The 71,395-nt window shown below is 43.6% G+C and overlaps 2 protein-coding genes across 2 annotated transcripts in view; one reads left to right on the forward strand and one right to left on the reverse strand.

Annotated features, from left to right (window-relative positions):
- Positions 1 to 31,015: 31,015 nt before the first annotated feature.
- LOC127222639 (histo-blood group ABO system transferase 1-like) lies at positions 31,016 to 56,989 on the forward strand. Its single transcript, XM_051184913.1, has 7 exons — positions 31,016 to 31,094; positions 50,019 to 50,088; positions 50,649 to 50,708; positions 51,979 to 52,026; positions 53,293 to 53,328; positions 53,822 to 53,956; positions 56,068 to 56,989. The coding sequence occupies exons 1-7, from the start codon at positions 31,082 to 31,084 to the stop codon at positions 56,756 to 56,758; spliced, it is 1,053 nt and encodes a 350-aa protein (XP_051040870.1). The 5' UTR covers positions 31,016 to 31,081; the 3' UTR covers positions 56,759 to 56,989.
- A 13,819-nt stretch (positions 56,990 to 70,808) lies between these two features.
- LOC127222638 (60S ribosomal protein L13) overlaps positions 70,809 to 71,395 on the reverse strand; it is a 726-nt gene continuing 139 nt past the window's right edge. The window contains exon 1 of the mRNA XM_051184912.1: positions 70,809 to 71,395. This exon is cut by the window's right edge and continues 139 nt beyond it. Coding sequence (XP_051040869.1) covers positions 70,936 to 71,395 — 460 coding nt within the window. The 3' untranslated portion in view covers positions 70,809 to 70,935.

Here is a 71,395-nt window from a genome sequence, read left to right on the forward strand (position 1 = left end):
AGGGGTTGTTTTAATAAAAAATGGCTAGGGGCTGGAGCGTTGACTCAGTGGTAAAGAGCAGTTGCTGCTCTTGTAGAGATTCCTGGCTTTATCTCCAGATCCTACGACATGGCTCATAACCTAGGGGTTCTGAAGCCCTCTGGTCTCCTCAGACATCAGATATGCATGTGCACACACACATACACACTGTTGTGTGGCATACACCAGAGAAGAGTGCTCAGACATTAGTGTAAGCTAATGGAAATTCTTATTAGCTAGGCAGAGACTATACTGGGTGTTCAGAATCCAGTGTAGCACTGATCCTTTCTCAGGGTGAGCTTTTAAGCACCATAACTATGTTCTGGGCTGACATACTTCTGTTAACAAGATCATAAATGGGTTAATCACATTTTCACAGGAGTGATACAATTGTAAAAGAAATAGATTCATGATAAAAGGATGAGTTTGACCCTTCCCTTCCATCTCCCTTTCTTCTACATGTATTTTCCTGGAGGTTCCTCTCTCTCTCTCCCCTCTCTCTCCCCTCTCCATCTTTCTCTCACACATACATATAAAAATAAAAAACAAACAAACAAAAAACTCAAGACGATTTAGCTAGAAGTAGAACTACAGAAGCCAAAATCAAAGTCAGTACATTTAGAGACTTTCCCAGAACTATGGATTTTGATGGAGTAGGTTTCTGTTTTAGCAGGTGGTGTTGTCTACATGCTGAGTTTTATGGCCCAAATGGTACTCCTAACATGGTGTCACTTGTGCTAAGGTCTGGTGCCCAGTTATGTTTCCCTACTGACCTTAGTGAGTTAGTCTAATCATGGACTCATGTTGTTCTAAGGAGGTATAGTTGGTCCTAAAGACCATTCATTTTACTGAACTGATACACAATTGGTCATATAGTTTAAGATGCGGGGCCCCACCTTAAATCCAATCAAAATGAGAATTAAAGGCCCAGACATTTCTGCTAGCAAAGGAGTTAGCATGGAGGACCAAGAGAAGAGAGACTGATACCATTACCAATTTTCTTATTAATCTCTCTCTCTCTCTCTCTCTCTCTCTCTCTCTCTCTCTCTGTCGATCTGTCTGTCTCTCTTTCTCTCTCTCTCTTTGAGTTTTTCCAACCGTGGAAATAATTTTTTTTAAAAAAATTACTCCTGACCAATTAGCATAAAACAAAAGTTTTCCCCAAGGCCAGACTTAGTTTCTTTTAGCTCATGAGGTATGTCTAAACCTCTCCAGTTTTATAGGACTATTTCTGCAAGGGAATCTAACCGTTGTTTTACTACCTCTAAGTCCTGACTAACCTGCCTATTTAGCTTGGAAAGCATCAGAAGAGTCATGTTTAATCAAACCATTAGCACATTCTCACCAAGTAGTTTCAGGGGCTTGGGAATATTACTGTTATCCAGATGAACTATCCCATAAGGCAGAATAGCAGGCATCAGACTACTGGCAAGCACCTAGATTAAAGGTTTTAGATATTAGACAAATTTTAGCCCATTGCAAGTCCTTTAACATTACCTCCAGGTCTCAGTGAGTTTTGTTAGTCAATGAGCTGACAGTCTGCTTAGTTCCTATCCTATGCAGTATGGGTGTCTAAGCATAACCAGCAGTTCTGGCCAATTTCTGGTTGGGAATAGTTAACTCTACACCCAAGTCCCTTCCTGTGGCATCGAGTCTGATTCCCCATGTTTTCCATGTTTCCTAAAGGCCAGGAAATTTTCAAGGAATTTCTAGATTTTTATTTTTATGGCCATTGGGTTACATTTACCTATTGCATATTTCTTGGGAGGGACTTTCTTTGTATATATTCATGTATTTTTAGGAAGCCTCTGTCTTATCATCTTAGTTTTTGCAATGGAAGCTCCCTTGTTCCTGGAAACTAGAAGTTCCAGATACAGGGCATGCATAGAGTTGCAAACTCTGTATTCCTATTTCAAAAGATAAATTCCTATATCTTTCCTTTTTACAATACTAGACACTTAAAGTGACCGTCAGTAACCAGAGGTCAAGATGGAATATGCCTTGCTGGTCTGTCATCATATTATCTATCACGTCCCCTTTATCTGTCTTCCTCAGTTCCGTCCAGGCATGAGGGCAGTAGGGCTGGGCCATAACCTTGTATTCACATAAAATACCAGTGCCAGGAGGAGGTAGAAGGGCAGGGAGTGGTAGGGCCCAGGATCTCAGTAAGACCTTAATTTTAATGGGTCCATAGACCAGAGACAGTCCATTTGGCAGCATCCATGGTTTCTACTTCTTGACCTGGGTATGGTGGATCCATGATGTAATGAATGATAGCTACCATCATAGTCATAAGAATGGGGAAAATCACAATGTAGGGTCTTTTCCAGGTTGGTTACAGTGTCCCTTTAGCTACCTGTTTGTTCTAGAAAGTATCACGGGACTCAAACATCTGGAAAGTGTTGGTGTGTTCAGAGGTCTGTTGGGTCTCTCAGATAGCCTCTGTGGAGAACTGGAGGGCCTGTAGGACCAGTTTCAGAGGTGGTCCAGGAGTAGTGTCTGGTACTGGGTCATTAGACAGCCAGTGTTCTAGTGCTCCTCTGAGCCACATCACAGGGTGTTATGGGTAAAGATCCTGATCCAGAGCTAAGTTTTTAAAAGACTAGTAGAATCCACCACAGCTCTTACTTAGACAGGTGGGTCATCCTAAGTCTTCAGAGAGTCCAATAATTTGGGCAGTTATGTCACAGAGCATTTCCATGGCCCCAAAACTACTTTTGTATTGTCTTTTGTTTTGTTTGAGAGATCTGGAAGTGCTAGGGCTGGAGCTGAAGTCAGAGCTCTTTTTAAAGCCTCAAATGTCTTTGGTTTAGTCTCAGTCTAGATTGGGGATCTTGCTCCATTTTGTGTTTGTGTATAGAGGCCTTGCTAACTCTGGTATCCAGAGGCAGTGATACCTAGCTGCTCTCCAACCTGTCTCTTAGGTTTTGGAGCTGGGATCTGAAGGATGATGTCAGCAATCACATTCTGAGAGGCTCCTTTTGCCTTCCCTCAGCTGGTAGCCAAGATAGTCTCTGATGTACAAAGTTGAACTTCCTTAGTTAACATTTTGTAGCAAGATCTGTAACTCTAGCAGCAGTCACTCTGCACCCCATTTATCATACCATTTTCCATGGAAACCTCCCACAGGAGGTCAGCATTCAGTGTCTCATCAAATAAGCTGGAGAATTTTTAAATCTTTGGGGCAACCTTTTCCCTGTAAGTTGCTTGCTGTAACCTATCCATTTAAAAGCAGAGATGGGTGGACTTACCCCCACCAATGGGAGGCTGAAGAATGCTCCTTTCATGTCCAAGACAGTGTATATCTGTTTTCCTGGAAGAATTGGACTTATGGGAATCAGAAGTCCCAAGTTTGGGTACCAGGATACCTGACTCTTCAAGCCATTTAATATGGACTGCAATTTCTCCTTTCATTTTCAGGGTCATTGGGTATTGTTTAATCTGGATGGAGATAGATGAACTGGTTGCTTGGTGTTGGGCCAGTCTTGGGGGGCTTGGTTTCTGCCCACATCCTGGAAATCTTTGTTGTGAATCTGAGAGATAGCCTGACTGTATCTTTTGACTGGAGGCAGAACTTTCAACTAGGAGACATTCTTCTGACAGACCAAGATTTTACTGTGTATCTGTAAGCCTAACTGTCTCATTATCAGAAAAGGTGACAGTAACTTTCAATTAATTCAAAAGGTCTTCTCCCAATCAGTTCTCTGTTATAAAACATCCTTTGAGACACCTCCAGCAATGGGAACCTACTTATTTTATTTTTTTTTAACTTTTGGTAATCTTTTTCTAATATCTAGGGCTGACCAGGTGACAGAGAAAGTCTTTTTATCAGCTATCTTTTCACTAGTCCTTCTGAAAAGTATCTAGTGAAAAATGCCTCCTTGGTTAGTATTGACAGAAGGGAAAACTCATTCTATCCAGTTATCTCCCCCTCCCAGGAGTGGTTTTCCTGCTTTTTTTTTTTTTCAGGGAATGGTTGGTTTCCAGTTTTCCAATTATATTTATCAATGGTAGAACAGATAACATAAATCATGAAAGACGAAGGGATGGAAGTTCTTTCAGACTCAGCCCAGGACATCACAGTAGACAGGCTCTGTAGAAATGTTATAAGATACTCACTAGAGAAGACTGCATCTTCTACTTTCCTGGGAATATGGGTAACACTGAAGTAAACTTGATGCTGAGAAGGATACAGTACTGAGTAGACACAGTACTGAGTAGACACAGTACTGAGTAGACACAGTACTTAGTAGATACTGTACTGAGTAGACACAGTACTGAGTAGACACAGTACTGAGATACTGTACTGAGTAGATACAGTACTGAGTAGACACAGTACTGAGGTAGATATGGGCAGAGGACTTGACTCTGTATTTTCTGAACCTTAACCTTGATGCTGGAGGGAAGTAGCTATGGGCATCATATATACTTCTGGAACTTTAGAGTTCCTGGGCTCTACAGGAATGAATGCTAGGCAGATAGCTCTAGAATTGATCCCCATGCTAGCCTTGGGCTTAGAGCTGTGTAAGCCTAGATTTAAGCTCATGTGATGAGATGTGTCCCTGGTCCCTGCAGTGGGATAATCTCTGCCTACACACTTCTGATATTGGACCTAGCTTCCTGCTGTACACAGTATGTGGCTTGCCAGTGTCTGGCTCTCCTCTGTTTTTTTTTTTTTGTAATGGAAGCTCCTAGCCTGTGGATGCTCCTGGATTCAAACCCTGGGGTAGCTTAGTTTTTAACAACAGACCCTTCACTCAAGATGACACCTAACCATGGCCTTCTGATTCAGAGTGACAAAGTGAGATTTTCCTCCACCACTGACCCGAAAACTGGAGGAATCACTATCTCACCAAAACCTCAAACTGGATTTGAGGTTTGTGAGGACTGGAGGTCTCTTCTGAGATCAGGACTCCTGATCTTCATCGGGCTTACTTTGTGGTAGTGATTTCTGATTCCTCTCCCCCTGCCAGAAAGCTGCATGGCTGAGGCTGATCAGTCTGCTTCTCTTCTCCCTTAGCACATCTCCCTCTGCTCCCCTTTCCTGTATCACCCCCCCCCCCCGTTCCTGTATGAGTTTCCACAGCTCTTTCCCTTTGTTTCTTGGGACAAAGTCTGTGTTTCTTATTCTGACTCTCCCGTTAATTGGCTCACACAGAGGGAGCCTATGGTCTACCATCCTATGTGGAAGTCTGCACTTTTCCATTTTTCCTCAATGTGGGACCCTAGGCCATGACATGTTGCATTGGGGAGAATGAAGCTAGTTTCTTTTTAGATTTAATTAATTTATTTTACACCCCAACAGCAGTCTCTACTCTCCCCTGCCCCCATTCCCTCCCCCACCTCCATCCCCCCAATCCACTCCTCTGTTTCTGTTCAGAAAGCAGCAGACCTCCTGTAGGATTCAACAAAGCATGTCATATCAAGTTGCATTAGAACTAAGCATCTCCCCTTTTAAATAGGCTGGCAAGGTAATCCAGTATGAGGGATAAGTTCCCAAGAGTCAGCCAAAGCATTAGGGATAGCTCCTGTTCCCACTGTTAGGAGTCCCACAAAGAGTCCAAGGTACACAACTGTCACATGTAGAGGGCTTAGGTTGGTCCCATGCAGGCTTCCTGGTTGTTGGTTCAGACTCTTTGATTTCTTATGAGACAAGTTACTTGTTTATGTAGGTTTTTCTTGTGATGTCCTTGACCTCTCCTAAGATCCTTCTTTCCTGTCTTCAGTAGGATTCCCCAAGCACAGTCTAATGTTTGGCTGTGGGTTTCTGCATCTGTTTCCATTAGTTACTGGATGAAGAATCTTTGATGACAATTGGGGTAGTCACTGATCTGGTCATAGGAGATGGCCAATTCAGGCTACACAACATATTTTCACTAATGCTGTGAGTCTTAGCTGGGGTCATCCTTGTAGGTCCATGGTAGTTTCCATTGCATCAGGTTTCTACCTGACCCCCAAAAGCCCCCTCTTCCCATCACTAACTTCAGTGTTCTCCAACTCCATTCACCCCCAACCAGATCCTTCAAGTTCCTATCCATACCTGCCCCAGTCCACCCAGGAGATCTCCTCTATTTCCCCTTTCCAGGGAAACCCATGTGTCCCACCATGGCCCTCCTTGTTACCTAGCCTCCCTGGGGCTGTGTGTTGTAGCATAGTTATCTTTTACTTTATAGTTAATATCCACTTATGAATAAATACATACCATGTTTGATTTTTGGGGTCTGAGTTACCTAACTCAGGATGATTTTTTTTCTAGTTCTATCTATTTGCCTTCAAATTTCCTAATGTCTGTTTTTTAACTGCTGTGTAAGTGTACCATATTTTCTCTATCCATTCCTCAATTGAGCTCAATTGAGGGATATCTAGGTCATTGCCAGGTTCTGGCTATTACAAATAAAGCTGTTGTGAATACAGTTGAGCAAGTTTCCTTGTGTTATTATTGAGCATATTTTGGGTGTATGCCCAGGATTGGCATAGCTGGGTCTTGAAGTGGATTGATACTCAATTTTCTGAGAAACCACCACCATATTGATTTCCAAAGTGGCTGTACAAGTTTGCACTCCCACCAGCAGTGGAGGAGTACTTACTCATCTTGCTTCACATTGTCTCCAGCATAAGCTGTCATTTGCATTTTTGATCTTAGCCATTCTGACAGGTGTAAGATGAAATCTTAGAGTCATAATTTAGATTTGCATTTCCCTGATGACTAAGGATGTTGAATGGTTCTTTAAGTATTTCTTGGCCATTTGATATTCTTCTGTTGACAGTTCTCTGTTTAGATCTATACACCATTTTAAAATTGAATTATTTGAGTTTTTGATGTCTAGTTTATCAAGTTCTTTATATATTTTGGAGATCAGCCCTCTGTCTGATAATGGGCTTGGTGAGGATCTTTTCCCATTCTGCCATATTGTCTTATGGACAGTGTCCTTTGCCTTACAGAAGCTGTTCAGTTTCATGATGTCCAGTTTATTAATTGTCTACCTTAGTGTCAGTGTTGTTAGAGTTATATTCAGGAAGTTGTCTACTGTGCTAATGCATTCAAGGCGATTCCCAACTTCCTCTTCTATCAGGTACCATATATCTGGATTTATATTAAGGTCTTTGATCCACTCAGATGAGTTTTTTGAAGGGTAATAAATATGGACCTACTTGTATTCCTCTTCATTCCAACATCCAGTTATGCCACCACCATTTGTTGAAGATGCTTTCTTTATTTCCATTGTTCAATTTTGACTTCTTTGTAATAAATCAAGTGTCCATAGGTATGTGGATTTATGTATGGATCTTCAGTTCGAGTCCATTGATCAGTGTATCTGTTTTTATGCCCATACTATGCTGTTTTTATAACTATAGCTCTGTAGTAGAGCTTGAGATCAGGAATGGTGATACTTCCAGAAGTTCTTTTTATTATCAACAGTGATTTAGTTATCCTGGATTTTTTTTGTGATGACAATTAGGGTAGTGACCAATCTTACAGGGGAAGGCCAGTTCTGGCACCCTCTTCATTATTGCTAGGAGTCCCAGCTGGGGTCATCCTTGTGAGCTCCTGGGGGTTTCCCTGGCACTAGGTTTCTCCCTAGGCCCATAATGGTACCCTATATCAAGATATCACTTTCATTACTGTCTCCCTCTGTCCTGACCCCAACTGGATCATTCTGATTCCTAATTTCCCCTCCCCCATCCCTTTCTCTTGACCCCCACCCACAGTTTATCCAGGACATCTCATCTATTTACTTTTCCTAGGGAGATTCCTCTTAGGGTCCTCTTTGTTACCTAGCTTCTATGGGACTGGGATTGTAGCCTGATTATCCTTTGCTGATAAAAGAGAAAGTGGGAAGTGCCTTGAACAAATTGGCACAGGAGACTACTTCCTGAATATAACACCAGCAGCACAGACAATCAACAAATGGCAACTCCTGAAACTGAAAAGCTTCTGCAAGGCAAAGGACACTGTCAATAAGACAAAACAGCAGCCCACAGAATGGGAAAAGACCTTCATCAACCCCATATTTGACAGAGGACTGATATCCAAAATATATAAAGAATTCAACAAACTAGACATCAAAATACCAAATAATCCCCTTAAAAATGTGGTACAGATTTAAACAGAGAATTTTCAACAGAAGAATCTCGAATGGCTGAGATACATTTAAAGGATTGTTCAATATCCTTAGCTATTAGGGAAATGCAAATCAAAATGACTCTGAGATACCATCTTACACCTGTCAGAATGGCTAAGATAAAAAATGCGCATGACAGCCTATGTTGGAGAGGATATTGAGTAAGGGGAACACTCCTTTACTGCTGGGGGGAGTGAAAGCTTGTACAGCCACTTAGGAAATCAGTATGGCAGTGGTTTCTCAAAAAATTGGGAATCAATCTACCTCAAGACCCTGTTATACCATACTTGGGCATATAACCAAAGGACGCTCAGTCATACATAAGAACACTTGCTCAATTATGTTCATAGCACCATTACTTGTTATAGCCAGAACCTGGAAATAATCTAGATAATCCTCAACTGAAGAATGAATAAAGAAAATGTGGCACATCTACACAATGGAGTACTACTCAGTGGGGGGGGGGGTGACATCATGAAATTTTCAGGCAAATGGATGGAAACAGAAAAAAATCACCCTGAGTGAGTAACCCAGACACAGAAAGACAAGCATGGTATGTACTCACTCATCAGTGGATATTAGTTGTGTTGGAACTTTGATTGGGAATGTGTTGATGTAGATTGCTTTTGTTGTAATCCAGGCAAACATAGCCTCACCCTCTTGGGAATCTGGCACAGCATGTCACCCCTCTGCCCATGGCAGGTGCACATACCCTGGCCCACTTCTGCTCTCTATTTCTTGCTGTTTCTCTGAAGGGGCAAACAGGACTTCCTCAGCTACCCCCTCTCATCCTCTCTTTCTCTTCTCTCCTCCTGTTCCCTTCCCTGTCTCCCAATAAAACTTCCCACTTCAGCTCTGTTTGCCTAGAGTGTTTGTCCCTCACCCATCTGCCAAAGCTTTTGGTAAGTAGGCAGCTTTAAATTTTTCTTTTTATTTAATTTTTGTTTCTTTCACACCATGCTTCTCAATCCCATTCATTTCCCATCCCTGTGTATCTACCCTCTGCCCTTGTAGTCCATCTCACAAATAAAATTTATGAGAAAAAAAGAAAAGGAAAAGTGGGGGGTATCTTATGGACGCTGTAGTCTGTGAGTGAAGTGAGTGAAGCCTTATGGACGCTGTAGTCTGTGAGTGAAGTGAGTGAAGCCTTATGGACGCTGTAGTCTGTGAGTGAAGTGAGTGAAGCCTTATGGACGCTGTAGTCTGTGAGTGAAGTGAGTGAAGCCTTATGGACGCTGTAGTCTGTGAGTGAAGTGAGTGAAGCCTTATGGACGCTGTAGTCTGTGAGTGAAGTGAGTGAAGCCTTATGGACGCTGTAGTCTGTGAGTGAAGTGAGTGAAGCCTTATGGACGCTGTAGTCTGTGAGTGAAGTGAGTGAAGCCTTATGGACGCTGTAGTCTGACACAGTGAGTGAAGCCTTAACCCACTTTCCCCATCTATCTTTACTTGCAAGTGTTCATTGCAAAGAGTCGTTGGCTTGGTTTTCTGCTACATTATTGATGCTGGGCTCTCACTGGAACTTCTCTAGGTTATGCTGTTGTTGTCCCGTCTTGTGGAAATACTTCAGCTTTGAGTCTGCAGGACCTGTCCCTTCATCTGCTCCAGCAGATCACAGATGGGGTGAATATTGGGGTGGGTCAACACAACCCTAGTTCTGGGCCTGGAAAGTTGCAGGTTGGTCAGTCTGCCAGCTCTCCCTTGTCCTTGCCACCAGGGTGAGCTCTCCTGCATTGCTTTGGAGAGTTCACCCTTTGCAGAGATAAGCAGGGGTAGGGGGTGGGGGGTGGGTATGGGTCAGGGGATAGTGTTGGGGAGCAGTTATTTGCTTTCATGCTACACTAGCTTTCTTCTTAGGTCCATTTGATTGGAAAATCTTTCCCCAACCCTTTACTCTGCCATAATATTTATCTTTGATGTTGAGGTGTGTTTCTTGTATATAGCAGAAGGATGGATACTGTGGGTATAGCTAACTTTCTTGGTTGGAGTTTTCCTTCTAGTGCCTTCTGTAGGTCTAGGTTTGTGGACAGATATAGATTAAATTAGACTTTGTCATGAACTACCTTGTTCTCTCCATCTATGGTAATTGAAAGTTTTGCTGGGTATAGTAGTTTTGGCTGGCATCAATGGTCTGTTAAGAGGTCTGTCTACATGATGGAGAAACCCTCATAATCAGCTGACCCAAGCTAGTGAGAGATCACTGATTCTAGACTGACAAATAGGGAACCTGCGTAAGACTGAACTAGGCTCCTTTAGTATAGGTGACAATGGTGTGGCGGGAGCAATATGTGAGGCCACTGGCAGTGGGTCCAAGATCTAACTCTAATGCACAAACTGACTTAGTGGAGCCCATTCTATATGGAGAGATACCTTGCCCAGTCTAGACACAGGGGTGTGGGGATGGAGAGGTGCCTTGGTCCTGCCTCAACAAGATGATGGGACAGACTTAGTAGATGTCCTAGGGGAGACCTTACCCTCCCCAAGGAGTAGATGGGAGGTGGTATGGGGGGATGGGGAGGAGGAGAGGAAAGGAAGAAGGGAGAACTGGAATTGTAATGTAAAACTAAATTAATATAAAAATGTAAAAAAAAAATGAGGTCTGTCTAGGCTCTTCTGACTTTTAGAGCATCCATTGAGAAGTCTGGTATAATTCTGATAGTTCTGACTTTACGTGCTTCTTGACCTTTTTCCTTTGCAACTTTTAATACTCTTTCTTTGTTCTGTATGCTTAGTGGCAAGGGGTCTTTTTTTCTGATCTAGTCTATTTGCTGTTCTGTAATTTTTTTTGTACTAGCTCAGACTGGGACAAGAGCCAGTGTTCATGAAGAGTGTTTCTGATCTCTAAAGTGATGTGTGTGTATTTCTTTAAATAAAGAATGTTGCAGAGATGTGGGTGGAATGAGGGTCTGTGGAGGCACCTGTCAGACAAGAGCTTTGGAGATGTGGGGGACCTGGGAATTGGGAGATGGGCAGAGAGTTGCCTTTCAGGTGTAGCTGAATGAGACCATGGTGGCCATTGTGGTCTTGCTTTCTCTTTGAAGCAGCCAAAGGAGTTCTGTTTTCCATGTTTTGGACATACCTGGAGTCCATTTCCCTTTGTCAATCTCCAAGGCTTAACCATGTCAAGAGTAGGGGTGGGAGGAGAAAGATTTTGTTTTTCTGAGTGTATTTAGAGAATTCCACAGCCTGAAACCTGTGCAGATGTGCTGTGGGGATTGAGGATGGTGTTCTCTTAACCCCGGGGCAAGTCCAAGGCTGGTGGAAGAAATGGGCAGGGAAGGCATGGTGGTAGGAGGCCAAGGTGGCTGGTCAGAAAGCAGAGAGAGGGGAATGCTGGTGTTTATACCTCAGCCAAGGGAGAGGTGCCACTCATATACAGGGATATACAGGGTAGGTTTTCCCTCCTGAGTTGAAGCTCCCTGAAATGCCCTGAGGTTTGTTGCCCTGGTTTAACATTGAAAAATAAGGTTCTTGCCTCAAAGGGGGAAATGAGACAGTTTATTCTGGAGCCCAATATGAGTGACCACAAACCAGGAACACTGACTTGTGGTACCCCAGATTCCATGTTCTGATGTGGCAACAGTTTGATGTAGGTTTTACAGTAACAGAATGAAGAAAGCCACCAGTCAAGGAAGTTTCAAACATCAAATAAGTGAGTTAAAGCACAGTGCAAAACCTCTGCTGCAAACCTCGGATACTACCTGGTGACATTCTCGCTTTTTGGTTGAGAGAAAGAATGGTGTGTCTGGTTAATACATTTTATTTCATTTTTTAAATTTTTAGTCACAAAGATGTTAGGTCAGACACAGAGAGGTGGGCAAGGAATGGCTACTAAGGAAGGTGAAGATAGCCCAAGGTAAACTGTAGTTACACTCTGGAACAGCAATATTCCCACTTCTCATAACCATTTAACCAGCCGTGTAGAGGTACTTGGAAGGTTTAGCTTCTTTGGAAACTTTGGTTCACATTAGGTTTTTCTAAATCAAGTTGACAACATTGGCCAGCATTTGGGAGGTGGAGACAGGAGGATCTTTGGATCTCTATGAGTTTTGAGCAATCAGGTATACATAGTGAAGTCCAGGCTAGCCAGGGTTACATAGTGAGACCCTGTCTCAAAACAAACAAAACAACCAACAATGGTCAACACCAACACCAACAAATGCTGAAAACAAAACCAAAACCAAGCCAGAAAGAATTCTACAGTTTCTCTGCAGTGTTTAGGCCACTGATTATTCTGAGTTAGGTTTTCTGTGGGGTTAGGGCATGATTGACAAAGAGGATTCCTCATTTGGCTTCTGCTCTTACAGCATGATCCTGAATTAAGGGCACAGCTGGAAGGCCCTGCACCAGCTGAGCTCAGGGGTCTCCAGGTGGCTGTGTGAGCAGTAATCCTTCAGGGCTGGAGGTTGGCTGGGGTATAAATGGAGGGAGGGCAGAGCTGGCTCCCCAGCCCTCACCTGATCAAGCCCAAATCATATTGTTAGAAAAGAATATTGTTGGTGTCCCACAAAAAGAAACCCACGAACAAAGCAAAATTTATCCATGAAAGAAATATCTGTTTGCAAAAAAATTGTGCTATGTGTGATCAAGTATGTGGGAGCACAAAGCACAGAGTTTTTTTTTCTTTTCTAGTGTTTCTGATGGCTGTGTCTCACCCCATTGAGGGGAGCAGGGCAGGTGTTGTAATTTAAGAGAAAGATGCCAATGGAGAAGAGGGATTTTTTTTTCATTAGGAAAAGGGATCACAAAAAGGGGAAAGAGAAGGGGAGAACAGCCCCAGAGACAGGAGCAGCAGGAGAGAAGAGAGGGGGAGAAAGGGAAGGAGGGAGAGAAGAAAGAGACAGACATATAGGATGTGGGCAAGGCCCTTTGAAAGTGATCATAGTGGATATGCACAGGTGGTGCTCTTAGTGGCTGCAGCTGAGGGCATATCCTGTGAGAACCCTAAGAACAGGCCAGTACAGATGTCTGAAAACAAACGGCAGGATCTTACAATCAGGTGCTACTGGCTAATTTCTAATTAGCACAAAGGATAAGGGTATGATAGAATCAACAGGCATGCACACCAGAGCTTTATAAGATGGAGGCAGTTATGGAGAATTGTCTACTGCTTAAATGTGAAAACTAATTTCACATATCCCCTCTTTCCTCCCTGTGGTAAAATACATATAACAAAATTACTATCTGTTTTTTTTTTCTCCACAACAAAGAAGATAGTTTTTCTATTGATTTCTGTGTTTGAGGACAGCTCTGTGGAGATACTTGTGTTCTACCTCTCGAGCTCAGACTCAGGTTGTTAAGCTTATGGAGAAAGTCTCAACTCACTGAGCCATCTTACTGACAAATCTTAGCAATTTTAAGTGCAAAGCTCAGTGTCTTTAAACATTTTCACACTAAGGTGAGTTTGGGGTGTGGAGCAAGCTCATTGCTGGCCCTTATCCCCCAGCAGGTGGCACTGGGGTCTGTCAAGTGTCCTGGTATAATGTGGGTATTGCAGGTCACTGATATTTTCCTGGCAGAGTCCAGGATGGTTCACTTTCTTGGATGCAATATGGGATGATAGTGAAGCTGAGGGATAAAACAAGTTGTGCTTGAGGCTGTATCCCTCTGGAGAATGCTGAATGTTCTTTGAGGGCAGGGGAGTAAAGATGACACAAAGGAGTGACTAGGGTAACAGAACCAGGAGTGTGCAGTGCTGCGGACTGCTCAGTGGGCAATGGGTCTGTGTGAAGACCAAAACTCAGATGACCAGGTCAGGAGTGGCTTCAGCATGACAGACAGACACAAACACACTTGAGGAGGTTTACAACTGCTGCAATTTTTACTTCAGAGCATCAGGTTTTTATGCAGAAAGTTCAAAGAACAGATCTTTGGCCACAATTCAAAAAAAAATTACAGATATTCTCCAGAAATTAACGCACATCAGCAATTTCCTTGAAGCATGAGATCAAGTGCCGGAAACTTTTTTCTATTTTGGCCTGCTTGTGGTCAGCGTGCCAGACACTTGGTTCACTGAGTTTAGAGAATAGTCATTGTTTTTGAACATTAAATTTTCAACAGCATTGCCAAGCTTTCTCCTAAACCTCTATGAACTCTTATACTGTTTCAGGGGTCCTAAGATCCCAATCATAGCATTTCCAATATACTACAGACTTGGTTCAGAACCTAGGATCTTTATGAAATATGAGTCAAACATAGACCTTCCACCTAAGATTGTAGTAAATCCAACAGCAGCTTTGCTGCAGGTGGGCTATTTTTAGGCAGGGTCACATTGCAGGCAAGTTCACATAGCTTCAACTCTATTAATTTCTCAGGCCTTGGGCTAACACCTGGAGTCTCAGCCGGAACCATGGGTTTTGTGTTTGAGGGCACAGAGGACATTCATCTGCTGATCGCTGGTCTGCATCTCTTTCAATTCCTAAAACTATATCTAAATGTTCTCTAGGCTTCATTGAACTAACAGTGGAGCTACAGGCCAGAACACTCATGATTAAAAGCATTATTGTTAACATAGCACAAATATACCCAGCACCCGTACCAATCAGCCAGCCAAGCAAGCACCTGCAGCGACCTGGCCACTTCTTCCCAGGAGGCGTAACTACGTGTGGTGTGAACCTCTGGACAGGTAGCCATGAGATTCATCTCAGCCATTGCTACACTGTCCTCACTGGGGCTGGTGTGGCAGTGCAGAGGGCTGGAGGCCCAAGGAAGCCAGTTTGTCCTTCACTGGTTCAGTCACAGTTGGAGAGTTAACTCTGGGAGGACCGAAGAGAGAACAAGGTCAGGGCTGCCCAGGTGCCAGGGAAGCTGGGTTAGAGGCGTGGAGGGGGATGAGCTGCACTTGCACTTGAACTTTTTGTCTGTCCTGCTGGTCCCCTGGACCAGTTTCTCTCCCACAGCCACTTATAAAAAACTCACTCAGAGGCTCATATTAAATATAATTGTTTGGCCAGTGGCTCAGCCTTATTATTGGCTGGCTCTCTCTTATAAATTAATCCATTTTAAAAACAATTTGTGTATCGCCATGTGGCCATGGTTTACTGCTAATGTTCTGGCATCTTACCCATGAAGTGGCTACATGGCATCTCCCTGACTCTGTGCTTTCTCTATCTCTGTTTAGATTTTCCACCAAGCTATATTCTGCCCTGTCATAGGCCAAAACAGCTTTACTCATCAACTGATAAAAACAGTATGTATTTGCAGCAAACAGAAGAACATCCCACGTCCTCTCCTCTGTCTTATCAAGAATCACAGTTATAATATTTAGTCTATTTGTATACTCTATCATCTATCCTAACTTTTTGAGTCTAAAGTTTTATATCTAATTAATCTTTTATCACAACTAAGGAAAACTATAACTATCTGTCTTCAACTCCATCAAAGACCCCAGAAGGATACAGTATTACCTAGGTAAATAGGAAGTGCATTGTAAGCAGCTTCCAACATTCCACAAATGACAGAGCTCTCTGAGTGCCTGGACAGTCACCCAAAGTTCTATAATTTTGGGACATCTATCTTCAGCTTATAGGCCTAGAGTGTCTGACAGACTTCTTAGTGATGCAGGGAATTTGAAGATTTGTTGTGTCTTGTACTGGCCAAGTCCATCGGTTTTTTTCTTCTTGTCCAGTAGAATGTCTGGCAGTTTCTGCTGTGAAGCAGGAAACCTGAAGGACCATCCCGTCTTATTTCTGAAAGTTTGTCACTCACTTTCCTGTGGGTCCTGTATGTTCAGTTTAAGCAGCATGCCATCAAATAGTCCAGGCAAGAGCAGTTTCTTGATCAAATGGGTAGCCTTGCCACACTGAAGTTTCTTTGATGCCCATCATCCTCGCTGAAATAATTGGTGCTGTAAGGAGCAGATGTGTCTCACTGTTGAGACTAGTCTAAGTTCTTAAAACATTTTTTGAGCACACACACACACACATATATATTCATATTTTACATATCTGTCCCAGTTCCCTCTCTCTCCATTTCTCTTTCCCTCCCCTCCCCCCATGACCCCGACCACACTCCCACCCCATCCCCCCACATCCACAGGGAGAGTGATGCAGTCCAGGAGGGATCAAGAAAATATGTAAAGGCCTTTGGAGTAGGGACTAGGCCTTCCCTCCTGCCTCTAGGTTAAGGAAGTATCCCTCCATGGGGAATGTGCTCCCAAAGTCCTTTTGTGCACCAAGGATATATTCTGGTTCCACTGTCAGAGGTCCCTTAGAATGCTCAGGCTTTCTGAGACCCATGTTCAGGGGGTCTCAGTCAGTCCAATGCAGATTTCCCAGCTATTAGTCTGGGGGTCCATTAACACCCCGTTGTTCAAGATCAACTGTCTCTAAGCGTTTCTGTAGTCTGGTCTTGTCCCAATTTTCTTATCACTCCTCCCTCTCTGCATCTGGATTCCAGTTCGGCTCAGTGTTTAGCTGTGGGTTTCTGCTTCCGTTTCCACCAGCTGTAGAGAGCCACCGGTGCCATTCCCGAAGATGGTGCAGGTTTCCTGTCCATAACCCAGCAAGGCGCGGATGTGCGATCCACATCATGGGGTGACCGTTACGACCGTTGCAGGCTGCAACTGTCAGTAACGGACACAGCTCCTCTGCAACTGTCAGTAACGGACACAGCTCCTCTATATAAGCAGAGCCCTTTTTCCTCCTTGGGGTCTTCCCTCAACTTGCTGTAATGAGCCGCGCAATAAACATAGCTGCAGAAGAATCCTGTTGTTGAGCGTCGTTCTTGCAGGCAAGGCAATAGTGCTCTACAAGTGGTGCCGAAACCCGGGAAACTGACATCAACGGCACACGGGGACCCTTCAGGAGACTGGAGAGGATTCAGAACTGTGGCACAAAGGTAACAAATAAGGTGAGTTCTGATAGTCATGCTATCAGGAAAGCATGTCAGAAGCAGAATGTGATGAAAAGTTGGGTGCGCATAAAAAGAAAAAGGCTAGCAAAGAGAACGTGAAAGAGCCCCGAGAGACTGATCAAAAAAAAAAAAAAAAATAATAGAAAAGAATCAGAATAATAAAAAAGCCACAGATGGAGAGAATCTGGAAACTGTACGGTATATTGTCTTTGTATTGTTTGACTGCTGAGGAAACAACTGTTAAAGGAAATGTTGCTGGATTAATTCAATTTATATATTTTAAAAATGCTTTGACTCCAAAATTTAAGTTCAAGAACAAGTTACTGGGGAAAAGGATTTCTATTTTTGTTTCAACAGGAAATAACAAAGCAGCCTTGCAGTTAACTCAGATGTTTCCTGTTTTTGAGGAGGATGGAAATCGTACTCATCAACCTTTGGAACATAAGCAGGTTAAGGAATTGGCTGAATCTGTCCGTGCTTATGGCATTAATGCTAACTACACCGCCTCACAAGTAGAGAGACTGTCTGCTATGGCTATGACCCCTGCAGACTGGATGTTTGTCACAAAATCATGCCTCACTATGGGGCAATATTTGGAATGGGAAGCCATATGGCATGATCTTAGCCAATCACAGGCCTCCATTGATTCACGATTAAAAGGAGGATTGATGGTAGTCAATCAGAGAATTGATTTGGTGCAGGAACAAATTGACACACTCTGGCAGCTAGCCCAACTGGGCTGTCAATGGAAATATTCCAGTTTATGTGTCACCAGTGTACAATATGAAAATTATACAAGAGCTGCAAACCTTTCTAAACAACTTTTTCAGTATCTTTTAGGTGAATGGACAGGAGAATTTGATAGCCTGATGGACCAACTTCGAATGGCCATCATCCATGTGAATTCCACCCATGTGGACACCTCTCTATCAGAAGGATCATTCTCCTGGATCTCCACCGCTTTTTCCCACTTTAAGGGGTGGGCGGGTGTAATGGGGTTTAGCCTGCTGTTATGTGGTGGGGTGTTGCTCCTGCTCTGGTTGGTGTGTAAGCTACGTGCTCAACAGACACATGATAAAGTGGTTATCGCTCAAGCCCTAGCTGCTATGGAGATAGGCTCCTCTCCCACTGTGTGGCTAAGCATGTTTAAAAATGGACATTAATTGTCCAATAGGACAGCCCTTGTACCCTGAGTCTTCTATGACATTGCACCAGGTTAGGGTGTCCATTTTTTTTTTTTTTTAAACAGAAACAGCCCTAACGTTCTGCGGGGTTTTTTTCCCATTGCACGCAGACAGGTGCTTCTTTAGTTTAGTCTATTGTAATAAATTCTTCACGCTCAGGTTGTTTGGCTTAGCACTGCACTCCGTGTTGACTCTAGCCATGAGCAGCTCCGAGAAGGGCAAGTCTGGTTGCATGTGGGTTGGTGTCCAAGGCCCCACCTCCAGGGAAAAGATGCCGGACGGGTATGGCACTGACTTGGCTGACTACCAGGATTCAGGGTCATTACAATGTCCATCTCATTACTGGAGATCAGACCACTACCCTTGCCTGTTGCGTTTATAAAACAAAAAAGGGGGAGATGTAGAGAGCCACCGGTGCCATTCCCGAAGATGGTGCAGGTTTCCTGTCCATAACCCAGCAAGGCGCGGATGTGCGATCCACATCATGGGGTGACCGTTACGACCGTTGCAGGCTGCAACTGTCAGTAACAGACACAGCTCCTCTGCAACTGTCAGTAACGGACACAGCTCCTCTATATAAGCAGGGCCCTTTTTCCTCCTCGGGGTCTTCCCTCAACTTGCTGTAATGAGCCGCGCAATAAACATAGCTGCAGAAGAATCCTGTTGTTGAGCGTCGTTCTTGCAGGCAAGGTGATAGTGCCCGACAACCAGCTACTAGATGAGGGCTCTATGATGGTAGATAAGTTAGTCATCAATCTCATTATCAGGGAAGGGCATTTAAGATAGCCTTTCCATTGTTGCTCAGATTGTTAGTTGGGGTCATCCATGTAGGTCTCTGAACATTTCTCTAGAGTCAGTTTTCTCTTCAAACAAATATTGGCTCCCTCTCTCATCTATTTGTCCCTGGACTCAATCTTTCTGGTCCCACATGCTTTCTACTTCTCCCCTTCTCTTTCCCCTAGCTCCCTCTCCACTCACTGTCCCCCACCCCCTACTCCCCCACCCACTCCCAATATGCTCAGGAGACCTTGTCCCTTTCCCCTTCTGTGAGGGACCTTGTATGAATCTTTTAGGTTCCTCCTTGTATCCTAGTTTCTCTGAGTGAGTACTTAGCATGTTACTCTTTTTGTGACTGGGTTACCTCATTCAGGATGGTTGCTTCAAGTTCCATCCACTTGCCTGCGAATTTCAAGATTCCATTATTTTTTTTTCCCCACAGAGTAGTATTCCATTGTGTAAATGCGCCACATCTTCTTTATCCATTCTTCAGTTGAGGGGCATCTAGGTTGCTTCCAGGTTCTTGCTATTACAAATAATGCTGCTATGAACATAGTTGAACAGATATCTTTGTTGCATGGATGTGGATCATTTGAGTATATGCCTAAGAGGGGGATTGCTGGGTCCTGTGGTAGACTGATTCCCATTTTCCTGAGGAACTGCCATACTGATCTCCAAAATGGCTGTACCCCACTTTTTAATAGGGTTATTTGTTGTTTTGTTGACTAGTTTCTTGAGTACTTTATATATTTTGGAGATCAGCCCTCTGTCAGATGTCAATGCCTGAGATTCTCTCTTCCATCTCTTGTTTTCTGTTGGTTATGCTTGCATCTGTAGTTTTTCTATTTCCCCAGTTTTTCTATTTCTAGCATATCCTTAGTTTGTGTTTCCTTTATTGTCTTTATTTCAGTGTTCAAGACTTGAACTGTGTCCTTCATCTGTTTGATTGTTTTTTCTTGGCTTTCTTTTCTTTAAGAGATTTGTTCATTTTTTTCCAATTTTTTGTTTGTTTTTTCTTCCATTTTTTTAAAGGTATTTTCTTACCTCTATCATTTTTATGAAGTTATTTTTTAAATCATTCTCTTCTGGTTCATCTGTTTTGGTGTGTTCATGTCTAGTTGGTGTAGAGTCCCTAGATTCTGGTGGTGTCATCCTTATCTTTCTATTGTTGGGTGTTTTCTTACATTGCCTTCTTCCCATTGCTTCTTCCAGTGGGTGCAGGTGGAGTCTCTCTTTTTCTACTGTACTCTCCCAGTGGGCATAGGTGGGTCAGGAGGTCGATGTCTCCTGGATGGTCCAAGCTGTCTAGGAGGCCTCTCCTCCATCAGAGGCCCTTTGGTGGGGGATCAAAGATTAGTCACGTGGGGACCCAAGTTTGTCCCTAGTGGATAGGCGGGTCCAGTGTGCTCAGAGCAAATCCAGGAAGTTCCCTGAGGTGGAGCAGTTGTTGGACCGCACCCTGGCCCAGTGCTCAACCAAAGCCATGGAGCGGAGGGCCCAGTAGGACAGAGGGTGGGGGGAGGGCAGGTTCTGGGTGGGGTGGTTTGTGGATCAGAGTACTAGAACTGTACTATCTAGGGACACGGTATGGGGGGGAGAGATTTTGGGGTCTAACCCAGGGAGTTGCCTGGGAAGTGTGTGGAGGGGATTAGGCCTGAACTGGTTCCAGATTCACCTCCTGCAGAGGCTGGCGATGGGGGTCAAAGATCAGTCAGGAGGGGACTCCTCTTAAAACATTTTAAATGCCATATTCTGTAGGTCTTTGGAATGGATAGATTACCTATCCAATTGAAATATATCTCTGCATATCTAGAAAACTTAACTAATATGACTATAAGTTATAGTCTATTATAGAAGACTATCTATTAATATATATTTCTTTTATTATTTTTTTTTCTTATTTTACATTTCCATCTCAGTTCCCTCTCCCTCCCTTCAATGCCTCCCCCCTCATCCCATCCTCCCCTCCACACTGCACAGGGAGAGTAATGCCTTCCAGGAGGGATCATCAAAATCTGTCAAGTCATTTGGAGTAGGATCTAGGCCCTAACCCCCTCCTCTAGGCTAAGTGAGTATCCCCCTATGGGGAATATGCTCCCAAAGTCCTTTTGTGCACTAGGGATACATCCTGGTTCCACTGGCGAAGGTGTCTTAGACTGCCCAGGTCTTCTACCCATGTTCAGGGGATCTGAGTCAGTATAATGGTAGTTTTGCAGCTATCAGTCTGGGGGTTCATTAGCTCCCCCTCATTCAGGTCAGCTGTCTCTGTGGGTTTCTGTAGCCTGGTCTTGACTTCTTTTCTTATCACTCCTCCCTCTCTGCAACTGGATTCCAGGAGTTCATCTCAATGTTTAGCTGTGGGTGTCTACTTCTGTTTCCATCAGTTACTAAATGAGGTCTCTATGATGGCATATAAGTTAGTTATCAATCTCATTACCAGGAAAGGGCATATAAGTTAGCCTTTTCATTGTTGCTCAGATTGTTAGTTAGGGCCACCCATGTAGGTCTCTGGACATTTCTCTAGAGTCAGTTTTTTTCTTCAAAACTATAATGGCTCCCTCTTTTATGATATCTCTCTCTTTTCTCATTTATTCCTCCCCTGACTCAATCTTCCTAGTCCCAAATGCTTTCCTCTTCTCCCCTTCTCTTTCTCCTAGCTCCCTCTCCACTCACTGCCCCCCCAATGTGCTCAGGAGATCTTGTCCCTTTCCCCTTCTGTGAGGGACCTTGTATGAATCTCTTAGGTTCCTCCTTGTATCCTAGTTTCTCTGATGGTGTGTATTATAGGCTGGTGTCTAAAATCCATATATGAGTGAGTACATACCATGTTCCTCTTTCTGTGACTGGGTTAACTCACTCAGTGTGGTTTATTCAAGTTCCATCCTTTTGCCTGGGAATTTCAAGATTCCATTTTTATTCCCCACAGGGTAGTATTCCATTGTGTAGATGTGCCAGATCTTCTTTATCCATTCTTCAGTAGAGTGGCATCTAGGTTGCATCTAGGTTCTTACTATTACAAATAATGCTGCTATGAACAGAATTTATCAATTGTAGATCATTTGGGTATATGCCTAAGAGTGAGATTGCTGGATTTGGTAGACTGATTCCCACGTTCCTGAAAAACTGCCATTCTGATCTTCAAAATGGCTGTACAAGTTTGCACTCCCACCAGCAGTGGAGGAGTGTTCCCCTTTCTCCACATGCTGTCCAGCATAAGTTGTCATTGGTGTTTCTAATTTTAGCCATTCTGGCAGGAGTAAGATGGTATCTCAGAGTTGTTTTGATTTGCATTTCTCTGATGACTAAGGATGTTGAGCACTTTCTTAAGTGTTTTTCAGCCATTTTAGATTCCTCTATTGAGAATTCTCTATTCAGTATGTACCCCATTTTTAAATAGGATTATTTGGTGTTTTGTTGACTAGTTTCTTGAGTTCTTTGTATATTTTGGAGATCAGCCCTTTGTCAGATGTAGGATTGGTGAAAATCTTTTCCCAGTCTGTGGGCTGCCGTTTGGTCTTGTCCAGTGTCCTTTGCCTTACAGAAGCTTCTCAGTTTCAGGAGGTCCCATTTATTAATTGTTGATTTCAGTGTCTGTGCTACTAGTGTTATGTTCAGGATGTGGTTTCCTGTACCAATTTGTTAAAGGGTACATCCTACTTTCTCTTCTAAGAGGTTCAGTGTGTCTGGATTTATGTTCAGGTCTTTGATCCATTTGGACTTGAGTTTTGTGTGTGTCCCATATTTTGGTGATAGGCATGGGACTATCTGCAGTTTTCTATACACCATCATCCAGTTGTGCCAGTACCATTTGTTGAAAATGCTTTCCTCCTTCCATTGTATACTTTTAGCTGTTTTGTTGAAAATCAGGTGTTCGTAGGTGTGTGGGTTAATGTCAGGATATTCTTTTCAATCCCATTGGTCTACTTGTCTATTTTTTGTGCCAGTACCAAGCTGTCTTCAGGGCTATAGCTCTAAAGGAGAGCTTGAAGTCGGGATGGTTGTGCCTCCTGAAGTTCTTTTATTGTATAGGGTTGTTTTGGCTATCCCGGGTCATTTGTTTTTCCATGTAAAGTTGATTATTATCCTTTCAAGGTCTCTGAAGAATGATTGTGGGATTTTGATGGGGATAGCATTGAATCTGTGATTGCTTTTGGCAAGATTGCCATTTTTACTGTTTATCCTATCTCTCCAATAGCATGGGGTATCTTTCTATTTTCTGGTATCTTCTTTAATTTCTTTCTTTAAAGACACAAAGTTATTGTTATATAGGCCTTTCACTTGTTTGGTAAGCATTACCCCAAGTTACTTTATGTTGTTTGTGGCTATTGTAAAGGCTGCTGTTTCTCTGATTTCTTTCTCAGCCCCTTTATTGTCTGTATATAGTAAGGCTACTGATTTTTTTGAGTTAATCTTGTATCCTGCCACTTTGCTGAAGGTGTTTATCAGCTGAAGCAGTTCTCTGGTAGAGTTCTTCAGGTCACTTATTTAAACTATCATAGCATCTGCAAATAGTGACAGTTTGACTTCTTCCTTTTCAATGTGTCTCCTAGATCTCCTTTTATTGTCTTATTGCTCTAGCTAGCACTTCAAGTACAATATTGGGGAGTTATTGGAGAGAGAGTGGACAGCCTTGTCTTGTTCCTGATTTTAGAGGAATCACCTTAAGCTTCTCTCCATTCAGTTTGATTTTGGCTGTTGGTTTACTGTATATTGTTTTTATTATGTTTAGGTGTGTTCCTGTTTCCCTGCTCTCTCTAAGACCTTTATCATGAAAGTTTGTTGGAATTTGTCAAAGGCTTTTTCAGCAGTGAGATGATCATGTGGTTTTTCTTTTTCAGTTTGCTTATATGGTAGATCACATTGATAGTTTTTTGTATGTTGAACCATCCCTGCATCTCTGGGATGAAGCCTACTTGGTCATGGTGGATGATTTCCTCTGATGTGTTCTTAGATTCGATTTGCCAGTATTTTATTGAGTATTTTTCCCTCAATGTTCAGGAGGCAATATTGGTCTGTAGTTCTTTTTCTTAGTTGTGTCTTTGTGTGGCTTTGTTACCAAGGTAATTGTAGCCTCATCAAAAGTGTTTGGTAATGAACCTTCTGCTTCTATTGTGTGGAACAATTTGAGGAGTTTATTATTATCTCATCTTTGAATTTTTGGTAGAATTCTGCACTGAAGCCATCTGGCCCTGGGCTTTTTTTTTTTTTTTTTTTTTTTTGGTTGGGAGGCTTTTGATGACTGCTTCTATTTCATTAGAGGTTATAGGTCTATTTAAGTTGCTTATCTGTCATTTGATTTAATTTTGGTAAGTGGTAGCTATCCAGAAATGTGTCCATTTCCTTTGAGTTTTCGAATTTTGTACAGGTTTTCAAAGTGTGACCTGAAAATTGTCTGGATTTCCTCAGTATCTGTTGTTATGTCCCCCTTTTCATTTCTGGTTTTGTTGTTTTCTCATGTTCTCTCTCTGCTTCTTGGCTAGTTTGGATAACTGTTTGTCTACCTTGTTGATTTCCTCGAAAAACTAACTCATTTTTGCATTGATTTTTTTGTATTGTTTTCTTGGTTTCTACTTTATTGATTTTAGCCCTCAAATTGATTATTTCCTGTTGTCTACTCTTCTGGAGTAAGTTTGCTTCTTTTTTGTTCTAAGGCTTGCAGTTGTGCTGTTAATTCTTTAGTGTTACCATTCCTCCAGTTCCTTCATGTGGTCAGTCAGTGCTATGAACTTTCCTCTTAGCACTGCTTTCAAAGTGTCCCATAGTTTGGGTATGTTGTGTCTTCATTCTCATTGAATTCTAGAAAATCTTTAATTTCTTTATTTTTTCCCTTGACCCAGAAATGGCACAATTGTGCATTGTTCTGTTTCTGTCAGTTTGTAGGGCACTTTAATTTGCTGTTTTATTGTAAGTTTAATGCATGGTGGTCTGATGACATATAGGTGGCTATTCTAATTTTTTTTTGTTTCTGTTGAGGTTTGCTATGTTGCTGAGTATGTGGTCAATTTTAGAGAAGGTTCCATGTGGAGGTGAGAAGAAGGTATATTCTTTTGTGTTTGGATGGAATGTTCTATAGATGTCTGTTAAACTCAATTGAGACATAACTTCTGTTAGTTCTTTTGTTTCTTTGTTAAGTTTCTGCCTAGTGGTCCCTTCTAGTGGTGAGAATGGTGTGTTGAAGTCTCCTACTACATGTGTATGCGGTTTTTTGTTCAATTTGAGTTTTAGTAATGTTTCTTTTACGAATGTATTTGCCTTTGTATTTGGGGCATAGATGTTTGGAGTTGAGAGTTTGTGCTGATAGATGTTTCCTGTAATGAATATGAAATGATCTTATTCATCTCTTTTGATTGATTTTAGTTTGAAGCCTAATGTTTTAGATATTATGATAGTTACACCTGCGTGTTTCTTGGGTCCATTTCATTAGAAAATCTTTTCTAAAGCCTTAACTCTGAGGTAAAGTGTCTGTCTTTGAAGTTGAGGTGTGCTTCTTGTATGCAGCAGAAGGATGGGTTCTGTCTTTTTATTCATTCTGTTTACCTGTGTCTTTTTATAGGTGAATTGAGACCATTAATATTCAGGGATATTAGTGACCATTGATTGTTAATTCTTGTTTGTTTTGGATTTGTTGATGGTAGTAGTGTATGTGTATTTCTCATTTTTCTTTTGGCTTCTGGTAAAATGGCATTATCTATTCCTTATGTTTTTGTGAGTGTAGTTAACTTCCTTGGGTTGGAGTTTTCCTTTTAGAACTTTCTGTAGTGCTGGACTTGTGGATATGTATTATGTAAATCTGGGTTTGTCATGGAATATATTGTTTTCTCCACCTATAGTGACTTAAAGTTTTTCTGGGTATAGTCGTCTGGGATGGCATCTATGGACTCTCGGTGTTTGTAGAACATCTATCCATGACCTTCTGGGTTTAGAGTTTCCATGGAGAAGTCAGGTATAATTCTGGTATGTTTGTCTTTATATGTTACCTGGCCTTTTTCCTTTGCTGCTCTCAATATTCTTTCTTTATTCTGTATGTTTGGTGTTTTGATTATTATGAGGTGAGGGAACTTTTTTTTATTTTTGGTCAAGTTTATGTGGTGTTCAGTTTGCTTCTTGTATTTTCATAGGTATGTCCTTCATGTTGGGAAAGTTTTCTTCAGTGATTTTGTTGAATATGTTTTCTGCATTTTGAGCTGTTCTTTTTTGACGTCTTCTATACCTATTAATTTTAGTTTTGGTCTTTTCACGGTGTCCCACATCCTGGATATTTTGTGTTAGGTATTTGTTGTATTTAAGATTTTCTTTGGTCAATGAATCTATTTCCTGTAGTTTATCTTCAGTGCCTGAGATTCACTCTTTGATCTCTTGTATTCTGTTGGTTATCCTTGCATCTCTAGTTCCTGATCTTTTACCCAGCTTTTCTATTTCCAGCATTCCCTCAGTTTGTGTTTTCTTTATAGTCTCTAGTTCATTTTTTAGGTCTTGTACTGTTTGAATTTTCCCCCTTCATCTGTTTAATTGGTTTTTCTTGGCTTTCCTTAATTTAAGAGAGTATGTAAGGAGTACGGTTTTTCCACCTGCCGCTGCTGGTCTTGTCCCGCCGCTGCGCCAGCCCCAAATAATACACAGAGACTCTGTATTTGATATTATGCTGTTGGCCAGTTACTTGTTTCTTATAGGCTAGCTCTGTCTTAAGTATTAACCCATTTCTGCTGATCTATGTATTTTCACGTGGCTTTCTCTTACCGGGGAGGCGCCTGGTGTTCAGCTCTCTCCAGACTCTCCATCTTGACTCCTCCTTACCACTTCCTCTTTCCTCCTTGTCTCCTAGTCCCTCCTATCTTCCTTTCCTATTGGCCAACAGTGCTTTATTCATTAACGAGTATGAGAAACATATATACAGAATGACATCTCCCATCAAGAGTAGTTGATTCCTTGAATTTTTTGGTTCACCTTTTCCTCTATTTCTTCCAATGTTTTTTTTTTTTTCCTACCATTTTTTTGAAAGGGATTTTCTCTTATTATCTTTGAGGGCCTCTATCATTTACATGAAGTTGTTTTTATGGCCCTTCTCTTCTATTTCTTCTGCTTTGGTGTATTCATGTCTTGTTGGTGTAGAGTCCCTAGATTCTGGTGGTGTCATATTGGTCTTTCTATTGCTGAAAGTGTTCTTGTACTGACATCTTCCCATCCTTTCTTCCAGTGGGTGCAGATGGGGGTCTCTCTCTCTACTCTACTCTCCTGGTGGGAGTAGGTGGGACAGGACTTCCATGTCAGTAACTCTGGGTGGTCTAAGCCCTTTTGGAGGTCTCAAGCAGAGGGTGTAGGGGGCCCAAGGGTCAGATGAGGGAACGCTCCAGATGGTCCCTCGTGGAGGGGCAGGTCCACTATGTACAGAGCCTACCTTGAAAGTTCCAAGGAGAGAGGAGAGTGGGGATGTTGGACCTGGGCTGGCTAGCACTCACCTCAAGAAGAGATGATGTTTTCTATTTCCATCCATTTGCCTGAAAATTTTATGATGTCATTCCCACCCCTGAAGTGTACTCAATTATGTAGATATTCCACATTTTCTTTATCCATTCTTTGGTTGATGGGCATTTAGGTTGTTTTCTGGTTCTGGCTATTATGAATAATGCTGCTATAAACATAGTGGAACAAGTGTCCTTGGGATATGATTGAGCATCTTTTGGGTATATCCCCAAGAGTGGCATCATTACCAACTTTCTGAGAAACCCCCATGTTGATTTATAGAGTGGCTGTTCAAATTTTCACTCCTACCGGCAGTTAAAAATAAAATGTTCACCTTACTCCACATCCTTTCCAGCATAGACTGTCATCAGCATTTTTTATCTTGGCCATTCTGACAGGTGTAAGATGGTATCTCAGAGTCATTTTGATTTGCATTTCCCTGATAGCTAAGGATGTTGAATAATTCTTTAAGTGTATCTCGGCCCTTTGAGATTCTTCTGTTGAGAATTCTGTTTAGATCTGTACCCCATTTTTATTGGATTATTTGGTATTTTAATGTGTAGCTTCTTGGATTCTTTATATATTTTTGATATCAGGTATCTGAGTGTGGGTTGGTGAAGATCTTTTCCCATTCTGTAGGCTGCTGGCGTGTTTTAATGACAGTGGTTTGCATTTATTTTTATGGTCATGAGGAAAGCACATGTTGTGAGTTTATGGTCAGCCATAATGGAAACAATTTATGATGTGCAATTAACAAGATTATAGAGGAAGAATGAGTTTTATTTTTTTCATTTCCAAGTACATGTAAAAGTTATATTTATACTATAATACAGTATCAAGTGTGCAAAAGTATTATACTTAAAAAAGTAAGACAATTAAATATTTTATTACTGAAAATACATGAACTTAGCATTCGCTGTTAGGAAAAAATAACAAATATCACTTTATGTAAATTTCCACAGATCTTTATTTTCTTAAAAATTTTTAATTTGTATTTTACATATAGATCCAGTTCCCTCTTTCTCTCTCCAACCCTCCCTCCCTCCCTTCCTCCCTCCCTCTTTCCCTCTTTCCCACCCTCTTGTTCCCCCACCCAACATCCTCAACTCCCATTCCTCTCACCACTCCACAAGTAGGGTGATGCCTTCCAGGAGGGGTCATCTAAATCTGTCAAGTCATTTGGAGTAGGGACTAGGCCCTCCCTCCTGCCTCTAGGTTAAAGGAGTATCCCTCCATGGGGAACATGCTCCCAAAGTCCTTTTGTGCACCAGGGATACATTCTGGTTCACGTTCAGGGATTCTGAGTCCATCCCATGCTGGATTCCCAGCTATCAATCTGGGGGCCCATTAGCTCCTTCTTGATCAGGTCAGCTGTCCATATGTGTTTCTGTAGCCTGGACTTGTCCTCCCTCTCTGCATCTGGATTCCAGTTCGGCTCCGTGTTAGCTGTGGGTTTCTGCTTCTGTTTCCATCAGATACTAGATGAGGGCTCTATGATGGTGGCTAAGTCAGTCATCAATCTCATTATCAGAGAAGGGCATTTATGATAGCTTTTCCATTGATGCTTAAATTGTTAGTTGGAGTCAGTCTTGTAGGTCTCTGGACATTTCTCTAGATTCAGTTTTCTCCTCAAAACTATAATGGCTCCCTCTTTTTTGCTCTCTTTCTGTCTCTCTCTCACCTATTCCTCTCCTGACTCAATCTTCCAAGTCCCACATGCTTTCCTCTCCTCCACTTCTCTTTCTCCTAGCTCACTCTCCACTCATTGCCCTCCCCCCCCCCAATGTGCTCAGGAGATCTTGTCCCTTTCCCCTTCTGTGAAGGACCTTATATGAATCTCTTAGAATCCTCCTTGTATCCTAGTTTCTCAGGGGGTGTGAATTATAGGCTGGTGATCCTTTGCTCTAGGTCTAAAATCCATATATGAGTGAGTACATACCATGTTCCTCTTTCTGTGACTGGGTTATCTCATTCAGGATGGTTGCTTCAAGTTCCATTCATTTGCCTATGAATTTCAAGATTCCATTTTTATTCCCAGCAGAGTAGTATTCCATTGTGTAGATGTGCCATCTTCTTTATCCATTCTTCAGTTGAGGGGCATCTAGGTTGCATCCAGGTTCTTACTATTACAAATAATGCTGTTACAAACATAGCTGAACACATGTCTTTGTTGCATGGATGTGGATCATTTAGGTATATGGGGATTGCCGGTCTTGTGGTAGAGTGATTCCCATTTTCTTTTCTTTTTTTTATATATTTATTTTATATAACCAAGTCAATTTAAATGAAAACAAACATTTATGGACAATATTTGGGAATTTGGGCATCGTTCTTTCCAAAATAATTCCCATTTTCATGAGGAACTGCTATAATGATCTCCAAATGGCTATATAAGTTTGCACTCCCACCAGCAGTGGAGGAGTGTTCCCCTTTCTCCACATCCTCTCCAGCATAAATTGTCATTGGTGTTTTTGATTTTAGTCATTCTGATAGGAGTAAGAATTAAGATGGTATCTCAGAGTTGTTTTGATTTGCATTTCTCTGATGGCTAAGGATGTTGAGCACTTTCTTAAGAGTCTTCCAGCCATTTTAGATTCCTTTATTGAGAATTCTCTATTTAGTTCTGTACCCCAGGTGGATTTGTCTACTCAGGGTGGGTTTACAGCATGGGAGAGTGACCGACTCTATTAAGCATAGGGAGGTCACTGTGTAGCTTTAGGGGAAAGTTGTTTCTATGGAAACCATTTAGAAACATTAGTGATAGAAAAGCCCCACCTTATAAACAGGGAGGAGGCCTTTAAAGGAGGAAAAACAAAAATTTCCCATTGTTATTCTCAGGGTTTTCCTGGCTAGTGAATGTGCTATCAGCCAGTACAGGGCTCATAGTTCTCCTGTACCTGCTGACTATGGGTGGTGCCTGCATCATCAATGCCAGTTGTACAAATTCCCACTTAGCATCTATTAAGTGGATGGTCATTAACTCCTAATATGAAGAGATACACAGCACAGAGGCAAGGATTTGACTCAGGGTATAACTCAAAGGGGAATGTGATGACTAATGTTATGTTCAAAAGTTTAAAATTTCTGAGAGTAAGAGAACTTCAAAACAAAATTAGACTTCCAAATGCTAAGGACTGTTAAGGTTTATAATTACCTGGTCTTGTACAATTTTAACAAAACTCTTTATTATGCAAGGTTTCTGTTTCTGTAAACAAAAACTTGCTTTTCAGGAGAGAGGAGGGAGAAGACAGTAAAGGAAGGGAGAGAAAGAGATGAGAGGAGAGAAGGAGAGGGAGAAAGATGAGAGTGTTCTAAAACAAAGATCAGAAGAGGAGAGTTTGGGGGTGGGGTTGATAGAGTAGGAAGTGGGGGCAGATTTGGGGGACCACAGGCTAGAGCCTGACCTGAGGAGGAAGCATCCGCAGTCCCTGGCATATGAGGTGTGGGTGGCATACCCCCTGTGTCCATGGTACATCTGGCTGAGGACACCTGTTTCCTGCAGACACACCTGGGCTAATCAGAAGTCTGCCAGAGTTCTTCCCCACCCACAGGTAGTCAGGACTGGGTTTTCTCCCTGCTGGGGGTTGGTCCTGCTGGGGGTTGGTGCATGAAGTCTCAGCTGTGCCCAACTACTTGCTGCTCAGAAACTGAACCATCCAGGGTCCTGTCATGGACCTCAGAGGTGAGTTGAGGGATGAGGAAGGAGGTTGTGGGTACCCTCAATTGATTGCTCACCATCTGGTTGGAGATTCACTGCTTCTGGGACATGGGGCTCAGAGGTGGCAGGGCCAGGTCTGCAGTCTGGCAGGAACCCTGTGGATCCCCGGATCTGTATGGGAGTGCATGTGTACTGGTGAGGGGAAGGTAAGGCGGACCCAGGTCTAGGTCATATTAGAAAGTTCTGATCTGAGTGGGCAAGGCTGCTGTGGAAGGACACCGAGCACAAGTGACCTGTCTGTCTCTTTATGGGGCATCCTCTTCTGTACCTGCCCAGACAATCCAGCACAGAGGTGGTAGCCAGGGCCCATGAAGCTGGCCTTCCAGGATTAGAGGAGTCCATATTTCCTGTGGAAAAGCAGAAGGTGGAAGCCAAGGGGAGGCCAGTAATCCTTCATGGCTAGAGAAGGGCTGGAGAAGAGGTATGATGGAATGAAGGCTGGGGCTGGCTCCGCAACCCTCACCTGGTCAAATTAGAGTTATTTTTATAGAAAAGATTATTTGTGTTTCACAAAGAAAAACAGGAACAAAGCAAACTTAATCTAGGAAGGGAATATCTTTTTGCAAAAAGGGTGTGCTATGTGTGATGGACACAAAGCACTTAGTTTTTATTCTCTTGCAAGTGGTGACTGTGTCTCACCCCATTGGTGGGAGCAGGATCTTACAATCTGGTGCTATTGTCTCATTATTAATCAGAACAAAGGGCAAGGGTATGATAGAATCAACAGGCATGTATACCAGAGTTTTACTAGTTGGGGAAGGTTATTGAGTTTAGTCCTTGATGGGCTATACCTTAAATAGGAAAACTTATTTTCAGTACTTCATTCTGTCCCTGTGGTAAAATATATATAGCAAAATTACCATCTTAACTGATTTCCCCATAACAAAGAAGACAGTTTTCCAATGATTTCTATGTGAATTGTATATGTGTGTGTGTGTGTGTGTGTGTGTGTGTGTGTGTGTGTGTGTGTGTATGTGGTGATTACAGGACAACACTGTGGAGATGCTTCTCTTCTACTGTTACACCTAGTTTGCAAGACCCCAGAAGACCACCAAGAACTGGCTCACCAATGCCAAAACACTAGGTTTACTGTCAAGTTACAAGCCCCAGCAGGGACCCTGTAGAGCAAAATGACAAAGCAGCTGCAGGAGGAGGGTCCCTTGCCTCTATCATAAGGGTTCTTAAAGGGAAAAACCACAAGGCTGAAAGTCACAAGATTACAAAGTTTCCATGGTTACTTAAGGTTATTACACAAAGTACAAAGTAAAGCAATTACATACATTTGAGCAGAATAAAGCAGGGACATGGTGTCACAAGTTTGTCAATTATCCTGTGGGCCAGAGGATTATACAACCAGCAGTTACAGGTTATCTGCTTTTCTTCAGAATAAAGGAATGTTGATACAGCTTGTGGTGAACTACTTTTTTCTAAGAACTGGACTCAGGCCTACAGTCATGTCCTCCTGATCAAATTCTTCTGCCCAGTTCCCTTTCCTTTTGTGTTAGCTCAGGGGTCCAAGATGTTTTACACTTTTATTAATTTTTGGACTCTCATCTCACTATCTCATAGGTTCCAGAGCTCACACTCAGGTTGTCAAGCTTATGCTGAAAGGCTCTTCGTACTGAGCATCTTCCGGGACCATCTTAGCAATTTTAACGGAAACTCCAGTGTCTTTAAACACATTCACAGTAAGGACAGGGAGGAAGCTCAGTGCTGCCTGCACCCCTTCCCCAGCAAAAGACACCGAGGCCTGACAAGCACCCTGTGCAGTGTGGGAGCTGCAGATCTGCCATATTTTTGTGGCAGGGCCCGGGATACTTCTATTTCTGGGATGCAAGTTGGGATATGGGTGAAGCTGGGTGAAAAAACAAGTTGTGGTTGAACCTGTAGCTCAGGGGCCAGGCTCTCTCAGGGGTGGGGGTGTGGTTTAGGGGGCTGGGAGGTGGGGGAGTGGGCAGTGTGGGGAAAGGGTGCTCCTGGAGAGAGGCAGGGGAGTTAAGATGATGCAATGCAGTGACCAGGGCAGCAAAACCAGGTGTGTGTGGAGTGCTGGAGCCTCAAGGGAGCCAGGGTTTCCTTCATCGGGCCAGCCATGTCTAGAGGGTAAGTCAGGGCTGCCCAGGTGCAAGGGAAGCTGGTTCGAGGTGGGAGTGGGGTGAGCAGGTGGGAGAAAGCCTGGGGCTCCTGACCTGGACCTATTCCTCAAGATTTTGTACAAAGGTCAGGCCAGGCATGGGTTGGGGTGGATTAGGTGGGTGGTGGAGGAAATGTCTCCATTTGTTGTCACAGAGTATAGTTGACTTCCTGCAGTAATTTACATCCTATTCAGCTCTGGCATTTCTCATTGTTCTGGGTCCCCACCCACCACTTCCTGGTGCTTTAATATGCCAAGTGCCTGCTCTTTTACCTGTTTTATGTATCTTGGTGCAGGCAAAGCCAAAATAAGCACAGTGAAGCTGTGAAAGGGAAAATCTTAACTGCCCACAGCAGCAGTGGAAGGATGGGAGCTGTTCACAAGGCAGTGATCTCCCTGAATAAGCTTTCAGTAAGGGCGCCTGTACACAGTCATGCGTGGGCTGGCCAGTTCCTGAGAGTAAGTACACATGCTGACACAGACCATTGTTTGCTTGGCGCTATGTTTAAATGGGCAGCATTTGAGTTGTATTTTAATGATAATCTCCACATTGTTATCTCCCCCAACCTCAAGAGATGGTCCTGCAATAGGTCCAAATCCCATCCTAAGAGTGGATGATGGGGAAATACACTCATAGCCCACTTCATAGTGTCCCAGTGAGTGAATCACTGTGTGATAACAGTGATTACATTGCATCGTGAGTTCCATTTCCCAATTCTCTGTGTGGTCCTCATTCTATCACCACACTGATAGCTACGTTTATATAACAAGAATGTTTGCTAACACACCCAGACTGTCTTAAAAGCTTACCTGTGGGGTCCTATTGCCAACTCTTGTTTCAGTTACTGATAGATGTAACATGGACCAGGAGACTCAACAAAGCCATGTTTTATTGGGGGAGTGGGGAGGGGACCAAGGGAAAGGGAAGAAGGAAAGGGGAGATGGGGAGAGGGGGAAGAAGTAGAGAAGGGGCGAATGGGTGAAGAGGTGGAGGTCCTCCCTTAAAAAAGGGGAAGCCTGCACATGGGTCCTAATCCTCAAGCAGCCCCATAATGTGTGATGTAGCCATGAAATGGCTACATAACACAGGGTCCTTTGAGCTGCTTCCTGCCCATTGTCAGGAGCGGAGTCAGCATAATGCTGTGGTTTCAACACTATCCTTCAGCAATAGAAGGTCTATTTTGAGTTTAAATGATATTGGTAAGAATCCCATATTCAGATTTCCAAGCTGTTACATATTTTAGGGTGACCTTTGGATCTTTCTTGGGTACTCAGACGAGCTAAGTCTGGTATCCTGGGTGATAACAAAATAACTTAATAGCAGCAACACACACTGGGTGGAGGGGAATTGAACCAATGTAGTTGTAAGGAAACCATGGAGACTGTGGGAAGTTAGGGTTGGGGTAGATATGCAGTAGTATTTAAAAACACATTTGAGAAGCATCAAAACAAGTGACAGGATGAATGATAGTGTGCTTGGGAATATGTGCCCAGTGAGTCTGCCCATAAGTAGAACTCACTGATCTGATAATGAAGATACTCACAATGAACAGATTTGCAGGGGAAAAGGCTGGCCCAGATCTCCTAATTCTTGAACCTTTTTATCAGATGTCTCTTTTCCTTGCTCCCAGGCCAGGGGCAGAGTACTCAGCCAATGACATTTTAAAGTCTCTGTGGGAGGCTCTTCTGGACCAGAGTTGAACATTTTTTTTCCTTAATTATGAAGACTATTAAATTCATGACTTACTAGGCATACTCTACACCCCAAGTAAGAAAGTCTTGAGGGGCTTTCCTGTGTGCCATCCTTTGGGTCTTCCTGGAAAACCTGTAGGCATGCATTGGAATGAGAGAATTCTGCACAGTGCCTTTAGAGAAGAATATGCATCATCACCTATAGAAAGAATTAGGGTTTATTTATCACTAGGGCTAATAAATCAAGGGGTTTGAGTGTTTACTCTCCCTCTTTTTTTATGAAGTAGTAGTTTTAGTAATTTTTTTTTTTAGCCAGCTCAGCAATAGCTTGTCCTGCAGGATTGCAAGGAATGCCAGTTTTATGCAGAATTCCCCAAAAGGAAAAAAAATTTGGAAAGCTTGTGAGGAATATATAGGATAGCTACTTGTTTTGATCATGTGATAAAATCCTAGAACATCAAGTGTAGCAAGACACAGTGACCCAGCATTTGTAGAACTGTAGCCCAGGTAAATAAAAAGTGTGAGGGCACCAGGCAGAGGGTAGGAGGAAGGAACCATAGGGACAACAAAAGAGGTGTGCTGTGGGAATTGTAGAATGTTGTCATTGGGGTAATGATAACCGTTTTGTAAAAGAGGATAATTGTGTTTGTTATGGAAGACCAAAAGCATATAAAGGAGTAAATTGGGACAATAGAATCTGGTTTCCATAATGACTTTACCATAAAGAATAGAATATAAGGGACCATAGAATCTGGTTTTCCTAATGAATTGATCATTTACAACTTTTTCTTTGAGATATGAAATTAGGTTAATATAAGTGGGTAACAGACCTTTGTGGTTGTGATGTCAATTTTGTTCCTTTATGATGCTAAGGGCAGGAGTCAGTTGTGCCAGAATGACTGTAGGTAGTGAATGCAAATGAGGAAATGAGTGTTCCTAGGTATTGTTGAGGAGGAATTTCTCATTAGAGATACGAAGATTGAAGAAGAGTTCAGCCAGAGGTATCTGGAAGAGTCCAGATTGAACATGGTCTGTAGAACAGTTCATGATATTGCAAGGATGGAAAATTACAGCCTAACTCTCCAATGACTCCAGGAAGTTAGAAGTTTAAAAATGCTATCTAAAAAGCCCCAAATACCTATAATTCCAGACCTATCAATAGGCAAAAGACCTCTGCCTGTCAATAGGCAAAAGGTCTACGAGCCACACAAATGCAGACCACTGAAGCTATAGAAAACTGATTCGTCTATAAACTTGGGCTTGCATGATTTAAAGTTTGGTCTAAAAACTGTAAAATTGTTTAAATTGATTGGCACGCACTGCGCGGGCTGTTGATGCTATGAGATGATTGGTTTACAATATGCGGGGTAGGGGTCCTCAGTGCTCTACCCCTGCATGGCTTATTACTGTGGACCCCAGTGCACTTGGAATAAAAAGCCCTCATGCAGTTTTCATCAAAACTGCTTCTCGTGAGTGATTTTGGGTGCTCTATGGGTCTTTCATTTGGTGCATTGGCTGGGAATCAGCGACCACCCCTCACACCCAAGAACCAACTTGGAGGCTCCCTGGTGTGTGTGTGTGTGTGTGTGTGTGTGTGTGTGTGTGTGTGTATGAGCCGGCATCTCTGTTCTGAGTGTTTTCTTGCATTTGTTTTCTGGAACACGCATTTTCGGTTTCAGTTTGCAGCTGTCCTCTTGGGACATGCTAGGAAGATCACAGGCTGCCACCCTGATGGATACCCTGGAAGGTGAGGAGGCTGATGGCCTCTGTCTGTGGGTTGGTCAGAGTACCAACTTCTGTTGTTGAAGCAGAAGGTTCCTCCGTGGCCGTCCAATTTTTTGCCTGATTGTGGAAGATGTGAATGGGTTGTTTGTGTCTGGATCTGTTAGTTTCTGTTAGTTTTTGTATCATGCATTTTCGTTCTGTGTGTCTTTGTCTATAGACAGTGATGACTGATAACTCCCCTTAGTTTGACTCTTGACCACTGGACTGAAGTTAAGTCTAGCAGACTTTGTAAGTACCTCTGAGCAGCCAGAGGGAATCCTTTTAATTCTGAGATTATCTAAGCTTTTAAGGCAACTGTTTTTCAGAGTGGGCCTGGCTCTCATCCTGACCCACCACCCACGAGCACTTGTGCGGGGCCATTTCAGGGCCAGGAGACCCAGGGAGAGGCAAGTGCGCCAGGGCCACTGGGGCCCAGCCACAGACGAACGGCCATGGGCTGGGGCAACGGGCAGATACCCAGCTCCCTCCCTGCTCTGGCCCCCATGAGGTGACCAGCCAGAGGCTACCACTATCCTTCCTCAGTGTCTCTCAAAGTCATTCTTGATACAGTTCTGATCCTTCACCTGGATGGATGACCTTCCACCCCCACTGAAGCTCAGGCTCCAGAGTTGGGAAAGGAGCCACGCTGGAGTTGGCCCCCTAATGTCGGGTGGCTGGATTGCAGCCTCTCCAGTACTGGCCCTTTTCCTCCTCAGATCTTTATAATTGGGAAACTAATACTGTTAAAGGTGAGAAAACATGTCCCTGGGGCTGATGGGTCCATGCAGCTGCAAAACGAGATTGACTTGGGATCCCCCTTGACTCGTCCCAGTTGGGACTTCAACGCTGCTAAAGGTAGGGAGAGCTTGAAAGTCTATTGCCAGGCTTTGGTGGTGGGTGTCTGAGGTGCCGCGAGACGACCCACCAATTTGGCTAAGGTAAAGAGAGGACTCCTTTTGACCCTACCTCAGAAGCCCAGAGAGCTTCGATGGTTCTGGCCTTCATAGGGCAAGGATATTAAAAAGAAACCCCAGAGACTGAAGAGGTTACAGGAAGCTGAGTTACGTGATTTAATGAAAGAGGCAGAGAAGGTGTATTACAAAAGGAAGACCAAGGAAGAGAAAGAGAAGAGAAAGAGTCAGGAGAGAGAGAGAGAGAGAGACAGAGAAAAGAGAAAGAAGAGAGAGACAGAGAAAAGAGAGATAGACAAGAGAGAGAGAGAGAGAGAGAGAGAGAGAGAAAGTGACAGAGAAAAGAGAAGGAGAGAGAGGAAAGGCATGATAGAAGACAGGAAAATAATTTGACTAAAATCTTGGCCACAGTGGCTAAAGGAAAAAATAGTAAAGAGGGAGAAAAAAAAAGTTAAAAAATTTAAAACAGGCCCTAGACAGCCAGGAAATCTGGACAACAGAACCCCACTGGACAAGGACCAATGTGCATATTATATAAAGAAAAAGGACACTGGGCAAAGGACTGCCCCAAGAAGAGAAACAAGGGATCAAAGGTCTTAACCATGGGGAAAGATAAAGATTAAGGGAGATGGGGTTCGGATCCCCTCCCTGAACCCAAGGTAACTTTAAAAGTGGAGGAGCAACCAGTTAAACTTTTGGTGGATACCAGAGTGGAGCATTCTGTGCTGATACAGCCATTAGAAAAATTAAAAGACAAAAATCTTGGGTAATGGGTGCCACAGGGCAACGGCAGTATTCATGGACTACCCAAAGAACAGTGGTTATGGGCCAGGTATCCCACTCATTCCTGGTTATCCCTTTGTTAGGAAGAGACATTCTGTCAAAAGTAGGAGCCAAGATTCATTTTGACTCTGAGCAGTTATCAGTAACTGATAAAACAGGGAAATCAATTGCAAGTTCTCACTGTTAGACTAGAAGATGAGTACAAACTCCACCAGGAGCCCAGGCTTGACCTAGACTGTTCAGATGGGCCTGGAACCTCCAATATGGACTGGCGATTGGCCAAAATTCCCTCAGCTTGGGCTGAAGTATCCGGAGTGGGTCTGGTGAAACAAGTGCCCCCACAGGTTATTCAACTGAAAGCTAGTGCTACAGCAGTATCAGTCAAACAGTTCCCCATGAGAAGAGAGGCTTGGGAAGGAATTCGACCCCATTTCCAAAGATTAACCCAGCAAGGCATCCTGGTTCCTGTTCAATCTCCCTGGATAGGAAGCCTGGGACCAATGATTATCAGCCAGTGCAGGACTTGAGAGAGGACAATAAAAGGGTGCAGGACATACACCCAACTGTCCCAAACCCTTATAACCTGCTGAGTGCCCTCCCACCTGAGCGGAGCAGAAACATCCCCTTAGACCTAAAAAACACCTTTTTCTGCCGGAGGTTACATCCCACCAGCCAACCACTTTTTGTCTTTGAATGGAGGGACCCTGGCATGGGCAGAACTGGGCAGCTCACCTCCCCGACCATCTTTGATGAGGCTCTTCATAAAGATCTGGCCAGCTTCAGGATCCAACACCCCCAGGTGACCCTCCTCCAATATGTAGATGACCTACTTCTGGCAGGGGCCACCCAGCAGGGCTGCTTGGAAGGAACAAAAGCACTGCTGCTGGAATTATCTGACCTAAGCTATCGAGCCTCAGCCAAAAAGGCCCAGATTTGCAGTAAAGAGGTAACGTACCTGGGGTTCAATCTACAGGATGGGCAAAGATGGCTGATGGAGGCTTGGAAGAGAACTTTAGTTCACACACTGGCCACAACCACGGCCAGGCAAGTAAGAGAATTTCTGGTGACAGCTGGGTTTTGCAGGCTATGGATCTTGGGGTTTGTGTCCTTAGCAGCTCCACTCTACCTGCTGACTAAAGAAAATAAAATATTCACCTGGGCCCCAGAGCATCAGGAGGCATTTGATGCCATTAAAAAGGCCCTGCTGAGCGCAACTGCTCTAGCCCTCCCTGATATAACTAAACCTCTTATCGTTTATGTGGATGAGCATAAGGGATTAGCCCGGGGAGTTTTGACCAAATCCCTAGGGCCATGGAAAAGACCCATTGCTTATCTGTCAAAGAAGCTTGATCCTGTAGCCAGTGGATGGCCTGGCTTTCTAAACGCTATCGCAGCTGTGGTTGTACTGGTCAAAGACACTGAGAAGTTGACTTTGGGGCAGAAAGTAACTATAATAGCCCTTCATGCATTGGAGAACATTGTCTGGCATCCTCCGGACCAATGGATGACCAACGCCTGCATGACTCACTACCAAAGCCTGCTTCTCACTGAGAGGATTGTGTTCGCTCTACCAGCCACCCTCAACCCCGCCACTCTTCTGCCTGAGGAGACTGATGAACCAGTGACTCACTACTGCTGTCAACTGTTGGTTGAAGAGTCTGGGATTCACAAAGATCTTATGGACATCCTGCTGGCCGGGGAGGCATTGACCTGAGAGCAGTTACATGGTAAAAGGTAAAAGATGGGCTGGGGCAGTGGTGGTGGATGGAACCTGCATAGTCTGGGCCAGCAGCCTGCTGGAAGGAAACTCAACACAAAATGCTGAGCTCATGGCCCTTACGCAAGCTTTACAGATAGCCGAAGGGAAATCCATAAACATCTACATGAACAGCAGGTATGCTTTTGAGACTGCACATATGCACAGGGCTACCTATAAACAAAGGGGGCTGCTTACTTCAGCAGGGAAGGAAGTAAAAAACAAAAACAAAAAAATTCTAAGCTTGCTGGAAGCCTTATATTTGCCAAAAGACTGGCCATTATACATTGTCTTGGACACCAGAAAGCCAAAGATTTCATCTCGAAAGGGTATCAGATGGCTGACCAGGTAGCCAAGCAGGCAGCCCAGGATGTCAACCTGCTGCCTGCAGTAGAGAAGTCTAAAACCCCAGAACTCAGATGACAGTATATTCTAGAAGACTGGCAGGAGATAAAGACATTGTGTGCCTTGTCATCTGGTTAATGCTAATCCTTCAAGAATGCCTCCTGAGAAGAGACTGAGGGGAAGCAACCCAGGTGCTCACTGGGAAATGGACTTCATGGAGGTAAAGCCAGCCAAGTAAGGTAACAAGTATTTATTAGTTTGTATAGACACCTTTTCAGGATGGGTAAAGGCTTACCCTACCAAGAAGGAGAACTCAATCGTGGTGGCTAAAAAAAATACTGAAGGAAATTTTCCAAAGATTTGGAATACCTAAGGTAGTACGATCAGACAATTGTTCAGTTTTTGTTGCCCAGGTAAGTCAGGGACTGGCCAAGATGTTGGAGATTGATGGGAAATTACATTGTGCATACAGACCCCAAAGCTCAGGTAGAAAGGATAAATAGAACCATTAAAGAGACCTTCAATAAATTGACCATGGAGATTGACGTTAATGATTGGATAGCTCTCCTACCCTTTGTGATTTTCAGGGTTAGAACACCCCTGAACCATTTGGGCTGACCCCCTATAAATGGCTCTATGGGGGGCCCCTTCCACTGGTGGAAATTGCCTCTGTACATAGCTGATGTGATGTTCTCCCAGCCTCTGTTCACAAGGCTCAAGGTGCTTGAGTTGGTGAGAGAGCTAATGTGAAAATTATATTACAAAAGTCCTACTCTTCCTATCACAACATCCTAAAAAAAAGTGTTTGCATGCAGCATGGGTTCACTATTTGGCTCTGGGCCTCCTCTTGTGTTGTTTTCATTCTTGATTTGTTTACTAATTTGTTTTGACACAGGGTCTCTCTAGGTAGCCTGACTGGCCTGGAAATCTGTAGATCAGACTGACCTCAAGTTCATAGAGACTGGCCTGGCTGTGCTTGGGGGCAACTTTATTTATTTATTTGTTTGTTTATTATTTATTTATTTTCTATCATGGCTGTATGTTTGAAGCTTTCAGGCCTGTGGTCCTGGTATTTGGGGGAAGGGAAGAAGTGTAAAGTTCAGAGGAAGGTGTAAATCCCACCCTCAAGTACAACCATCTGGGGAAAGATAAGCTGTTGAATGATAGGAGTACTAATCTGGAACCTAGAAGTTTCAGATGACTCCCTGTAAGCTTACATGATTTTTTTAAAGTTTACAAAAAGAGATAAAGGTTTTAGATACATTAGCATTACCACTGTTTGCAGAGAAAGTAGTGGGTTCATTTCTTTGAGTCACAGAGGAAAAGTCTGAGGACCCAAAGGAATGATTCTGAGCTAAAAGCCTTAACACCCTCTTCTCTGTGCAGGAGGATGGATGTGTAGATTGGACAGAGATGTCTCCAGCATGATAAGATGCAGTTTTAAATCAATACTCAGAAGACAACCAAAGGAGATTTAATTTTTTTTTTGCGCTGGTGACTATGATAATAGCAATCAGTGTTTTACCAGGATTAGACTGAAAACTTATGAGAATTCCATTGAACTTTTGAAGTTTGAATATAACAATAGTATACCAAGAAGGCAAGGAATCTGAAACATTTTTTCATTTTTCTCCTACCTTAAATCACTCTTTTAGACCTTTACAACTTGCATTGATACACTTTAAATCTCTTTCTTAGACCTTCAGAACTTATTTAAGCTTTTACATCCTAGCACCATATATATAGCTTAAAACATTTTACAAAAAGAAACAAGGCCTGATTGTTCTGTCTTTACCTTCAGCTCTAGCACCTATGGGAAGGAAATCAAGTACTCTGGGCACACCAGAGTTATTTGTTATATTTAGAGGAGAGGTAGGCTACAGGGACAAAGGTCAATTTTAGAAAGTGCTTATGTGTTTTAGATGTATAAGGATGGGAAGGTTTGTTTATATCTGGGAGGAGATGGCTTGGAGTAGAAAGGACAATGTTTTAAGGTTTGTTTAATTACTTAATTAATAATTATTAGAAGGGAGGAATGAGAATATGAGGAGGTTCAGAAGTGGCTTGGTATAAGGAATGTATCAAGAATGAGTATTTAGGGGTCTATGACTGGAGGAAGTTGTCCACAAGGGCAGAGATAAGAAGTGCAGATATACTAGGTGATCTACGTTGAGGTGCTTATAGGTTGGGGTAAGAGAGAATCCAAGATATGTGGTTTGGGGATAGGACTATCAGGGTGGGGAGGCCTACAGAGGAGGAGGTCATCTAGATACTGAAACAGGTGGGAAGAAGAATGGAGAGGCAGTCCAAGTCAGTAGGCGTGGCTGGCCAAAATGATGGGGACTGTCTCGGAATCACTGGGGAAGAGCAGTCTAGGGCAGTTGTTGATTGTTGAGTATCAGGGTCCATCTGCGTGAAGGCGAAAGTCTTGGAAGTGGACATTCAGCAGTATTAAGGAAGATTTAGGAATGAACGCTGAATGGTGACAGGATGGTGTAAAGGTTAGATATTTAAGGGTGTGAAGGGAAAGCAGTTAATGAAGGAAAGGTCCTGGACTATGTGGAAGGTTCTATTCATTATTTTGACTGTTAACATAGCATATTGTATCGTGAGGAGGTGTGGCATGGGAACGATGGGTTTGAGGTCTAGGCAGGGGGTTGCTTAAGGGTAGGGAGTATTAGAGTTTGGAAATGTAGGCAGAAGCGCCTTTGGGTATGTTCAGGAGAAGTTTATGTTGTGCAGGAAGGGGAGGAGAGGTGGTATCCCATATCATGGGGTTGACTACAGAAGTGGGTGGAGAATAAGAGGGGTTGGGGTTTGGCGAGTGGAGAGCGTACAAACGGAGGCCGAGGAAGTGAGGAGTGTCCTGAGAGCAGTTGTTGGGGTGAAAGACAAACTTTGTTTTAGTTCTGGAGAGGGCATTCTTTCCTAGTAAGATTAGGACACGAGGGAATGGGGAGAAATAAAAACCTTAAAAGGAACAAGTCAAGGGAGGAGTATGGAGGGCTGGTTGTGTATTTTGACAATGGGTGAGGGAGAGGGGTGAGTGGGACCACAAACAATAACACAGAGAGAAGGAAAAAAATGAAACAACTTCATATATCTTAAATTACTTCCTCTGACCATAAATGACTTACTTAAGCTTACATTTCTTCAGACCTTAACACATTTTCTTGGACTGTCATAACTATATATATATATATATACACACACACACGCGCACACACACACATATATGTATATGCATATGCATATGTAGTGTGTGTGTCTGTGTATCTGTGTGTGTATCCTCTTAGACCTGTATAACTTACATCATTAATTTTCCCTTGATCTACGTAACTTACTTGTCTGTTTCTCATAACCTTTAGAGACTCCAAATCTTTCTCAGTGTGATGCCTGTCAGAAAGGCAAGCCATACTTATGAAATTGACTGACCAAGCATCTGGGTGTTTGCTGTTGTTAAAGCTACAGTTAGCTGTCAATATCATTACAGATCTGAGAAGGATAAATTTGAGTAGGAAGTATAATTTAAATGGTTTTACATAAATTAAAATACTTTGTCATTTGAGGCTTACGTAGTTCTTTGCAGAAGCAATAGTGGGTCTTTGGATGTCAGAAAAGATCAGCTCTTAATCTTCAGTTGTCACATAGCCTTGGCTGTCAGACTTAGGTTTGGGAGTTTTTTTCTGTAGAGAATGATCTTGGAAAAAATTGACCTTACAGTGATGAGGCTGAGTACAGTCATTAACCCAAAATATCCACAGTTTGTGCAGATTCCAGAGGCAGATGGGGCAGGGAAGAGTTTTCCCCAGTGGTTAGCATTACCACAGTCCCTGTAGAGTCATTGGCACAGTGGTCTGTTTTCGTTGGAGATCTTAAAGCTTTCTTGTTAGGAGAGGATCTCTGTTTACTGTGAGGAGTTTTTAAATGAAGATTCTATATTCAGCAAATGTCTGAGGAGTTTGAGGAACAAGTATTTGTTAAGGATACCTGATATTTATGCTTAACATACAGGAGGCTAAATGAAGCTTATTTTGGTAATTAATCATAAATATAAGTATAGTTCTAAACACACTAAGTCAACACAGTGTTTATAAGATTAGGGCTTGTAGCTTTATCCTTATTAAGTTTGAGTTGAAGATTTCATTGGAGATCTTCCAGCATAAAAACAAACCAAAACTACAAGTGTACTGAACACTTCTCATTGTAGAATATTACAGTTTTTCTTTGTGTGACTTAGTGTAAGTTATAGGCAGTGTTAGGACAAGAAAGGGTAAAGATGAGAAAGTGTCAGGCCACTTTCTTGGTGGAGGCTATAACTTATATTTTAGCTTACTTGTCATGGTTGCGTGAAGTCACCCATGGTGCTGGAAAATCAGCTTAGTGTTGTAGCTCTTGACACAGGCAACAAGAACTGGTCATGGCTTGAGAATACAGGAGACCTCAAAGTTCATCCCCACAGTGATACACTTCCTCCAACAAAGCCACATCTTTGAATAGTGCCTCTCCCTATGAGAATACGGGGGCCAATTATTTTCAAACTACTACATATCCCTTTTGTATTTCATCAATTTTGGTTTGTGTGTGTGTGTGTGTGTGTGTGTGTGTGTGTGTGTGTGTGTGTGTGTGGCGGAGAGAGCAGGCAAATGGTCAAGTGGCTAAGAGCATTGGCTACTTCCCGAGGATCTGGATTCAATACCCAGCACCAACCACATGGTTCTCTAACCACAGCTTCAGAGGATCTGACATCCTTTTGTGTTCTCTTTGGGCAATAGGCATGCATGTGCTTCAAACACACACATGGCAGTAACACCCCTAGCCACCATACAAAACAGACAGACAAACAGACAGATAAACCTCCCAAACAAAGGCAAACAACTTAATATGAGGTAAAATAGAAAAGAAATCACAAGGATCAAAAGAAATGGCTAGGAGCCAGAGAGTTGTCTCAGTGGTTAAGAGCACTTGTTGCTCTTGTAAAGGACCTGGTTTTATTTCCAGAAACCCCAATGGCGCCTAACAAGCACTTGTTGCTTTAATCCCAAAGGACCTGAATCACTCTGATCTTCCTGGGGTATCAGGCATGCATTTGTACATCCATATACATACTGTTGTGAAGTAATCACCAGAGAAAGACAGCTAAGACATTGGTATAACCTAATAAAATCTTTATTAGCTGGCCAGCAACTACACTGGTTGTTGTGGATTCCAGTGTAGCACTGAGCCTTCCTCAGGGTGAGTGTTTAAGCACAAAAACCATGTTCTGGGATGACATACTTCAGTTTACAAGACCATTTAGCCAGAAGCAGAACTACAGGGACAAAAATCAAGGTTACTACATTTAGAGACTTTCCCACATCTATGGAATTTGATGGATCATGTCTTTATTTCAGTTTTGGCAAGTGGTGTGTGCTGAGTTTTACAGTGTGAATGGTTCAGTGGATTTGGTTGTGGTGAGGTCTGGGGCCATGTTATATTACTCACTTGGGGCTTAATTTTCTCCATTTTCTGTTTGTAGTGCCATCAGACTGGAGCTTATATGTTTTTTGGAGAATTTTGTTTTCTTGATTCCAAGTCTTGTTCCATTTTTGGCCTTTTAACTTGGATATAGCCATCCATATCCATTTTTTTTTTAGTTGTGTGCATCCATTTGTACTTTCCTCACTAATGTTACCTTAAATCTTTATTTATGATCTTAGTGTCATGAATGTTTTAATTATATATGTGAATCTGTGCTATTAGTACTTTTCAAATCAGTTTATTTTCAATTTATTAGGACATATTAGGAAAATAGATATCCCTCTAGTCTTAAATTAAAACAAGCACCCACTGTTTCCTTTTTGGGATTTTTTTCTTTAGGTTCCTGACTGCTATTTTCCATTTCTGAGCTGTGGCCTCACTTTCTTCTGATCCTTTGTCCTTCTTTTTCCTGACTTTTCCCTTTACATGTTACAGGCTCAGCAGTGAAGTCAGCTGAACAAGGTTTCAGGAACCAAAGGCAATGCCTAAATTGGTTTTATTACTTTAGTACTTTTAGGAATCCATTAAATGTCAAAATTTATCATTTTCAGTAATATCCAATTAATACTAAAACCTATACAGTCAAATATTGCTTATAGAAATGAAGACATAGCTGCCACATGCATGGTCAGAAAGACCTCACGTTGTAAAGCTGTTCTCTGTCTAAGCTGGTCAGTGAAGTGTGCATAAAACCAAGTATAAGTCCAGAAGATTTTTTTTTTATAGAAATCAAACAGCAGATTCTAAAATTTCAATGGAAATCCAAAAGTCACAGAACAAGCTAGAACAGCTTAGTAAAGTAAAAACACAGTTTGAGTACTTGCCTTCCCAATATGCATTACATAGCCACTGCTGTCAGTGAAGGTTGGAGTTAGGGTAAACCAGACCCACAGCTCCATAGATAGACGCACACATGTGTAGCTATGCATTTTTAACATTTTATTATTTTAAAATTGCATGAATATATATATACATACATATATGTGTGTGTATATATGTATGTATGTATGTTTGTGTGTGGGTATGTACACTGGTTTTGGGGGGAGAATGGTGGTATCAGCAGGGATTCTTGGAGACAGGAGGTTGTGAGCCACCAATGGGAGTGTTGGAATTGAGGTCTGATCCTCTGAACTGCTGAGCCGTCTTTCCAGCTGGCTTTAAAATATATTTTGTTTTATTTAGATTTACTTTTATTTTCTTGAGAATTTTATACACACATACATAGGTTTTGATTAAATCTACTCTATATCCTTCTCCTCTTCTATCCCTCCCCACACATTTCCCTCATAATTTCATGTGATTTTTTAAAAACTCACTGAATCCGCTTAATGCCACCTGCATGTGGTTGGGTGTGGGGTCATCTGCTGGAGCATGAGTGGTTTCTCAGGGGCTGCGTTCCTGAAGAAAGTAGACTCTTCCCTTCCCAGCAGCTGAGAGTTATCAATAGCTCTTTAGACAGGAGTGGGACTTTGCCAGCCCCTTCACCATCCATGCTGAGACTCTCAGCCAATGGCTTTCAAAAAATGATGTGAGCATACAGAGGCCAGGGGAGGGCATCAGGCACACTAGTTTATCACTCTTTACCGCTGCCTTTGAATCAGGGTCTCTCTGAGCCTGAGGCTCAATTTTTCAGCCAGGCTGGACGCCAACAAACCCCTTTCCTCCTCCACCACTGCACAGCAGACACAGCAGGGGGGGGGTGTTACTTTTTCAAAGTTTATCAAGCAGCATATAAAATGGGCACATTTTATTAGATATGAAATTAACATTAAAAGAAGTTTTTTAGCTGCGTGTTGGTGGCACTCAAAGGCAGAGGTGGGCAGATCTCCAAGTTCTAGGTTAGTCTGATCTACAGACCAAGTCCCAGGTCAGCCAGAGCTACAGAGAAGAATAAAACAAAGCAAAAAACAAAAACACAATAAATAACAAAGTAAGAAAAGAAAAGACAAATGTACATTCCGTTCTGTTTTTGCCTTTAAAAAATCTTGAAATTTCCCTTTTCAGTGCATCAGGTGTTCTGTCTTTTTAAATTATTTATTTTTATGTGTATGGACATTTTGCCTCCATGTATGCATGTACCACTTGTATGCTTGGTGCCTGAAGCAGTCAGAGAGCATATTAGATTCCTTGAAACTGGAGTTAATAATGGTTTTGAGTTGTCATCTGGGTAATGTTCTGGAAGAACAGTCAGTATTCTCACCTGGTAAGCCATCTCTTCATGCCCAAAGAAATTGCTTTTAAAAAGTTAAAAAGGAGCAACTCATGGGGAATGTCCTTCTGTTTATTTGTTTCTCTTATTGGTTGATGAATAAAACACTGGCCAATAGCCATTAGAGGCAGGAAAACAGGCAGGACTAGGAGACGAGGACAATTCTGGGAAAGGAAGGCAGAGGGGGCATATGGCAGATGCCATTTAAGCTGCCAAAGGAGTATCAGCTCCAGGCATTCTCCAGTAAGCCAAGACCATGTGGAAACATATAGATTTATAGAAATGGGTTAATAATTAAGACAGAGCTACCCAATAGGTAGCCCTAGCCATTGGCCAACAGTTTAATATTTAATAGGTCTTTGTGTGTTTATTTGGGACTGAAGCAGCAGAGGGAACTGGAGGGACAAGAAGAAACTCCCCAACAAACAATAATTTCACAATTGCACAAATATTACTTTCCGTTATATTTCCCTATAGCTATACTACTAACTCCCAAAAGGGGGAGAACTCAAAAAGGACAAATGAAGTTCAAATGTTACTTTGTCTTTGTTTCTGAGGCTTTTAGAAATCAGTTGCTCCATTGTGGAGGATTGGGAGATGTGGAGAGAAAACTTAAGAAGTGAAAAATGAGCTGGCTCAGTGGATAAAGGCGCTTGCAGCCAAACTGGATGACCTGAGCTCAATCCCTGGAACTCACATTGTGGAAAGAGAATCAGTGTTTGCAGGTTGTCCTCTGACCTCCACTAGTGCCCTGTGGCATGCACAGGCACACACATGCAAATAAATAAGCAAATGAAATAAGAAACAAAGTACCAGCTCAAGTGATTTAAAGGGGAAGTAGCGGACTGGGACAGGGAGGGTAAGCCGTTTTAGATGTGAACCTGTGTAAACACCCTGTGAGTGTGGCTGTGCATGTGAGGGTCACAGGGCCACCTGGTGTCAGTCCTTGCCTTTCACCCTGTTTGAGACAGTGCTCCTTTTGTTGCTCCTCACTGTATGCCTGGCTGACCGGCCTGTGAGCTTCTAGGGATTCTCCCATCTCCATGTCCCATCTCATCACAGGTGTGCTGGGATTTCAGATGCCTGGCTTTTACCTAGGCCCTGGGGGTCTGAACTGAGGTCCTTATGCTTGTGTGGCTATGACAAACGCTTTACCCACTGAGCTCTCTCTCCAGAGCACACATGTGAGTCTATTTAGATCTGTGTCTTTTAGGTCTATTTGGGCTTCATTATGAAAACACATACCTTCCAGAGACACGAAAATCATCTGAGGTATTAGGGACATAGCTCAGTGATGGAGCACTTGTCTCAGCCCTGGCCTTCAACCCCAGCATGAGAAAAGTCACTAGAACAGACTCATTGCTGTCCCCGTGTATGTAAGCATACAGGGGCCTGGGGTGGGGGGTGGGGAGAGCTGTTCCTAGCCTTCTTGATGGAGCCAGCTGGTTCCTGGATGCTTACATACACGGGCCAGCAGTGACCCCAAGGCATTCATTGTGTTTCATTTCAGCAACCACAGGAAGGGGTACTCAGTGGCATGATCACATGGGGACCCTAGGGGATCTTGAGGGCCCAAGGGAGTCATGAGCTGGAAGTAATAACTTTCTTTCCTCTGTCTGCTCAGTGGGGCTGGAGCTCCCTCAAGGATTGGGGCTGCCTGAGATAGGGCAGAGCCACAGTCCTGAGGATGACCTCTGAGTCTCAGGAGAGGCGTGGAGGGGAGTCATGTCTGGGAAGGGGGTGAGTAACTGGATCCTGCGCTCCTGTTTTTCAGGGAGACCAAAATGCTGCTCGCTTCACCTTGGAATCCTTCCCCTCATAGTGCTTGCCTTGGTCTTCCTTGGGTAAGAATCCAGTCTGGTGAGGAACAGCTCATGAGACCCTGATGGGGACCCTGAGCCATGAGCATCCCCACTGCTATGGCAGTGATGAGGGTGCTGATGGCCCCTCACACACAGATGCCCAGCTTTTGCATGTCTCCATAGTGAAGCCTCTCTTGATGCCACAAAAGGGGTTTTGGCATTGGCCCTAGCAATGTGGTGGGTATAGGGAAGGAGAGGAAGGGCTTGGAGGCTGTTCTCTCTAGGTGCAGATGTTCTGTGACCCGTCATACGGCAAAGGCACTGCCATGTCTACTGGGGCTTCTGTAGAATACTCCCTGGTGTGGCCTTGTGGTGTAGGCATCTGGCATTGAGAAGGGGCTGTCTGCAACTGTCACAGGTGTCCAAGTGCAGGCTTTGTCCCCAGGGACCTTCCTGTCACCACCTCTTCTAGTGTGGTAGGCATGGTTATTCCTGTCATGTGGCCCTGCATCCCCTCTGGGAGCTTCTGTGCTCACTCTGCTGGATACAGTGGTGCATTCTGGAGGAGGCACAGACAGCCAGTCTCCATGTCCTTTCCACAGCTATGGGTTCGTGAGCCACAGAAGCCAGAAGGAATTGAGAGACTCTGGAGCTATGACTAGGTGAGTGTGTGTGTGTGTGTGTGTGTGTGTGTGTGTGTGTTACTGGATGAGTGAACTTCCTGTTGAATGTTGCCTTGTAGTCTCTGCCCGTGCCTCTACATGAATGGGTCCAGTCCTTCTCTAGGCTTCTCAGAGCAGCCCCAGCTGCCCCCTGCTCTTTAAAGGGTTTTTTGGGAAGCACTTGTCTTTCCTGTCTTCAGCCTCATCCTCCCATTTGTACCTACCTGCCAGCCTTAAGGACACTTCCTGTTCCCCACCCACCTCTCCAGACCCAAGTTGGAGGTCTGTACAACCCCCAGTCAGCAGATCCTATCAGCCTGCCTTTTGGGAAGGCATCCCTTGGCTTGGCTCTGTTTCCTGAGCCTCCTGTGGTCTTGCATGAGCCCCATGCTTGTCTGTCTGTCTCATCCCTACTTTGCTCACAGTAGCAAAAGTTACTTCAGCACAGAGGGTAGGAGGCTTCCTGAAATTGGATCCTTTCCACTGACCCTCTCCAGCAGCCTGCAGCTCTGCATTCCTGCACAAGCCATGCATGCCCTTCAGTGGGACTGGCCTTGGTCTTTGTCTATGCTGAGCCTCCCACTAGTCTCCACTGCCTCCCACCTGCTCTTTGTTCCCACCAGTTCCTCTTGTGTCAGTTTTCCAGTGCTGCAAAGCTGTCTGTCCCACCCTCATTTGTGTTGGGAGGCAGTCACTCCTTTGATGACTGTCTCTCCAGAGGTGCCTGGGGTCACTATGCAGAGCTAGGTGGGTCTCCCCGATGGCTCACATTTGTGGAGGTTGAGGGTGGCCCTCAGCTGAAGTGTCCATCCCTGGGACCGACTGGGCTTCCTCTCAGCCTGCCTGGATGGTTCTGGGCAAGTGACATATTAAAATGTTGTCCAGCCTCCGAGAAGCCGGGCTTGAAGTCACCCAGGCACTGTAGCCTCAATTTATCTCTTCAAGGACAGACTAGACTTCACTTCTTGATGGGTGGGGGCTGGACTCTTCTGTGTTCTGGAACTCCCTTTTGCTCAGGTTCCACTCAAGAGTGGCTGGTAGTGTGAGGCAGAACCTTGACTACAGTGTTTGACCTTAGAATCTATGGCATTACAGTGTTTGATTTCATGTTGATGGCATAGTGCCTGGGGTGACCACCATGTTGCTGTTCTTTTACTGTGACAGACCCACTGTACCCTCAGGTACCACTCCCCTTCCTCCAGGCTCTATACCTGATCCCTAAACCCTCCTGGTTTAACCCTGTCTACTGTGTTGTCCTCTGTAGCTTCAGCGTGTCCCATGGAGAGCTGGATGTCCGGGAAGTTGTAGCCCTGTCAAGGTATCCTGCCCTCATATGATGCTCTCTAGCCATGGACTGTGGGGGGTATGGATGGAGGGGTGTGTGTGTATGTGTAAGTGTGGGCAGCTGGGAAGTCCCTTCCTGCACCAGAAGTGGAGAACAGAGCCCTACACTTTGTGTTGACTACCTGCATGTCATTTGCTTTTAAAGAGCCAGGCTGGCTCATCTGGTACAGAGCTGAGTTTATAGCTGTGCACCCCATTCTCAGGGCAACATTTATAACACATGAGTTTACCATCCTCACCATTGCAACAGTTCAGTTGCAGTAAGCACATTCATGCTGTGGTGCACCCATCACCACCGTCCATCTCCAGAACATTCCATCTTGTAAACTGTGTCCATCAAACACCGACTTCCCATTGCCCTGTCCTGCTGCAGATCCACGCACTCACCTTGTCCGTTCTGTGTTGTTTCTCTGAGCATGGCCACTCTGTGGTATTGCATGCTATGGCTGGGGTCCTGTGGGGTTTCTTTTATGTGATTGGCCAGATTCATTCAATAAGGTGCTATCAATCCTCATCCCTGTGCAGAAATTTCCTGGTTTTTTTTTTAAAGACTCATTCACTTACTTAAGGAAAGATTCATTTTTGATTCATGAGTGAGAGTGTTTTGCCTCCATGTATGTCTGAGCACTACATTCTTGCCCAAAGAGGCCAGAAGAGGAATTTGGGTACCTAGGAACTGCAGTTACAGACTGTGGTGGTCTCTATGTTTGTGCTGGGAACCTAATCCAGTTGCTCTGCAAGAGTAACCAGTGCTCTTACTGCTGAGCATCTGTCCTGCCCTGATCTCTGCTTTACAAGCCATCACAGGGCATGTAGCTTCTGAGCAGAGATTGCTCCTGGCCCTTGGGACTTGACCTTTTGATGGAACTTTAGTATTGAGCTAGTCTCTGACACAGATAGAGAGCTGAGACTCTGTTGTGACATCAGCCAGGAGAGGAGCAAGGCAGGTTGGTAGGCTTCTACCATGGACAAAAGTGTTGAGTCTCATGTGACTTGTGAATTAAAGTAGTCCTTAGCTCACCCAGCCTTAAGGAGGGTGTCATGCTTTCCTCTCCCTACCTTATGTAAAGTAAGTCTGTGATCTTGCTTTGGCCCATCCTTAGCTCCCAGGATCATGGACAGACACAGTAGGTTGGTTGCCACCACACTTTCAGGTCTGTTTGCCTGGTCCGCGGCTGCTAGTGACATGCTTCTCATTGAACTTTTTGTCATCTTGGACTACTGTGTTTTCTGTTTGCAGGATGGCCTATGCCCAGCCAAAGGTGCTAACACCCAGGTGAGTATTTAGTCAGTGCATGAGTAGTGCAGGAGTCATACAGGTATTCAAGGACAATTTGCTTGCAGTGGGGAAAAGTTCAGTAGCACAGCTGAGGCCCTGGGTCAGTCTCCAGCACTGGAAAACACGAAACTCAGGAAAAACCAAAAGCTTGATTGTGATTGTCATCGCCCTCACTCCACCAACTCTTTCAGAGTCTTAGGGTTGTCTGATTCAGGTCTGGAGCCCAGAGCATCTTCTTTCCCATCTGGGCTTCTGCTCTTGTTTTCTGTTCCTGTCATCAGAGATGTGGTGTGTGCAGTGGGAGTTAAACTCAGGTGCTTCTAGAGCTTGGTAGAGTGGGGTGGGCATAACCAGTGAGAGCTGATGCTGAGTGCCTCAGGCTCCCTCAGGGAGGGTGGGCAGCCCTGGGGGAAGCTGAAGGTATGGAATCTGAGCAGGTTCCTGCAGGCATGTTTGGTCACATGTTGCCTGTGGCCCTCTCCCCATGCAGTAGGAAAGATGTTCTTGTCTTGACTCCTTGGCTGGCTCCCATCATCTGGGAAGGAACCTTCAACATCGACATTCTGAATGAGCAGTTCAGGCTTCAGAACATCACAGTTGGACTGACCGTGTTTGCCATCAAAAAGTAAGCAGTGGGTGCTGGCCATGGCTAGTGTGTAAAGCACTTTCTTCAGGGGCAGGAGGACCTGATTTGATCCCGGACACTCATGTAAAGGTGGGCATGGTGGCACACCCCTTAGTTCCAGAACTGTGGGTGGAGGGGAGAGACAATGGATCAGGCAGCTTTCTGCATGGCTTAGCCAAACAGTGAGCTGTAGAGTCAGAGAAGGGACCCTGTCTGAAGAACAAAAAAGGTGAATGCCACAAGAAGACACCCAAAGTCAACTTCTGGTTTCCACACAGGCACACAGGAAGTAAACTTGAATACATACAATGGGTGTACACACACACACACACACACACACACACACACACACACACACACACACGGACACCAGGCAGACCATGCTCCATTCTTGTATTTAGTATGCAGTGTGGTTGCTGCTGGTTCACTCTGACACCTTCCTGAGGTCTCATGGGCTCGCAGGTGAGTGAACCCAGCTCTGCCTCCTTCTAGAACCCCAGGCCAGCTGCCCCTCCCTCTGTGCTCTTAGTCAGGTGCCATTTGCATCCCTCAGCACACACTTTAGGTGGCTGTCCTCATCCCCAGGGCTGGCAGCAAGGGACAGATTGCAAGCAGAGCTATGACCACGAATGTGTCCTCAGATGCTGGACTAATTGGACAGCAAGGGTTGGGTGAAACATTTAACCTCAGCCCTGGGGTGGTGAGTAGAAGACCTGTGAAGCCCTGAAACACTTGTGGGAGCCTGTGGGGAGCAGGACAGGGCAGTAGTACAGTGTGTAAGGCTGTGGGGGGCTGAGAAAGCCATTTGTGCTGCCTGCATATAAGAAGGGAGGGGCTTTATCCTTCCCTGCAGTGCTGGGTGAGATCCAATGATAGCTCTGAGTCTTTCATACCAATCAGTCTTGGGAGAGGTTTGGGGCTCAGCTGAGGGATCTTGGGCACCTTGAGAATGCCTGTAGCTCCTAGGGGAAAAGGACTTCTCAGTAACAAGGCACAAACACAACCTTGTGTGGGTGCTGTCGGTACATGAGCAAGAGCCCTCCAGGTGTGTGTAGGTGCTTGTTGGGAAGAAGGCCCCTGAGGGAATGAGCTGGGAGCCCTATGGTCACCTTTACACAGGGAACACAGACACTTGCCTGTTTCTGTCCTTGAAGAGGGGAGGGCTTGGTACACTGGCCAGGTGATGGGGATGGATCCCTGTTAACACATGGTCCTGGGGGTTATCAAGGGGGAAGAAGCCATCTGAATCAGGTGAACACTTCTTAGGTTGGGAGATGACATAGAACCTGGGTTAGAAGCCCTTTGCTCTCGGACCTGAGGGTTTGGCTTAGGCTTGCCCCTTTTTCTAGGGTGTCTGTCACCCCTTTCTTTCCTACGCTGTGAGACTGTTTCTTCCTCTGTTGGAGTGAATGTGGGACATAATGAGTAACTGCCTGCCTTGTTCAGGCACCTTCAAACCTCTGATGAGGATGGTCTGGGATACAGAGAGCCCTTCCTTCCCTGAGAGAGGGTCCTCGAGAGTGACACAAGGGAGGGATGCAGGTACCAGGCACTTAAAAATCCATCTAGTTCCACCAGGGCTTAGAATGTGGGTCCTGGGAGCACAGGCTCTGCTCAGGTCAATGCAAGGGTGTGGGGTGTGGACTGTCATTTCTCTTACTGGTTGATGAGTAAAACACTGTTTGACCAGTAGCCAGGCAGGCAGGACAGGCGGGACTACAGGACCAGGAGAAGGCTGGGGAGAGGAAGGCAGAGAGAGGCAGCCAATAGACGCCATGTAGCAGAGGAAGGAGTAACCAGTCTGGACCCTTCTCTGGTAAGATAAGACCATGTGGAAATAAACAGATTAATGGAAATGGATTAATAATTAGAACAGAGCTAGTCAATAAGAAGCCTGAGCCATTGGCCAACAGTTTAATAATTAAAATGTCTCTGTGTGTTTATTTGGGACAAAGTGGCTGTGGGACCAGGTGGGTCAGAAACCTCCATCTTCAGGCTGCTGCTGCTTCAAGCCTCTGAGTAGCTGTGGTTTCTGCAGGTTAGTTTCTGCCCTGCTTAGTCTTTACCTAGCTGTGTTAAATCTCTCCATACCACTCTGTCCTCCCTCACAGGTACGTGGTGTTCCTGAAGCTGTTCCTGGAGACTGCAGAGCAGCACTTCATGGTGGGACACAAGGTCATCTACTATGTCTTCACTGACCGTCCAGCCGATGTGCCGCAGGTGCCCCTGGGAGCAGGACGGAAGCTGGTGGTGCTAACCGTGCGCAACTACAGCCGCTGGCAGGATGTGTCCATGCACAGGATGGAAATGATCAGCCGCTTCTCAGAGCAGCGCTTTCTGCATGAGGTGGATTACCTGGTGTGCGCAGATGTGGACATGAAGTTCAGTGACCACGTGGGTGTGGAGATTCTCTCAGCACTCTTCGGTACCCTGCACCCTGGCTTCTACAGAGCCAGCCGAGAGGCCTTTACCTATGAGCGCAGGCCAAAGTCCCAGGCCTACATCCCCTGGGATGAGGGTGACTTTTACTACATGGGGGCCTTCTTTGGGGGGTCAGTGGTAGAGGTGTACCATCTCACCAAGGCCTGTCATCAGGCTATGATGGAGGACAAGGCCAATGGCATCGAGGCTGTGTGGCATGATGAGAGCCATCTGAACAAGTACCTGCTACACCACAAGCCAACAAAGGTGCTGTCCCCAGAGTACATGTGGGACCAGCAGCTGCTGGGCTGGCCCTCCATCATGAAGAAGCTGAGATACGTGGCTGTACCCAAGAACCATCAGGCAATCAGGAACCGATAGCTGAGTTCCTATGGAAAGGCCAGACCTATATCCAGGGGCACTCCAGGAACTGGAAGGATTTGAGAGACATTACTGAAGGGTCACCCTCTACCCCTCCTGAGACTCCAGCAGCCCTGGTACCAGCCACTTGGTTTACCACACGCTGAGCCCCCAGAGTGACGGCCACCTTCAGCTCCCACTGTGTCCCTGTGCTCCTATTCAGTGAGATGGCATCAGGAGCTTCCAGAACACCGGAGAAACTCTGTCATGCAGTTACCGGAGGGCCTGGGTATCCTCAGTCAGCTTGTCCCTTCCTCTGCTAGGCAGTTTGAAGATGGCCAGTGCCATTAGCAATGGGCATAAAGGCTCGGAGACTCACAGCCTGCTGGCCTCAATGGTTCTTAGCTCCTGTTCAACCCAACTGGCCAATCAGTTCCCTGTGACCATAACCTCTGCTCATTTTTGTTTCATTTGGGAATTAGCTAGTTATGTAGTTATGCATCCTGGAAATAAATTGATTTGGGAAGTTTTTCTTTTTGTTTGTTTGTTTGGTTGGTTTTTTTTTTTTTTTTTTTTTTTTTTTGGTACTTGGTAATGAACCCAGGGCCTTATGGATGCTAGTCAGGACTGAAGTCAGGGCTCTCTCCTAGAGACACATGACTCAGCTTTCTGAATGTTAGTTCCACTGTGTTATTTTTGTAGTCTAAGTTCCATTTGAAATTTCCAATATAATAAGCTTGTTTCTTTGGCTTTTCAGTGTTGGGATTAGACTCAGTTCCCACCCTCAAATTTTATATTTTTGGGGTGGTGGTGGTAGGTATTGTTGCTTGCTTTTTACTGTGGCAGAATCTCTAGTAGCTCTAGCTGGTTACAGCCTTATTATGTGGTCAAGGATGGTCTTGAACTCCTGATCCTCCTGCCTCTACCTCCAGAATTCTGGGGTTAAACACATGCAACCCCATTTACCTTTGATGTTCATAATTTTCTTAAAACCTCATTGATCTTTTTCCAAAATGGTTTCTGGTTCCCAAAGTCTTCTGCGTCTATGGATAGTTTTCTAATTCTCACATTATTATAAGTTTACTTTATTTTATTTTATTTTTCGGTAACAGGATCTCTCTATATATATATCTGGCCTGGACTTTGCTGCTAGAACAGGATAGCCTCAAACTTGTATAAATTCACCTTCCTCTGCCTTTCACAACATCTGGATAGAGTTTTTTTCCTCTATAAACCCCAATGGCCAATATTCCATAAACCTCCCACATCTTGACAATCTGTGTGTGCTGTCTGGCAAGCCCTGGACTTGACTTCCTATCCCAGCCTTCTCTTTCTGAGCAATTATGAATTAGCTAATCATTTCATCTGAGGTCTGGCTCCCACCAATGGGATAAGGCCGAGTCATGACCTAAGCTATCACAAAAACAAGTGAAGTTCCTACCTGGTGTCCTTATTCTCTGTGTGCAGGAGTACTCTGCCAGGATAGGTCAATTTCAATTCTTTGTGTGCTTGTGAGACACTGAGACTATTCTCCAACAGCACTCAAAGTAGATCATAGTGTCTTACCTTCTCTTTTGTGGTTGGTAAATTTCCTGAATTCTGGCCACTTTCTGAAGTGTTAGCGAAATGGTAAGATACAGGGTACAGACAGGATACCTTGAGGTCAGGAGAGTCATTTAACCTCAGAGATTATGGTAGTTAAGAAAGGGAGATGGGAATTTCAGTCAACCCAGAAAATCAAGGAAGCCAACTTTATGTCAGGGAGATCATGCACTGTGGGGAAGTAAGGAGGCATCTAGAGACCGTGGGAGAGGAGTGAAGGAAAGTTGTATTCCCTTGAGGTTGGGGAGATTTGCCCTTTGATGTCTGACGTCTCTAATTTCTGGGTGTCTGTCATTTTTCTGACTCAGGACACCTATGGATCAGCTGTTTCCTTCCCATGTAGCATCAGGGAGCCAAAAGGAGGGGAGTGGGAGATGATTGAGGGGCAAGCATGAGCTGTGGGAGAGCAGGCTGTGCTCAGAGAGCGTGTCACAGCCTCTACCAGTAGTCCTGGTACAGTTCCTGCTAGTACCTGTAGACTGCAGGGAAGCCTGGTCTGCTAGTACCTATAGACTAGGAAATGGTCTCCTTAGCCCTGGCTCATATGTAATGCTTCATGCATAAGAAATTCTGTGCTTTTCTGTCGATGCTGACACATCGTTCATACAAGAACAATCCTGGGGAGGGGAAAGTTTCTCTCCAATTAAAAATGAATCCAGCCTTACTCATGGGAGAGACTTGAGATCAGCCCTGGCAGGAAAGCAGAGTCTGGTGACTAACCTCTCTTCAGCCCCCAAGGCTCCTGTTGGCAGCCAAGCTGTGGAGGCTTTGGGACACACAGTGGCCCAATCTTTCAGTGTCCGTAGCCAGTGGCCTCAGCCATGATGCTCACTTCAGCCCTGAGTGCCATCCTGGATGAGTGTTCTCTGGTTTCCTGGTGGATGTTTTTATGCGGTTTTTCTAAAATGCTGACCCACACAGATGGCTTTGAACATGTGTCTCTATCTGGAACCTTCTTTCCTCAGAGCACTTCTCATGGGCTGTTTGTGCTTTCACAGAAGGAAGGTGGAACTTTCAGGGCCATTTGCTGTTGTCCCACTAAGGGGTCTCTGGAACAGGACAATGGAATGGGCAAGGGAGCTTGGGCAGGTCTCTGCTGATGGTGCCTTTGTGGGTGCTCAGCCTCTGCTCTTTGCTGGTGGGTCCAGACAGGAGCTTTGCCTAAGGGCAGGGCTGCCAATCTTGGCTGTCCTGTCTTGGATCTCATCTCTTTGCTGGGTTTTCTTGCTTCACAATGAGACCTCCTGAGCCAAGGATATTATTCTGAACTCTGCTTTGCCCATATCCAAAGGCTGACTCCTTGACACCATGTGTTGAAGGTCAGCTCTGGTCATATCCCTTCAGGATGCCTGTGTCTATCTTCTCAGGCCCTAAAGATCCCTGACCCTGTTAGTTCCTGTTCTTCAACACTCCCATCCACTGTTCTGGATCCTTTCCTTGGTTCCCAGTTCAGGACAGGACACTTTCTCATGCTCCAGCTCATTGATGACTTCCCTCTGCCACCACCTCCAAACAGTTCACCAATCTTGCCAGCCTGGCCCACCCTATCCCCACTCTACCAGTTTGTTCTATGCCAGTGTCATATTTGCCTGGATGCTTGACTGTGGCTTCCTGGCTGTGCTGTGTGTACCTTGGTCCCTGCAGGACATTCTTCCTCCAGTGGTCAGAGTCATTCCTTGAGTTGCTTCTTTCTAGGATCCTTGAAGATCTCCACAGTCTCTAGGGGCCTCTAGAGACTGTACCACCCTGTCTTCATTTCCACTCAGGGTTGGGATATTTGGTGCCGGAATCTAAGAGTTGGGAGTCTTCAAGGCAACGGGTAAAGTAAGGCACAGATCTGATTATTAAGATAGAGACAGTCCACTGCTCCTTCCTGTTGGGAGCTTCCTGGTGCCTTCCTCTTTCCTGTTTCTGCAAACTCCATACAAACTCCCAGCTCCATTTTGAGAAGAACCACCTTGTCTCCACAGGGATGCACTGTGCTGTTCCTGAGATTTCTCCTGGCTTTTAGTGGTGTCCTACCTCCTTCCCCCAGGCTGTGCTCATAGGTTCACACCAGAGATGAAAAAACAAAACAAAACATTGTCATTGTGAATCTAAGAACTCATGAGGGGATAGAAGGCAGAATGATTAGTATCTCAAGGTCACCCTCAACTTCTTATCAAGTTTAAGGACAGTCTCAGCTACATGTGACTTGGTCTCAAAATGTTAACAAATAGCATAAAAATAAAGGTGAGTAACAGTCTCAGGAAGTTGAATTCCTGGTATGGAAAAGGGAGTCAGCCAAATTTATTCCAGCTTCCCTCATTTGGTTACCCCTACCTGACTGTACTATGATGGCAGAGCCTGGAAGTTGAGGTGGGAGAACATGTGTGTTCCATGCTTCCCACTCTTCAAGCACAGCAGTGCAGATACAACCAGCAGGATGGCCTCTGGTGCTTGAACTGAGCCCCCATCCCACCATCTGCTCTGACCAATTGCTCTGGTTGCTGACACACATTCTATGTCTGGATGTGGCAGTGCATCTCATCTGGTGATTCCCTTGCAGAAAGGCATTTTGATCCTCCCAGTTTGAGATGATGGCAGCCATGAGCATTTGTGTGAGGTTTCCTCATGGATGTACCACTTCAGTTCAAACCTTGGAGTGAGATGGGTGGTGGATTGGGGAGGGGGTGGTGAAGAGTGTGTTCAGTTTTGAAAATGCTGCCACCTTCTGCTTCAGTGGCTGGAACATTTTGCACTCCCTCATGGATGAACATTTCAGTTGCTCTCTTCCTTGCCATTATTGATGATGTTGGTGTTCAGGGTTTTGTCCATTTTAATACAACAATCCTGTTGCATTTTGTGGTTGTGTGTGTGTGTGTGTGTGTGTGTGTGTGTGTGTTAGAGATAGACAGATAGATAGAGAGATAGAGAGAGAATGTGTATTCATATACCACAGTGGACATTTAGAGGTCAGAGAACAAGAGGACAACCTTTGGTATCTGATTACTTTCTCTATGATGTGGATTCCTTAATACTGAACTCAGGTCTTTAGGCTTGGTGAAAAGCACCACTGCCCACTGAGCCCTCTTGCTGGTGTGTTTTAATTTGCAGTCCTCCAATGACACTTGATGTGTAATGTCATTTCATGCACATTTTTACCTGCATCTTTCCTCATTAGATCTCTCTACAGCTTCAGCCCAATTTCTGGTTGGGTTGTTTGTTTTCTGATTGCTGAGTGATGAGGGCTCTTTCCATGTCCTGTATTTTAACTCTTTGCCAATGTTTTCCTCTAGTTGGTGGCTTGTATTTTCATTCTATTCACAACATCTTTTTTTTTTTCTTTTGTGACTGGCTGTTGTGTGTTCCAGGCTGGATTTGGACTAGTGATGTAGCCAAGGATCACCTTGATTTCTGATCTCCTGCTTCGACTTCCCTAGTACCGAGATTGCAGGCTGTGTCACCACACCAGGCCAATGTGTTAGGGCTTCGTGATTGCTGGGCAAGTCCTGTATCAGCTCAGCTACATCATCAACTGCTCACAGCATCCTTTACAGAACAGATTTTCACTTCAGTGGTGCCATCCCATCAGTTGTCTTTCGTGGCTTATGTCTTTGAGGTGGCATTGCCACATTCACCTGGACTTTTTTCCAGGTATTGTCTAGACACTGTGTTTTTTTTTTTTTTTTTTTTTTTTTTTTTTTTGGCTTCATACTTAAGTTTAAGACCTGTTTTAAGTTTGTTTTTGAGACGGTCTCATATCTTGACTGATGCTGAACTCACTGTGTAGACAAGGATGCCTTTGAACCCCTGATCCTTCACCCTCCACTTGACTCATGCTGGGGGTACCCAACCACACTCAGCTGGAGTTGATTTTTATGAGACAAGTATGTGAGCAATTTTCTCCATGTTGGTAGCCAGGCATTCTATACCAACTTCGTCCTTTTCCTTTGGGTAATTACTCTTGTAAAACAAACACATCTGGCTGCACATCTGTGGGTCTGCTCTTTCTGTTCCCTATTCTGTTCCATTATGTTCTGCATCTCTCTACCAATAGCACATACTCTCAATGACTAACTATATAGTGTCTTAAAGAGAGAGAGACAGAGAGAGAGCATAAAAGAGGGAGCCATTATAGGTTTGAAGAGAAAACTGACTCTAGAGAGATATTCCGAGACCTACAAGACTGACCCCAACTAACAATTTGAGCATCATTGGAAAGGCTATCATAAATACCCTTCCCTGATAATGAGATTGATGACTAACTTATCCACCATCATAGAGCCCTCATCTAGTATCTGATGGAAACAGAAGCAGACACCCACAGCTAAATACTGAGCCGAACTGGAATCCAGATGCAGAGAGGGAGGACAAGACCAGGCTGCAGAAACACATATAGACAACTGACCTGAACAAGTAGGAGCTAATGGGCCCCCAGCTATCAAAGCTGGGAATCCAGTATTGGACTGACTCAGACACCCTGAACATGGGACTCAGTTAGAAGGCCTGGGCCGTCTAAGGGACCTCTGACAGTGGAACCAGGATGTAATTAGGTATCGTGAAGGCAAATTTCTCTTTACCTTGTTCTTGTAAAGGTATAGTGAAGAAGCAATCCTTTAAGTCAATAATTATAATAGGCCATTATTTGGGTATCAAAGAAGGCAAGGGCATTCCAGGCTGTAGAGAACCCATTGGCTGAATAACTTTATTGACGGCTCTCAGATATGTAAGCATTCTCCATTTACCAGATTTCTTTTTGATAACAAATACAGGAGAGTTCCAGGGGCTGGTAGATTCCTCTATATGTCCAGCATTTAGCTGTTCCTGAATCAGGTTTTCTAAAGCCTCTAACTTCTCAGAGGTCATAGGCCATTGTCCTACCCAGATAGGTTCATCTGTTAGCCATTTTAAAGGTAGGGCTTTTGGTTCCTCTGTTTGTTTGGCACTTTTATTCTGTTTTTGTACAGCCTGGATATTTGGTGTCTGGCTTGTATAGTATTTTATAATACTTTTTCCACAATCACAAGGTTGTTTATGGTTCATATCTAATACTGGAGGAATGTTAATCTGTGCATTCCATTGCTGTAACAGATCACGACCCCATAGGTTTATTGCTATATCAGCCACATATGGCTCAACCTTCCTCTCTGTCCTTCCGCTCCTATACATTCAATCCATCTCGTGCTCTGTTTTACCTGAGACAAGGTTCCAATCCCTTCCAGAAATAATGTTCTATCTGTTAGCTTGCCATTATCCACAGACATGGAAGAGATTCTATCATCTAGTCTTTCTATCTGTTTTAAACTTTTTAGTAGCTTCCTCCGACTAGGAACGAGCTGTTTCTGCTAGCATGTTAATGCATTGCATTGTTTCCATTTTGGTTATTGAGGCATCAGATATGGGACAAATTCTGTTTTCTAGTTGGTCATTTTTATGTTTCATGTTTTGCATTCTACCTGTCAGCTCTCTACTGCCATCTTCAATATTCTGAACCTTTTCCTCTAAGCATTGGGTGAGTTTGCTTCTCTCTGTTCTAAGGCTTTCAGTTGCGCTGTTAATTCTCTTATGTGACTATCCTCTGTTTTCTTCATATGGGCACTTAATGCAATGAACTTCCCTCGTAGCACTACTTGCCAGATCTTTGACCCCCATCGCCGGGCAGAGTAGTATTCCATTGTGTAGATGTGCCACATCTTCTTTATCCATTCTTTAGTTGAGAAACATCTAGTTTGCTTCCAGGTTCTTGCTATTACATATAATGCTGCTATGAACATAGTTGAGTACATGTCTTTGTTGCATGGATGTGGATCACTTGGGTATATGCCTAAAAGGGGGATTGCTGGGTCCTGTGGTAGACTAATTCCCATTTACCTGAGGAACTGCCATACTGATCTCCAAAATGGCTGTACAAGTATGTACTCCCACCAGCAGTGGAGGAGTGTTCCCCTTTCTCCATATGCTCTCCAGCATAAGTTGTTATTGGTGTTTCTAATTTTAGCCATTCTGGCTGGAGTAAGATGGTATCTCAGAGTTGTTTTGATTTAATTTCCCTGATAGCTAAGGATGTTGAGCACTTTCCTAAGTATCTTTCAGTCTTTTTGATTTCCTCTATTGAGAATTCTCTCTTCAGTTCTGTTCACCATTTTAAAAATAGGATTATTTGGTGTTTTGACTAGTTTTCTGAGTTCTTTGTATACTTTGGAGATCAGCCCTCTGTCAGATGTAGGATTGGTGAAGATCCTTTCCCAGTCTGTGGGCTGCTGTTTGGTCTTGCCACCTGTGTCCTTTGCCTTACAGAAGCTTCTCAGTTTGAGGAGGTCCCATTTATTAATTGTTGATTTCAGTGTCTGTGCTACTGGAGTTATGATCAGGAAGTTGTCTCCTATACCAATTTGTTCAAGGATACCTCCCACTTTCTCTTCTAAAAGGTTCAGTGTGGCTAGATTGATGTTGAGGTCTTTGATCAATTTGGACTTGAGTTTTGTGTGTGGCGATAGACATGGGTCTATCTGCAGTCTTCTACACACCATCATCCAGTTGTGCCAGCACCATTTGGTGAAGATACTTTCCTCCTCCCAGTGTATACTTTTTTAGCTGTTTTGTCAAAAATCAGGTGTTCATAGTTGTGTGGGTTAATATCAGGATTTTCAATTCGATTTCATTGGTCTACTTGTCTATTTTTGTGCCAATACCAGGCTGTTTTCAGAACTATAGCTCTGTAGTGGAGCTTAAATTCTGGGATGGTGATGCCTCCTGAAGTTCCTTTATTGTTCAGGGTTGTTTTGGCTATTCTGGGTATTTGTTTTTCCATATAAATTTGAGTATTATCCTTTCAAGGTCAGAATTGTGCTGGGATTTTAATGGGGATTGCATTGAATCTATAGATTGCTTTTGGCAAGATTGCCATTTTACTATGTTGATCCTATCTATCCAAGAGCATGGGAGATCTTTCCATTTTCTGGTATCTTCCTTCATTAAAGCCACAAAGTTCTTATATAGGTCTTTCACTTGTTTGGTAAGTGTTACCCCAAGATACTTTATGTTGTTTGTAGATATTGTAAAGGGTGATGTTTCTCTGATTTCTTTCTCAGCCCCTTTGTTATCTGAATAAAGTTGGGCTACTGATTTTTTTTTAAGTTTATCTTGTATCCTGCTAGTTTGCTGAAGGTGTTTATCAGCTGTCAGCGTTCCCTGGTGGAGTTTTTTGGGTTGCTTATATAAACTATCATATCATTTGCAAATAGAGAAAGTTTGACTTCTTCCTTTCCAATTTGGATCCCCTTGACCTCCTTTTTTTTTTTTTTTTTTTTTTTTTTTTGTCTTATTGTCCTAGCTAGAACTTCCAGTACGATATTGAAGTGATATGGAGAGAGAGGGCAGCCTTGTCTTGCTCCTGATTTTAGAGGAATCGCCTTAAGCTTTTCTCTATTCAGTTTGATGTTAAGTGTCGGTTTACTATATATTGCTCTTAACATGTTTAGGTATGTTCCTGTTATCCATGACCTCTCCAAGACCTTTATCATGAAAGGGTGTTGAATTTTGTCAAAGGCTTTTTCAGCATCTAGGGAGATGATTATATGGTTTTCTTTTTCAGTTTGTTTACATGGTGTATCACATTGATATATTTTCAAATGTTAATCCATCCCTGCAAACCAGGGATGAAGCCTACTTGGTCATGGTGAATGATTTCTCTGATGTATTCTTGGATTCAGTTTGCCAGTATTTTATTGAGTATTTTTGCATAAATGCGGGATTTTGCATTAATCAGGGATATGGTCTGTAGTTCTTTTTCTTAGTTGTGTCTTTGTGTGGCTTGGGTAGCAAGGTGATTGTAGCCTCATAAAAAGAGTTTGGTAATGGACCTTCTGTTTCTATGTGTGGAACAATTTGAGGAGTATTCTTTGAATTTCTGGTGGAATTCTGCACTGAAGCCATCTGGCCCTGGGCTTTATTTTGGTTGGAAGGCTTTTGATAACTGCTTCTATTTTGTTAGGGGTAATAGGTCTATTTAAGTTGTTTGTCTGTTCTTGATTTAATTTTGTTAAGTTATATTTATGCAGAAATTTGTTCATTTCCTTTGAGTTTTCAAATTTTGTGGAGTACAAGTTTTCCAAGTATGACCTGAAAATTGTCTGGATTTCCTCTGTGTCCGTTGTCACGTCCCCCGTTTTGTTTCTTATTTTGTTAATTTGTATGTTCTCTCTCTGCTTTTTCATTAGTTTGGATAAAGGTTTGTCTATCTTGTTGATTTTCCCGAAAAACAAACTCTTTGTTGTATTTTTTTTTTATTATTCCTGGTTTCTATTTTATTGATTTCATCTCTCAAATTGATTATTTCCTGACATCTCCTTTGGTGTGAATTTGCTTCTTTTTGTTCTAAGGCTTTTAGTTGTGCTGTTAATTCTCTAATGTGATTATGCTTTCAATGTGTCCCGTAAGTTCGGGTATGTTGTGTCCTCATTCTCAATGAATTTTAGGAAGTCCTTAATTTCTTTATTTCTTCTTTGACCCAGGTATGGTGCAACTACGCATTGTCCAGTTTCCATGAGTTTGTAGGGTTTCTGCGATTTGTGTTGTTGTTGAATTCCAAGTTTAAAGCCTGGTGGTCTGATAAGATACATGGGATTATTCCACTTTTTTGGTATCTGTTGAGGTTTGTTATGTTGCCTAGTATGTGGTAGATTTTAGCGAAGCTTCCATGTGGAGCATGAAGAAGGTGTTTTCTTTTGTGTTTGGATGTAATGTTCTATAGATGTCTGTTAATCCCAATTGAGACAAAACTCTGTTAGTTCTTTTATTTCTTTGTTAAGTTTCTGACTGGTGGTCCTATCTAGTGGTGAGAGTGGAGTGTTGAAATCTCCCACTATAAGTGTGTGAAGTTTTATGTGAGCTTTGAATTTTAGTAGCATTTCTTTTATGAATGTGGGTGCCTTTGTATTTGGGGCATAGATGTTCAGAACTGAGACTTTGTGTTGATGGATTTCTCCTGTGATTAATACGAAATGACTGTCTTCATCTCTTTTGATTGATTTTGGTTTGAAGTCTAAGTTGTTAGATATAGGATAGCTACACCTGCTTCCCCCTTGTGTCCATTTGATTGGAATATCTTTTCCCAGACTTTTACCCTGAGGTAATTAATGTCTATCTTGAAGCTTAGATGAGTTTGTTTTCTGTAGCTGAAGGATGGATTCTGTCTTTGCATTAATTCTATTCACCTGTCTTTTTATAGGTGAGTTAAGACCATTAATGTTGAGGGAAAGTAAGGACCATTGATTGTTAATGCTCATTTGTTTTAGATTTGTTATTGGCGGTGGTATTGTGAATGTTTTTGTCCCGCTTTACCCTTCGGTTCTGGTGAAGGGGGATTATCTATTGCCTATGTCTTTATGAGTGTATTTAACTTCCTTGGGTTGGAGTTTTCCTTCCAGAACTTTCTGTAGGGTTGGATTTGTAGATACATATTGTGAAAATCTGGCTTTGTCATTGAATGTCTTGCTTTCTCTGTCTATAGTGATTGAGAGTTTTGCTGGGCATGAAAGACCTGCGGCAGGCATGGACCCTCACACCCCCGACTCAGGAAAGGTGCCCCCCCAATCACTCATGAAAAGTGGTCTTGATGCAAAAGCATGAGGTCTTTTATATTCCAGTGCACTGGGGTTCATAGCCATACTCCATGTGGGGTAGGAGGCCTGGGAACCCTGGGTACAAGGTTCAGCCAGCTTTTATAGGGTTACAACAAAGCCCACACATCACAAACCAATCATCTCATAGCATCCAGTGTGTACCAATCAATCTGAACTATACAAGCCTGCACTTAGCCCAGGAAGTCTGCTTTCGCTAGGGCTTCTGGGTAGTGTGACAAGGCTCATTTACTGTTCTCATTCACTCACAGGTACTGTTGGTAAACCGCCCTGTAGAAAACAGTAAGGAATGACCTTTTGCCTACTCACTGCTAGGGGGCAGAGTCTAGGGAAAATTAGGCTGAATTTTTCCATCCTTACAGGTATAGTAGCCTGGGCTGGCTTCCGTGGACTCTTAGTACTTGTAGAACATCTATTCAGGATCTTCTGGCCTTGAGAGTTTCCATGGAGAAATCATTCATGTGTAATTTTGATAGGTCTGCCTTTATATGTTATCTGGCCTTTTTTCTCTGCTGCTCTTAATATTCTTTCTTTATTCTGTATGTTACGTGTTTTGATTTTTATGTGGCAAGCAAGGGGATTTTTTTTTTTTTTTTGGTCCAGTCTATTTGGTATTCAGTATGCTTCTTGTACTTTCATTGGCATGTCCTTCTTCAGATTGGAAAAGTTTTCTTCAATGATTTTATTGAATGTGTTTTCTGCACCTTTGAGCTGGGCTTCTTTGACTTCCTCTATGCCTATTATTCTTAGGTTTGGCCTTTTCACAGTGTCCCACATTCCTGGATGTTTTGTGTTAAGTATTTATTGGATTTAAGATTTTCTTTGGTTGGTGAATCTATTTCATCTAGTTTATATCCAGCACCTGGGTTTCTCTATCCCATCTCTTGTATTCTGTTGGTTATGTTTGTGTCTGTAGTGCCAGATCATTTCCCTAGTTTTTCTATTTCCAGCATTCCTTCAGTTTGTGTTTTCTTTATTGTCTATTTTCAGTTTTCAATTCTTGAACTGTTTCTGAAAGACCAGCGGAGGGCTCAAACCCTCTCGCCCCGGCTCAGGAAAGGCGCCCCCCCCCCCCCAAATCTCTCACGAGAAGCCGTCTTGATGCAAAAGCATGAGCTCTTTTATATTCCAGTGCACTGGGGTCCACAGCCATACTCCACGTGGGGTAAAGGACTGGGCAACCCTTGGTTCAGACAGCTTTCATAGAGTTACAACAAAGCCGGCGCATCACAAACCAATCATCTCATAGCATCCAGTGTGTACCAATCAATTTGAACTATCCAAGCCTGCACTTTGCCCAGAAAGTCTGCTTTCACTAGGGCTTCTGGGTAGTGTGGCAAGGCTCATTTCCTGTTCTCATTCACTCACAGGTGCTGTCGGTAAACCGCTCTGTAGTAAATAGTCAAAAATGATCTTTTGCCTACTCACTGCTAGGGGGCAGAGTCTAGGGAAAATTAGTTAAACTAAAGGGGAGTTGTCTGTCACAGTCAGTCCTAGGGTAAAACTACAAAGACAAGACACCAAAGACTCACAGAACAAAAACACATCAAACAGAAACTAACCGATCCAGACATGTGACCTGCTGAGTCACCAGCAAACAGCAGGCAGCATACAGATTCAGATTCGGTCCTATTGACCATAGATGGAAGCTAAGAACTGGGCATCCCCAGGCTTCCTATAACCCCCTGAAGATTCCTTCAGGCCACAGCTTTGTGACCCAATAGCACATCTGCTTGTCACAGCCTCTCGGTCCTTACGGCCCGAGAAAAGGCAGCTGGAAACCGAAACCGAGAACGCCTTCCAGAAAACTGATACAGATTCAGATTCGGTCCTACTGACTGAGAGCTTCTTAGCAAACAGAATCAGACTTGGTCCTATCCAAGCCCACACTTTGCCCAGGAAGTCTGCTTTCCCTAGGGCTTCTGGGTAGTGTGGCACAGCTCATTTTCTGTTCTCATTCACTCACAGGTGCTGTGAGTGAATAAACTCCTGTTAAATTAAGAATGACCTTTTGCCCATTCACTGCTAGGGGGCAGAGTCTAGGGAAAATTAGGCTAAATTTTTCCATCCTTACATTTCCTTCACCTGTTTAATTGTTTTTTCTTGACTTTCCAGACTTTCTTTAATAATTTGTTCATTTATTTCAATTTGTTGTTTGTTCTTCCATTTCTTTAAGGGGTTTTCTCACATCGTTGATAGATTTTCGAATGTTAAACCATCCTTGCATCCCAGGGATGAAGCCTACTTCGTCATGGTGAATGATTTCTCTGATGTGTTCTTGGATTTAATTTGCCAGTATTTTATTGAGTATTTTTGCATCAATGCTAATGAGGGATATTGGTCTGTAGTTCTCTTTCTTAGTTATGTCTTTGTGTGGCTTATGTACCAAGGTAATTGTGGCCTCGTAAAAAGAATTTGGTAATGAACCTTCTGTTTCTATTATGTGGAACAATTTGAGGAGTATTGGTATTTGCTCTTCCTTGAATTTCTGGTGGAATTCTGCACTGAAGCCATTTGTCCCTGGGCTTTTTTTTTTTTTTTTTTTTTTTTTTAATTGGGAGGCTTTTGATGACTGCTTCTATTTCATTAGGGGTTATAAGTCTATTTATGTTGTTTATATGCTCTTGATTTAATTTGGTAAGTGATAGTTATCCAGAAATTTGTTCATTTCCTTTGAATTTTCAAATTTTGTGGAGTACAGGTTTTCAAAATATGATCTGGAAATTGTCTGGATTTCCTCAGTGTCCATTGTTATGTCCCCCTTTTCATTTCTGATTTTGTTAATTTGCATGTTCTCTGTCTTCTTCTTCTTCTTCTTCTTCTTCTTCTTCTTCTCCTTCTTCTTCTTCTTCTTTTTGCTTTATGGAAAATTTATTGCAATACTGCAACAGCACATCACTTTTTCTTTTCAACATCTTGCTCTGCAGCCTCCTTTGCCCTTTTTGCTCGGATGCCAAAGAGCTGGGCATTGGCTCAGGCCATGCGAAGACTGGCAAAAGCCTTGAAGTTCTTTTCTTCTTCTGTGATAACTCTGGCTTTTTCCTTTTTGTAGATATTCCGGATGGGCATCACAGGTCCTGTTAGCTGGGTGGCCAGTTTAAGTTCTTCAGCAGAACTATGTCCCTTCTTTGGAGCAGAAGGCTTCCTGGGGAAAAGTATGAGCTTGGAGCGGTACTCCTTCAGGCGCTGCACATTGGCCTGTAGTGATTCGGTGGATTTGTTTCGCCTCCTTGGGTCCACAGAGATGCCGATGGTGCGAGCCACTTTCTTATGGATACCAGCCACCCTGAGTTCTTCCAGGCTGAAGCCTCTGCCAGCTCGGACCTTGGTGTGGTAGGGCACTGTAGGGCACCTCACTATAGGCCTGATGGGACCGGACGCCGGGTGTGGGGCAATGCGGCGCGCTTTCGCCTGCCAGGCCTTGCGCCTGCGG

This window comes from Phodopus roborovskii, unplaced genomic scaffold (genome assembly GCF_943737965.1).
Source record: "Phodopus roborovskii unplaced genomic scaffold, PHOROB, whole genome shotgun sequence".
Taxonomy (NCBI): domain Eukaryota; kingdom Metazoa; phylum Chordata; class Mammalia; order Rodentia; family Cricetidae; genus Phodopus; species Phodopus roborovskii.

What these genes read in the sequence shown, in the direction of transcription:
- LOC127222639 (XM_051184913.1), top strand. An exon ending in CTTGCCTTGGTCTTCCTTGG is followed by an intron (nt 50,089 to 50,648) that starts GTAAGAATCCAG and finishes TCCTTTCCACAG; the next exon opens with CTATGGGTTCGTGAGCCACA. An exon ending in GACTCTGGAGCTATGACTAG is followed by an intron (nt 50,709 to 51,978) that starts GTGAGTGTGTGT and finishes CTGTAGCTTCAG; the next exon opens with CGTGTCCCATGGAGAGCTGG.